This window comes from Pan paniscus, chromosome 2 (genome assembly GCF_029289425.2).
Source record: "Pan paniscus chromosome 2, NHGRI_mPanPan1-v2.0_pri, whole genome shotgun sequence".
Taxonomy (NCBI): domain Eukaryota; kingdom Metazoa; phylum Chordata; class Mammalia; order Primates; family Hominidae; genus Pan; species Pan paniscus.
Window position 1 is genome coordinate 96,102,922 of NC_085926.1, and position 72,089 is coordinate 96,175,010.

General features: G+C 37.1%; 1 protein-coding gene, 1 long non-coding RNA gene and 4 pseudogenes across 2 annotated transcripts; all 6 read left to right on the forward strand.

The window, feature by feature from the left end:
• Positions 1-2,180: 2,180 nt before the first annotated feature.
• On the forward strand, positions 2,181-8,007 carry LOC129397418 (uncharacterized). The gene is made up of 3 exons (XR_008624787.1): positions 2,181-2,402; positions 4,219-4,288; positions 7,707-8,007. It is a non-coding gene; the product is annotated as an uncharacterized LOC129397418 (long non-coding RNA).
• Positions 8,008-8,511: 504 nt separating this feature from the next.
• LOC100996002 (olfactory receptor 5H14-like) lies at positions 8,512-9,441 on the forward strand (annotated as a pseudogene).
• Positions 9,442-18,733: 9,292 nt separating this feature from the next.
• LOC100967351 (olfactory receptor 5H15-like) lies at positions 18,734-19,725 on the forward strand (annotated as a pseudogene).
• Positions 19,726-36,966: 17,241 nt separating this feature from the next.
• LOC100972619 (olfactory receptor 5H14-like) lies at positions 36,967-37,950 on the forward strand (annotated as a pseudogene).
• A 14,986-nt stretch (positions 37,951-52,936) lies between these two features.
• LOC100967694 (olfactory receptor 5H1-like) lies at positions 52,937-53,833 on the forward strand (annotated as a pseudogene).
• A 15,342-nt stretch (positions 53,834-69,175) lies between these two features.
• Positions 69,176-70,147, forward strand: LOC100968030 (olfactory receptor 5H6-like). The gene has a single exon (XM_008975371.3). The coding sequence runs from the start codon at positions 69,218-69,220 to the stop codon at positions 70,145-70,147; it is 930 nt and encodes a 309-aa protein (XP_008973619.2). The 5' UTR covers positions 69,176-69,217.
• Positions 70,148-72,089: the final 1,942 nt, after the last annotated feature.

A 72,089-nucleotide genomic window follows, 5' to 3' on the forward strand; every position in this document is an offset into this window, starting at 1 on the left:
CCTATGCCTTTTCTCCTTTCACTTGTCAATCTTTACTTTTGATAACTTTTTCTTAAATATTGTACTGGAGAAAAAAACATTAGTTTATGAGCAGCAGACAAATGCCAATTATTCTCCACATGTCGTAGAGTACTGTACCTCATCCCCTCACTGCTGTGCTACTTGTTTCCCCTTCACTTTGTATTGCTGACTTTTATTCTATTACATAAGGGAAACTCCTCTCACTAAGGCCACTAAAAATTACTTCATTTCTATACACAGCGAATTCCCTGCACTCCTTGTCCTCTAGGGCATTTATTTTGTCATTTTTCCCTGTGCTTCACTTGGTCACACTGATCTTACCTCTCTTTATGTCCATCCACAACACTCAGCTTTCTAGTTCTCTCCTGCTTCTTCCCTTGATCACTCTGCTCAGTACCCTTTTCTACTATCTCTTTTGTTACACTTTTGAACATCTAGGGCTTTGGGTTGCAATGTAAAATGTTATTGAATGGATATTGATTCCAGTATAGAAATGGTAGGGAAGGTGGAGAAATCTGCTAGAAAATAATGGCAGGAACACAAGGAAGTAAAGCAGCCAGCCAGCAGCCCAAATCCTTTCCCAACAGGAACTTCATGAGTGGCTGTTTCCGCTGCTGTACTTCCAATGACACAGCTCATACTTTCAATGGCATTGTTGTAGATACAGGATGCACATGCTGGGATCTTAATGTTTTTGCCTCAACTGCATTTGCACTATTTTTTTTTGTTGTCCATGTGCATTTGTCTCTATCTCTCTGTATCCAACTGTATGTAGTGTGGGTTTGATTGAACAAATCTAGGTGAAATTCTTTGTCTGCCACCAAAACCCATGTGGTAGAAAGGGGTTCCAGGTGTTGGCAATTTAATAAATGGCCTCCATTGCCTTTATAAACTTTTAATATGCTTCTTAAAATGTTTTGCATTTCAACTTTTATTTTAGATATAAAGAGTACACAGGCTGCTTTTGAAACCAAAACCTTTCTCTTTCTCCCCATATTCCGAATGTAGGATCAGTGTGTTTCATTGGCCATCCTAGATCAGGTCCCTTCACTCTACAAACAAGAAGAATGGAAAAATGAGTTCTAGTTCTTTTGGCTTCTAGAGCAGTAGGTAACCTCTGACAGCCACCAAGACTCGGATGGCAAAAAAGATCACATCTTGGCCATTCCTAGGACATATGTCCACTTTGTTATCTCTTTAACATAACTTGCTCCAGTTGATTTTCTTGCCACTCTTTTTGTTTCTTTGTTACTCTCCAGTGGATACATCATTAACTATGCCTTTGACTACCACAGTGATTCCAAGTAATTATTTCTATTAAGCTCTAACAGGCTCATATTACTGATTGGATCTCACCTAGTTAGCTGCAGGATGCTTACTCCAAGAACTTGCCAGCACATCTGAGTTCCCATCCTCAATATTTAATGACCAATTACCCAGTCACCAAGTGACTTTTATCTCATTTATTACCACTTCTTTCCCACCAAATATGTCACAGAATACTAGAGAATCTACATTCTAGATTCTTTGGAATCTTTTTCTTTGTCTTACCGTCTTTTCCAATGTAATATCACACCTGGACAAGACACCTAGCACTCATTTGAATCACCTTGAGGGTATTTTTTAAATGCAGATTTCTAGAACTCATTTCTGAAATAATCAATTTCTACATTAAATTCTCACAATCTATATTTTTCATAAAACACCCTCCCAGATCATTTTTATATGTGATCTGATTGGGACCACTGGGACCTTAGTAACAAGTTTCTAATTAGTACCCCTTAGTCCAATTTCCCCATCCCACAGCATATTTTCTACACTATCAAAAATTTAAAAAATATATTATGATGGCATTTCCTGTCAGGCCTCTCAGCCCAAACCTGCACATATTCATCCAGATGGCCTGAAGCAAGTGAAGAATGACAAAAGAAGTGAAAATGGCCAGTTCCTGCCTTAACTGATGACAGTACCTTGTGAAATTCCTTCTCATGGCTCATCCTGGCTCAAAAGCTCCCCCACTGAGCACCTTGTGACCCCCACCCCTGCCAGACAGAGAATAACCCCCTTTGACTGTAATTTTCCACTACCTACCCGAATCCTATAAAACAGCCCCATTCCTATCTCCCTTTGCTAACTCTCTTTTCCGACTCAGCCCGCCTGTACCCAGGTGATTAAAAAGCTTTATTGCTCACACAAAGCCTCTTTGGTGGTCTCTTCACACAGACGCATGTGAAATTTGGTGCCGTGACTCAGATCGGGGGACCTCCCTTGGGAGATCAATCCCTGGTCCTCCTGCTCTTTGCTCCATGAGAAAGATCCACCTACGTCCTCTGGTCCTCAGACCAACCAGCCCAAGGAACATCTCACCAATTTTAAATTGGGTAAGTGGCCTCTTTTTATTCTCTTCTCCAATCTCTCTCACTATCCCTCAACCTCTTTCTCCCTTCAATCTTGGCGCCATCCTTCAATCTCTCCCTTCTCTTAATTTCAGTTCCCTTCCTTTTCTGGTAGAGACAGAGGAGACGTGTTTTATCCGTGAACCCAAAACTCCGGCACCAGTCACAGACTTGGGAAGACAGTCTTCCCTTGGTGTTTAACCACTGTGGGGATGCCTGCTTGATTATTCACCCACGTTTCAGAGGTGTCTGATCACGGCCAGGATGCCTGCCTTGATCCTTCACCCTTAGTGTCAAGCACCACTTTCCTTGGGGGCAAGCACCACCCACCCCTTCTCTCTGTGTCTCTACCCTCTCTTTTCTCTCCACTTTCTTGGGGGACAAGCACACCCCACCCCTTCTCTCTGTGTCTCTACTCTGTCTTTTCTCTCCACTTTCCTGGGGAGCAAGCACCCCCCATCCCTTCGCTCCATGTCTCTACCCTCTCTTTTTTCTTCACTTTCCTGGGGGCAAGCACCCCCCTACCCCTTCTCCTTATGTCTCTACCCTCTCTTTTCTCTGGGCTTGCCTCCTTCACTATAGGTAAACTTACACCCTCAATTCCTCCTTCTCCCTTAGCCTGTGTTCTCAAGAACTTAAAACCTCTCCAACTCACACCTGATCTAAAACCTAAATGCCTTATTTTCTTCTGCAATGCCACTTAACCCCCATACAAACTCGACAATGGTTCCGAATAGCCAGAAAATGGCACTTTTGATTTTTCCATCCTACATGATCTAGATAATTCTTGTCATAAAGGGCAAATGGTCTGAAGTGCCTGATGTCCAGGCATTCTTTTACACATCGGTCCCTCCCTAGTCTCTGTTCCCAATGCAACTCATCCCAAATCCTCCTTCTTTCCCTCCCACCTGTCCCCTCAGTCCCAACGCCAAGCATCACTGAGACTTTTCAATCCTCCTTTTCTACCAACCCATCTGACCTCTCCCCTCATCCCCAGACTGCTCCTCAGTTCACTCCCTGCCAGGCTGAATCAGGCTCCAATTCTTCCTAAGCTTCTGCTCCTCCACCCTGTAATCCTTCTATCACCTCCTCTCCCCACACCCAGTCCAGCTTACAGTTTCATTCCATGACTAGCCCTCCCCCACCTGCCCAACAATTTCCTCTTAAAGAGGTGGCTGGAGCTAAAGGCATAGTTAAGGTTAATGCTCCTTTTTCTTTATCCAACCTCTCCCAAATCAGTTAGTGTTTAGGCTCTTTTTCATCAAATATAAAAACCCAGCCCAGTTCATGGCTTGTTTGGCAGCAACCCTGAGACACTTTACAGCCCTAGACCCTGAAAGGTCAGAAGGCCATCTTATTCTCAATATGCATTTTATTTTATTACACAATCCACCCCTGACATTAAATAAAACTCCAAAAATTAAATTCCAGCCCTCAAACCCCACAATAGGATTTAATTAACCTCACCTTCAAGTTGTACAATAATAGAGTAGAGGCAGCCAAGTAGCAGTGTATTTCTGAGCTGCAATTCCTTGCCTCTACTGTGAGAGAAACCCCAGCGACAACTCCAGCACACAAGAACTTCAAAACACTTAAGCCACAGCAGTCAGGCATTCCTTTAGGATCTCCTCTCCCAGGATCTTACTTCAAGTGCTGGAAATCTGGCCACTGGGCCAAGGAATGCCCACAGCATGGGATTCCTCCTAAGCCATGTCCCATCTGTGCGGGACCCCAGTGGAAATTGGACTGTCCAACTAGCCCAAGGCTCTGACTGACTCCTTCTCGGATCTTCTCGGCTTAGCAGCTGAAGACTGATGCTGCCCGAACACCTCAGAAGCCTCCTGGACCATCACAGATGCTTACAGTGGAGGGTAAGTCCATCCCCTTCTTAATTAATATGAAGGCTACCCAATCCACATTACCTTCTTTTCAACAGCCTGTTTCCCTTGCCCCCATAACTGTTGTGGGTATTGACGGCCAGGCTTCTAAACCTCTTAAAACTCCCCAAATCCAACATTCTTTTATGTACTCCTTTTTAGTTATCCTCACCTGCCCAGCTCCCTTATTAAGTCGAGACATTTTAACTATATGTTAAAATGCCCATTACTATCCCATTAAAACCTAATCACCCTTATCCCACTCAATGCCAATATCCCATCCCACAGCATACTTTAATAGGATTAAAGCCTGTTATCACTCGCCTGCTACAGCATGGGCTTCTAAAACCTATAAATTTTCCTTAAATTCCTGCATTTTACCTGTCCAAAACCGGACAAGTCTTACAGGTTAGTTCAGGATCTGTGCCTTATCAACCAAATTGTTTTGCTATCAACTCTATAGTGCCCAACCCATACACTCTTTTGTCCTCAATACCTTCCTTCACAACTCATTATTCTATTCTGATCTTAAAGATGCTTTTTTCACTATTCCCCTGCACCCCTCATTCCAGCCTCTCTTTGCTTTTACCTGGACTGATCCTGACACCTATCAGCCCCTGCAGGTTACATGGGCTGTACTGCCACAAGGCTTCAGGGACAGCCCTTATTAATTCAGCCAAGCTCTTTCTCATGATTTGCTTTCTTTCCACCCCTCCGCTTCTCACCTTATTCAATATATTGATGACCTTCTACTTATAGACTCTCCTTTGAATCTTCTCAACAAGACACCCTCCTGCTCCTTCAACATTTATTTTACAAAGGATATGGGTATCCCCCTCCAAAGCTCAAATTTCTTCTCCATCTGTTACCTACCTTGGCATAATTCTTTACAAAAACACACATGCTCTCCTGCCAATTGTGTCTGACTGATCCCTCGAACCCCGACCCCTTCTACAAAACAACAACTCCTTTCCTTCCTGGGCATGATTGGATACTTTTGCCTTTGGATACCTGGTTTTGCCATCCTAACAAAACCGTTATATATCACAAAAGGAAACCTAGCTGACCCCACAGATCCTAAATCCTTTCCCTACTCCTCTTTCCATTCCTTGAAGACAGCTTTAGAGACTGCCCCCACTCTAGCTCTCCCTGACTCATCCCAACCCTTTTCATTACACACAGCCAAAATGCAGGGCTGTGCAGTTGGAATTCTTACACAAGGTCTGGGACCATGCCCTGTAGCCTTTCTGTCGAAACAACTTGACCTTACTGTTTGTTTTAGGCTGGCCATCATGTCTCCGTGCAGTGGTTGCTGCCACCCTAATACTTTTAGAGGCCCTCAAAATCATAAACTATGCTCAACTCACTCTACAGTTCTCATAACTTCCAAAATCTATTTTCTTCCTCACACCTGACGCATATACTTTCTGCTCCCCAGCTCCTTCAGTTATACTCAATCTTTGTTGAGTCTCCCAACAATTATGATTGTTCCTTCAATCCAGCCTCCCACATTATTCTGGACACCACACCTGACCCCCCATGACTGTTTCTCTCTGATCAACCTGACATTCACCCCATTTCCCCATATTTCCTTCTTTCCTGTTTCTCACTTCTTTCCCCGTATTTCCTTCTTTCCTGTTTCTCACTTTTCCTGTTTCTCACCCTGATCACACTTGTTTATTGATGGCAGTTCCACCAGGCCTAATCGTCACTCACCAGCAAAGGCAGGCTATGCTATGGTATCTTCCACATCTATCATTGAGGCTACCACTCTGCCCTCTTCCACTACCTCTCAGCAAGCCGAACTCATTGCCCTAACTCGAGCTCTCATTCTTGCAAAGGAAATACATGTCAATATTTATACTGACTGTAACTATGCCTTTCATATCCTGCATCACCATGCTGTTGTATGGGCAGAAAGAGGTTGCCTCACTACACAATGGTCCTCCATCATTAATGCCTCTTTGATAAAAACTCTTCTCAAGGCTGCTTTACTTCCAAAGGAAGCTGGAGTCATTCACTACAACGGCTATCAAAGGCATCAGATCCCATTGCTCTAGGCAACGCTTATGCTGATAAGGTAGCTAAAGAAGCAGCTAGCGTTCCAACTTCTGTCCCTCACTGCCAGTTTTTCTCCTTCTCATCGGCCACTCCCACTTACTCCCCCACTGAAACTTCCACCTATCAATCTCTTCCCACACAAGGCAAATGGTTCTTAGACCAAGGAAAATATCTCCTTCCAGCCTCACAGGTCCATTCTATTCTGTCATCATTTCATAACCTCTTCCATGTAGGTTACAAGCCACTAGCCCGTCTCTTAGAACCTCTCATTTCCTTTCCATCATGGAAATCTGTCCTCAAGGAAATCACTTCTCAGTGTTCCATCTGCTATTCTACTACTCCTCAGGGATTGTTCAGGCCCCCTCCCTCCCCTACACATCAAGATCGGGGATTTGCCCCTGCCCAGGACTGGCAAATTGACTTTACTCATGTGCCCCGAGTCAAGAAACTAAAATAACTCTTGGTCTGGGTAGAAACTTTCACTGGATGGGTAGAGGCCTTTCCCACAGTGTCTGAGAAGGCCAACACAGTCATTTCTTCCCTTCTGTCAGACATAATTCCTCAGTTTGGCCTTTCCACCTCTATACAATCCAATAACAGATTGGCCTTTATTAGTTAAATCACCCAAGCCCTTTCCAGGCTCTTAGTATTCAGTAAAACCTTCATAGCCCTTACTTTCCTTAATCTTCAGAAAAGGTAGAATGGACTAATGGTCTTTTAAAAACACACCTCACCAAGCTCAGCCACCAACTTAAAAAAGACTGGACAATACTTTTACCACTTTCCCTTCTCAAAATTCAAGCCTGTCCTTGGAATGCTACAGGGTACAGCTCAATTGAGCTCCTGTATAGACACTCCTTTTTATTAGGCCCCAGTCTCATTCCAGTCACCAGCCCAACTTGGACTGCACCCCAAATACTTGTCATCTCTACTATCTTCTGTCTAGTCATACTTCTATTCACCATTCTCAACTACTCATAAATGCTCTGCTCTTGTTTACATTGCTGGTTTACACTGTCGTGGGTCCTCCCAATTTTTAGTACTTTCATACCTGTTTTTCTCCTTCTCTTATTTGGACCTTGTGTCTTCTGTTTAGTTTTTCAATTCATACAAAACTGCATCCAGGTCATCAACAATCATTCTATACAACAAGTGTTTCTTCTAACAACCCCACAGTATCACCCCTTACCACAAAATCTTCCTTCAGCTTAATCTCTCCCACTCTAGGTTCCCATGCCTCCCCTAATCCCACTTGAGGCAGCCCTGAGAAATACCGCCCATTATTTCTCCAAAATTTTTGCTGCCCCAACACCTCAACACTATTTTGTTTTATTTTTCTTATTAATATAAGAAGACAGCAATGTCAGACCTCCGAACCCAAGCATGCACGTATTCATCCAGATTGCCTGAAGTAACTGAAGAATGACAAAAGAAGTGAAAATGGCCAGTTCCTGCCTTAACTGATGACATCACCTTGTGAAATTCCTTCTCCTGGCTCATCCTGGCTCAAAAGCTCCCCCACTGAGCAGCTTATGACCCCCACCCCTGCCAGCCAGAGAACAACCTCCTTTGACTGTAATTTTCCACTACCTACCCAAATCCTATAAAAAAGCCCCACCCCTATCTCCCTTCACTGGCTTTCTTTTCAGACTCAGCTTGCCTGCACCCAGGTGAAATAAACAGCTTTATTGCTCACACAAAGCCTGTTTGGTGAACTCTTCACACACAAGTGCATGAAATTTCCCATCTGAAAGTATTTGGTGCATTCTTATATTATGAAATATAAAGTTTAAGAATCTTCACATGGCATTTATTGCATTGATTTTTATCCAGATCTTTCAAAAACCTGTTCCCCAGGAACTCCATTCATGTACCAGACACAGGATTATTCTACCACATAAGAGTGTGCACATAAATTTAGTATACCAGAGAATGCATATTACTACCCAATTTTTAAACCAAAATATTTATATTTTTTCATTTATTTAACATCTTAAATATAGGATTTCTTCTTTATGGCAATGGTAAAAAACTAAGAGGTCTCTTATAATCGCACTGTTTATTTCAACACGTCTTCCACAGATTCAACTCATAATGCCATTGCAAATTTGCCTTTCATTTGTTGCATTTTATTTTAGAGGACATGCAGTGAGGACATGGAAGAGGAAAATGCAACATTGCTGACAGAGTTTGTTCTCACATTATTTTTATATCAACCTCACTGGAAAATACCCCTGTTCCTGGCATTCTTGGTAATATATCTCATCACCATCTTCGGGAATCTTGGTCTGATTGCTGTCATCCGGAAAGACCCTCACCTTCATATCCCAATGTACTTATTCCTTGAGAATTTAGCTTTTGTGGATGATTTGTTATCATCCACATGACTGTGAAGATGCTGATCAACTTCTTCACTAAGAGTAAGTTGATTTCTCTCTGAATGCTGGATACATTTTTTTTCCTTTGCAATTGGTGTAACCACAGAATGTTTTCTCTTGGCAACAATGGCATATGATCGCTATGTAGCCATATGCAGACCTTTACTTTATCCAGTCATTATGACCAATGGACTGTGCATCTGGCTATTAATCTTGTCATTTCTAGGTGGCCTTCTTCATGCTTTAATTCATGAAGGTTTTTTATACAGATTAACCTTCTGTAATTCCAACACAATACATCACTTTTACTGTGACATTATCCCATTGTTAAAAATTTTCTGTACTGATTCTTCTATTAACTTTCCAATGGTTTTTATTTTCTCATGTTCAATTCAAGTTTTCACCATTGGGACTGTTCTTGTATCTTATACATTTGTCCTCTCTACAATCTTGAAAAAGAAGTCTGTCAAAGGCATAAGAAAAGCCTTCTCCACCTGTGGAGCTCATCTCTTATCTGTATCTTTATACTATGGGCCCCTCGCCTTCATGTACGTGGGCTCTGCATCCCAACGGGCTGATGACCAAGATATGATGGAGTCTCTATTTTACACTGTCATAGTTCCTTTATTAAATCCCATGATCTACAGCCTGAGAAATAAGCAAGTAATAGCTTCATTCACAAAAATGTTCAAAAGAAATAATATTTAGATCTCTTACTCATCTCTCTTTTCTACTTACTAAAATAGTCACAAAATTGTGCAAATTAGAGGTACCTATGTTTTTGCCAGCATTAAAAGATTTTGCAATTATAACAGTACTAGCACTTTAATGACCTATGATGTCAGTACCTATTTAACTAATTAAAATATTCCTATGTTATTCAAAAACATTTGAGAAATTTTAGTCGTCTTCATAATAGAATAATGATGGCAGAAAGCAAATAAAAGTATTGTAGAGTATGGTATGTTAATCAACGTGTCTTATAAGTGCATTAAATGCAAAATAGTCTAGTTTATCCGATAAGCACTTAAGTATGATGTTTTTGATACTAACACAACTGTATCCCCCAAGACGTCTATCACATTTATCTTCATAGTGAAGATAGACTTGCGTTTAGGGGAAGACAGGTAGATCCCAGAATTCTACTAGCCATCAAGAGGTCTTTCAGTCCACTTACTGCAAAAGAGTGAATTTCACTTTTTGTAGGAAGTCAACTCATATATCAAATAAAGTAACAGAAATGGAAATGCAATGAGGACAACATGAGAAGGGTTTAACAGTGAAGGCACTGCCAATATGCAAGAGGGCCGGAGAGTGCTGTTAACTCTGTGTGCTTGTATGAGTAAGAAGAAGCATGCAGCCTCCAACTTCCTAAGATGGCTTCTAAGGCACTTTCCAGCTGTGATTGTGTTTTCGGACAATCTGAAAAGCGTCCCTAAATCAGATAATTAAACGAATAAATAGAACTTAGATTGAAGTAGGCATAGAAAAGAAAAGACAAATGGCATAATAGGAAGAAAATCCTCTTAATCTTCCGAGAAAAAAAAATATTAAGCTACTATGATTTTAAAAACCAATGGTTACAAGGTTATTGGAATGTGTTCTTGACAACCAGGGGCTTTAAATGTGTATCACCAAAGTTCAGTCACATCATAGTGTCCAGTGATTGGGAAGAAAACATGAAAATGAGGAAGAGTTCGGATATTTTCTGCTTCAAAAAGTCCTTGTTAGCCTTCTTCTCACTTCATACTCTTGAAGTATATGAGTCATCCATCTGCCATTCCACTCTGCCCTTTATCTTTCAACACTGAAATTCCTTTTACCTTGTCACTGATACCAAGGCCCTTACCCTAAAAATTACTCACATGTTATTTTGCAAACCTCTAGTTATTTTCTCCATCTTTCTAGCACTGATTTATTCCCCCATTTTGCTGTCAGATTGTTTTTTCAATTCCTTCAATTTCTTTTGTTGGATCATCATTGCTACCTGATTGTGTATATGTGTGTGTGTGTGTGTGTGTATATATATATATATAGCTACCTGATTGTGTATATATATGTGTATATATACATATGTGTGTGTGTGTATATATATACATATATATGTGTGTGTGTTTTAAGTGTCAATATCTATGTTTACATATGCTTATGTATACATGACAGGAGAGGAAGGCTTTTGCTGATTTAAAGTGGAAGTAAGGCAAAAATAAACTTTTTGCTTAAAGTGGAGCAGTAGCATTATTTGGATTATTCCAGTAGAAAGTTCCTACTTAGAGGTGAGTTGAGGGTTTCTAATTGGTTAAAGTAAACTTTTGTTAAGAACCTGCCATCAGAGTGAACAGGCAACCTACTCATCATCACTGGGCATTAGAAAAATTGAAATAAAAACCACAATGAGATACCATCTTATGTGAGTTAGAATGTCAATCATTAAAAAGACAGGAAACAACAGATGCTGGAGAGGATGTGGAGAAATAGGCACACTTTTCCACTGTTGGTGGAAGTGTAATTAGTTCAACCATTGTGGAAGACAATGTGGTGATTCCTCAAGGATCTGGAACCAGAAATACCATTTGACCCAGCAATCCCATTATTGATTATATACCCAAAGGCTTATCAATCATTCTGCTATAAAGACACATGAAGACGTATGTTTATTGCAGCAGTATTCACAATAGAAAACACTTGGAACCATCCCAAATGTCCATCAATGATAAACTGGATAAAGAAAATGCGGCACATATACACCATGGAATACTACGCAGCCATAAAAAAGAATGAGTTCATGTCCTTTGCAGGGACATGGATGAAGCTGGAAACCATCATTCTCAGCAAACTAACACAGGAACAGAAAACCAAACACTGCATGTTCTCACTCTTAAGTGGGAGTTGAACAATGGGAACACATAGACACAGGGAGGGGAATGTCACACACCGGGGCCTGTCAGTGGGTGGGGGTAAAGGGAGGGAAAGCATTAGAACAAATACTGAATGCATGCGGGGCTTAAAACCTAGATGATGGGTTGATGGGTGCAGCAAACCACCATGGCACATGTGTACCTATGTAACAACCTGCACTATCTGCACATGTATCCCACAACTTAAGTATAAAGAAAAAACAAGTTAACTTTTTCTTTATCACTCACAGTGAGTTGGGTTTCTATTATACTGGCTGCTTCAGGATGGTGGGGAACATAGTAACATAGTAAGACCAGTGAATTCCATGAACTTGGTCCCATTGCTCCAATTCATTTGCTGTGAAGTGAGCTCCATAATCAGGAGGAATGTTGTGTGGAATACCATGACAGTCAAGAAGGAATTCTATAGGTCCATGGATGGTAGCTTCAACAGAAGCATTGTGCATAGGGAAGACATTTCTGTATCCAAGTAAGTATCTATTCCACTAGGAGCAAAACACTACTTCTTTCATGACAGATGAAGTCCAGTGTAATCAACTTGACATCTAGCTTAATGATTACTGATTGGGGACTCAGTGTTGGCTTCTTTTGCTGGTTGATTGAGCACCTCACAATGGCCCTAGACAGGTTGGCTTTGGTAAGTGGAAATGCATGTAGCTAAGCCCAGGCATAACCTCCATCCCTATTACCACAGCCACCTCAGGCCTACTGGTATCCATAGATGGGTCATTCTATCCTCTTGATTATTAAAATTCTCCTCAGCTGAAGATTTTAATAATCAAGAGGATACACAGGTCAACATCCACATGAGCTACAAATACTGTCTTAGTCCACTTGTGCTGCTATAGCAGAATACCACAGATAGAGTAATTTACAAAAAAACAAAAACATACTTTTTCAGAGTTCTGGAGGGTAGGAAGTCAGGATCAAGATGCCATCAGATTGGATTTTCTGGTGAGGACTGCTATCTGCTTCCAAAATGAATCCTTCTTGCTGCATCCTCTGGAGGGTAGAAACACTGTATCCTTACATGGTTGAAGGTGGAATGGCAAAGCAAACTGAAGCATTCTGCTCATGGCTTCCCAAAATTCATATCCTTTTCATATGCAGAATACATTAAATTCTATCCTAATAGCCCCAGAGTTTTAGCACATTTCAGCATCAACTCAAAAGTCTAAAGGCTAAAGTCTCATCTAGATATCATCTAAATCAGATTATGAGTAAGACATAAAGTATTTTTCATTCTGAGGTAAATTACTCTCTAGATATAAACCTATGAAATCAAACAAGTTATGTGCTTCCAAAATACATGATGGGACAGAACAAATATTTCAATTCCAAAATGGAGAAATAGAAAAGAAGGAATAACAGGTCTCAATTAAGTCCAAAACCCAACAGTGCAAACAACATTAAATCTTAAGTCTTCAGGATAGCCTTGATGTTATGTCCCGCTTTCCAAATACACCGTGTTAGGGGTTGCATCAATAAGGCTCCTGGTTTCTTGCCTCTCTGTCTTTGTTGAGTGCATCCTACACCGCAGGTCCTATGGATTGCAGTCCAGTGCCTGTAGTTCTCAGGATGCCACTGTAGCTAGTGGCTATACTGGTCTGAGGTCTCCTGGCAGCTCTGTTTCCATAGATCTATGGAAAATTGCCCCATTTGGGAGTCTCTGTGGTGGCTCTGACCCTGTGACACGTCTCTGCTTGGGTGTTGAGATTATCTGAGGCATCCTCTGAAATGTAGGTGGAGAAATCCATGTGTCCATTCTGCAGGCTTGTGAATTAGCATCACATGGATGTCACCAAGGCTTACCAATTCTGCACTCTGGGGCAGTAGCTTCAGCTGCAGGTGTGCACACCTGAGACACAACTTCCATTCAACTTAGCTGGCAAAGGAGTTCTGTGTCATAATGCAGAGAGAAGAGACTTAAGGGGGCCCTGGGCAGTGAGTTTCCAGGTCCCCTCAAAGTCCTGGTGCTCTGGGACTGGCAGAGTCCAGTCCCAGATATGGGATATGGCAGGCTTGAAGATCTCTGAAATACTTTTGGACTCATTCTTGCATTGTCTTGATGAATAGCAGCTGGCTTTCTTCTATTATAAATAGACTAATATAGTGATCAAGTGATCACTTGGTCACACCATTGGCTTTCTTTTTGGAACATCCATCATTACTGCTTACATGACCAGGCTGAAAATTTTCTAAATCTTTACATTCTCCTTCCCTTTTGATGACAAATTCCATCTTTTAATAGCTCCTCTCTCCTTGCATTTTACTATAAGCCATTAAGAGAAGCCATGCAGCTCCCTCAACACTTTGCTGCTTATAGATTTTTTTCTGCCAAATATTATAATTCATTGCACTTAAGATTTGCCTTCCACAAAGTCCTAAGACACAGATACAACTCGGCCAAGTTCTTTGCCACTTTGTAATAAGGAGAGTGTTTCCTCTAATTTCCAATAAGATAGTCCTCATTTCCATCTAAGATATCATCAGAATATTTTTTATCATCCATATTTCTGCCCACATTCTGTTCATGACCACTCTAGTAATCTCTAAGAAGGATAAGGCTTTCCCTACCGCTCTTCCCTTGTGAATTCTAACCAGACTTGTCCTTAGTGCTTCATTCTTGAAAAATACGGGCTTTTTTCATCATTCACTTCAAAACTGCTATAGCCTCTACTCATTACCCCTATCCAAGACATTTCCACATTTTAGGTATTTGTTATAGGAACACTCCACTTCTTGGTACCTATTTCTGTCTTGGCCTATTTGTGCTGCTATAACAGAATGCCAGAGACTGAGTAGTTATAAATGATGAAAATTGATTTTATCACAACTCTAGAAGCTGGTATTTTCAAGATCCAGATGCTGACAGGTTTGGATGTCTGGTAGGGGTCCCCTCCCTGCTTCCTAGATGATGCCTTGAAAGCTCTTCTGGAGGAGAGGAACACTGTGTTCTCACCTGGTGAAAGGTACAAGAGCAAGGAAACTGAAGGCTGTGGGAAAACTTTTCTAATAAGGGCTTTAAGCCCATCAACAAGGAAAGAAGCCCTTATGACCTAAGCACCTACTAAAGGCCCCACCTCTTAGTACTATCACACTGGCCATTGTTTCAACACCTGAATTTTGGAGGGGAAACATTCAAACCATAGCAGATATCTATATAATTTACACCCAGTTAGAGACATCTCTCCCAGCACCTTGCCTCAAATATCATTGTCACCAGTTTTCTAATTATGCTCCTTTCAAGTCCCTGATCATCCAGCTTAATCATTAGACATAGCTCATAAATTGATATATAATCACACATTTATTCATTTCTCCTTTTAAGCAAATTGAACAACCAAGTACATCATTTAGGATTTTTCTAACTGGGAGGATTTCCTTTCACCACTGTCCTTCAGAAAAGTCCCAGAAAGGAGCTGTAGTACGGTAGCCACCAAAATATTGTGCAGTGCTTGATTATGTTGCACAACCGTCCAGGCCTGAGTCTTCTCTTTCAGTGTCAGTTGATTATAAGAACCTCCCCATGAGATTGTTGCTGAAGGCTCCCAGGGATAAGGCAGTGTAGCAGGGGTAAGGACCATGAGCATATGGGCCACTTCATATAATTTACCTGTTGCGTTAGTCTGTTCTGGCATTGCTATAAAGAACTATCAGAGACTGGGTAGTTTTTAAAGAAAAGAGATTTAATGGACTCACAGTTGCAAAGTCTGTACAGGAAGCATGGTTGGGGGGGCCTCAGGTAACTTACAATCATGGGGGAAGTTGAAGTGGAAACATGCATGTTGTACATGTCCAGAGAAGGAGGAAGAGAGAGAAGGGGGGAGGTGCTACACACTTTTAAACAACCAGATCTCATGAGAACTCACTATCATGAGAACAGAAAGGGGGAAGTCCACCCCTATGATCCAATCACCACACACCAGGCCCCTCTGCTAACACTGGGGGTTGGAATTCAACATGAGATTTGGGTGGAACAACATATCCAAGTGCATATCACTATCCGTGATCCAAGTGCAGATGATTTTATTTCTTTAATAAATACTTTTACTATCGAGAAAGTTACATGTCACTATTTAAATATGAAATATAAATATTGCAAGAAAGTAAATTCAATTTTATATTCTGAGTGGATGCTCCTTAACATGTTATTTTGTTAATGCTCTAACGAAAATTCTGAACATGCTACCACCATTTTCAAATCATTCAATAATACTTCATTGGATTTTATGTAAGTTGGGGTAAAGAACATATCCTTGAACTACCTGTTGAGGTCACACCCATGCTGGCCTCCCTGAACACACCTGGTCCTTCCTGCTTCTCTTTGCATAACAGCCACACTTATCATTTGTTGTTTCTTCAATGATCAAGGCTCTCTGATAATCTAGGTCTTCCCATGATGAAGACCTGTTGAATGGCAAATGTCCACAGGCATCACCTTGTTAGAAATGAAGGCTCTTGAGAAACCCACACCAGAACTGCTGGAAAAGAATCTGCATTTTGACAATATCACTAGGAAAGTCATAGGCATTATAGTTTGAGAAGCACAGACCTAGGACACCTCCCACTGCAAGCCACTCCCTGGCTTTGTTTTACATTTGCTCCTTGTCTTCGTCCTAGTAAAATTTCCTCTCGGATTTTAGCTTACAATGGGGGATCTACATATATGTCTAAAATTTGCATGTCTGAAATTTGCATGGCAAGGACAACTGTATTTGAGGTTGCTCCCAAAGAGGATCTAGAACTTTGGCTTTATTAAAATTATGTTTTGGTTACCTCAAATAAGACTATACTGAGTAAAGCACTAGCAGTAAATTTTACATATAAACTAAAGTTTGAACAAATATGCCAGAAGTGTCATCCATGGTGGTAAATAGTAACATAAAGTGTTATTTCAATTGTTAAAACTAGAAGTGTCTACCATGAAATGATGTTTGTGACTCCAGAAGTCTGTAATACCCATGGGGACAACCTGGACTTACACATGTGCAAATGCACAATGCCCATTAGAACAGCTTCAATCTGTCCTACAGGGAGTCCTCTGACACTCTTATGAGAATTTCAGTTTTCCACTCCTTCCTCTGGCAAAAGTCCCCAGTTGCACAACTGGGCCACTTATATGCTCAAATGAAATTTAATAAACAACATTTTACTGTGTTTGGAAAATGAAACCTTCAAAAAGAATGAGTATGCAATGAATGGCTACCTGTGTTATTGACATTGCTGTGCTACTGTATGCATTTCTTTTTAGAAAGCACAACGTGTTTAAAGGATATCCATAACTTCCTTCAAAATACGGGTAAGGAAGAAATAATTTCTCTAATTTTCCATATCATTTATAGAAATGTTGACAATGCCATTTAATTCATTAACATTTTAGATTGGGTAACAAGCTGTCATAATAGCAAGTACTAAACTGGATGACTCTGACTGGACTATTTTTATATTATAGTTTTATGACTATAATATTGATAAATAGTTATGACTGAATTGTTCCTTTAATATTTTACTATTTTCTTGATCTTATTATAATGAATTAATATGAACTAGGGCATTAAGCAATTAAAACTTGGTTTAAAGGTTCAAATTACACTGATTCTTAGAATTATTTCTTGGAATTGTTCTGATATTCTCCAATTAAAACTTTTAAGGTAAATCACTTACATATTAACTCCTGTATCCTTACACTCATGTTTGACAATAATTTGACATCTCACACTGTAAATGTTATTGATGCACATAAAAGTTGCATTAAGTAGAGTCCTGGTATTTCTGCTTTGGCTACTTTTGAAACCAATGTCTTTTGTCCCTGTATTTCTCTCTCTCTCCATATTCCAAATGTAGGATCAATGTGTTTAATTGGCCATCCTAGATCACTTCCTTTACTCTAGATGTAAGAAGAATGGAAAAATGAGTTTCTAGTTCTTTTGGCTTCCAGGGCAGTAGATAACCTCTGACAGCCTCTATGTCTTGGATGGCAAAATAAGGTCACATCTTGGCCATTAACAGGACATATGTTCACTTTGTTACCTCTTTAATATAACTGGCTTGAGTTGATTTTCTTGCCATCCTTTTTGTTTCTTTTTTGCTCTCCAATGGATACATCATTTTTAATTATGCCTTTGACTACCGCAATGAATCCAAGTAATCATTTCTATTGAAATCTCATGGGCTCATATTACTGATCAGAACACACCTAGTTGTCCAGATGATGCTCACACCAAAACCTTGTCAGAATATCTGAGTTCTCAATGTTTAATTTCCATCTTCCCAGTCACCAGGTAACTCCTCTCTCCTTCACTGACCACTTCATTCCCACAAAATATGTCACAGAATACTAGAGATTCTACATTCTGAATTCTTTAGAATATATCTCTTTGTCTTACCATCTCTTTCAATGTCATATCACACAAAGACTAGACACTTAACGTGCATTTGAATCAACTGGAGGGTATTTTCAAATAAAGACCCCAAGACCTCATTCCTGAAATAATTTCTATATTAAAACCTCACAACCTATATTTTTCAAAAACACTCTCTCAGATAGTATTTATGGGTAATCTGATTAGGGATTGCCTGGAACTTACTACAACTTTCTAATTTGTATCCCTGAGTCCAGTTTCTCTTCTTGCAGCATATTTTCTACACTATCAAAAACTAAATTTAAAAAATATATTAGGATATAATGTCCCATCTTAAAATTTTTGGCACATGCTTATTATATGAAGAATAAAGGTTAAAATTCTTCACATGGCATTTATTTCATTTTTTTTTTTAATTCAGACCCTTCAAAAATCTTTCCTGTTGACACTGGATCATATGCCAGACACACAATTTTTCTACTGCACTCAATAGTGTCCATAGAAATATACTGCATACAGAGAATGAGCCTCTTTTTATTAAAATCTGTTAATTACTGCACAGTTTCAAACCAAAATATATGATTTTTTCCATTTTTTCATTGCAACAAATACCATTTCATCAGTTATAGGACTGATTAAAAAATTGAGAGGGTTCTGATCATTTTAGGGTTTACTTCAACACCTCTTCCCCAATTTCAACTCATAATGCCATTGCAAATGTTCCCTTTCATTTGTTGCATTTTATTTTAGAGGACATGCAGTGAGGACATGGAAGAGGAAAATGAAACACTGCTGACAGAGTTTGTTCTCACGGGATTTTTATATCAACCACAGTGGAAAATACCCCTGTTCCTGGCATTCTTGGTAATATATCTCATCACCATCATGGGGAATCTTGGTCTGATTGCTGTCACCTGGAAAGACCCTCACCTTCATATCCCAATGTACTTACTCCTCGGGAATTTAGCTTTTGTGGATGCTTGGATATCATCCACAGTGACCCCAAAGATGCTGAATAACTTCTTAGCTAAGAGTAAGATGATATCTCTCTCTGAATGCAAGATACATTTTTTTCCATTGCAATTGGCGTAACCACAGAATGTTTTCTCTTGGCAACGATGGCATATGATCGCTATGTAGCCATATGCAAACCTTTACTTTATCCAGCCATTATGACCAATGAACTGTGCGTCCGGCTATTAATCTTGTCATATGTAGGTGGTCTTCTTCATGCTTTAATCCATGAAGGATTTTTATTCAGACTAACCTTCTGTAACTCCAACATAGTACATCACATTTACTGTGACATTATCCCATTGTCTAAGATTTCTTGTACTGATTCTTCTATTAATTTTCTAATGGTTTTTATTTTCTCAGGTTCAATTCAGGTATTCAGCATTGTGACTATTCTTGTATCTTATACATTTGTTCTCTTCACAGTCTTAAAAAAGAAATCTGATGAAGGTGTAAGGAAAGCCTTTTCTACCTGTGGAGGCCATCTCTTCTCTGTCTGTTTATACTATGGACCCCTTCTCTTCATTTATGTGGGCTCTGCATCTCCACAAGCAGATGATCAAGATATGGTGGAGCCTCTACTCTACACTGTCGTCATTCCTTTGTTAAATCCTATCATCTACAGTCTGAGAAATAAGCAAGTCATAGTTTCATTCACAAAAATGTTAAAAAGAAATGTTAAGGTTTCATACTAGTATCCTTTCTCTAATTACAAAAATAGTCACAAAATTGTGCAAGTTAGAGGTAACTATGTTGTTCAAACATTTTTGCAAATATAACTGTTCTAGCACTTTAATGAGCTAATGTTTTAGTACCTAATAAACTAATCACAATATGTCTAATCACAATATGTCTATGTTATTCAAAAGCATTCTAGAAATTTTTATCATGTTCATATAATAGAATAATGATCGCAGAAAGCAAATAAAATAGCCTAGTTCATCATATAACTACTTGAGTATGATGGTTTCGATACTAATACCACTGTATTACCTGAGATGCCCATCACCTTTAACCCATAGTGGAGGCAGATTTGTTTTTGAGTGAACAGAGGTAAATCCCAGTAATTCTGCTTACCATCAGAGGTCTTCCATTTCACTACATTAGGAAAGGGTGAATTCTATTCTGGTAGGGAGTCAACTCACAGGATAAGTAACAAAATAAACAGAAATTGAAATGCAATGAGAAAAATAAAAATAGAAGGAGATAACAGTGAAGGCACTGCCAAAGTGTAAGAGCATGTTCTTAACTCCGTGTGCTTGTATGAGTAGGAAGAGGCAGGCTGCTTCTAACTTTCTAGGATGGCTTTGAAGGGCCTTCCCAGCTATATTTATATGATTTTAGATATTCCGGAAGGCTTCCCTAATTCAGAAAATTAAAAGATTAAATAGAATAACTACATTTAGTGTAGGCATAGAGAAGAAATAAGTATCGTGATAGAAAGAAAATGGTTTTACTATTTTTAGGAAGAAATGAAGCTACCAAGTTTTGTAGAAATCAATAATATTGCAAGGTTGTTGGAATGTGTTATATCAATCGGGGGCTTTAAATGCCTACCATGGAAGTTCAAATAATGTTAACATGATATGACATCATGGAGCCCAGTAAGAGGAAGTGGAAACATGAAAACTCGGTAAGAGTTTGGAGATTTTCTGCCTCAGAAACTCCTTGATTGTTAACCTTCTTAACACTTCATGTACTTCAAGTATGTTAATCATCTTTCTACCAGTCCACCCCATCCTTCACTTTCAACACTGAAATTCCTTTCACATTCTGATACCACTGAGGTCCTTACACTAAAAACTACTCACATGTAGTTTTGCAAACCTCTAGTTACTTATTTCCTCCATCCTTCTAACAATCACTCACTTCCCTAACATTGCAGTTGGATTGTTTTTTGCAAACGGAACTCTAACTAATTATATCCCTCTTCAATTCCTTTTGTTAGATTGTCATTGCTATCAGATTATATGCGTGTATGTTTTAGGTATCTATATCAGTATGTATACATATGCATACAATTATTTTTGCATGTGTATGTATAGTGATACAAGATATATATTACTACATATATAGTTAAAATACAAATGTAGCAGCATTAGAAATTAGAGTTTATCTGAGGAGACTTGATTTATTTTGAAACACCAGATTGCATGTCGTTTGGGGCTTTCCTGAAGGGGCAAGAGAGGAGATGAAGGCTTTTACAGGGCAAATGTGGAAGTATGGCAAAAGTAAAGATTGTATTGGTTAAAGTGGAGCAGTAGTGTTATTTTGACCATTCCAGTGGAAAATCCCTAGTTAGAAATTAGTTAGGGGTTTTTGATTGGTTAAAGTTAACTTTTGTTTTACCATTTATAATGAGTTGGATTTCTGTTTGCTTAGGTACAAACCCACTTTGCTGGACCCATGTCAGCCTAACAAAATTTAATTTAATTATTTTCACTATTTTCTCCCTTCTGGTCAGCCTCTCCATTATGGGATATTGACCAAAACTCAGGCACACTTGCCACTTTCTGTGACCAGCACAGCTGGTTTGTCTTTGTCTCAGTATGGAGCTCATAATTTACAATCTTTGACCTCTTATAGAAATATTTCTTTTATTGGACACTTTGTTTTTGTTATTCTAATCATAGTGAGAAAATCTGGCACATGTGGTGGCTACAAGGTGTATTTAAAACTCTTGAGAAAATACAGCACACCAGGAAGATTGTAATGACTATCACAGGGATAATGCCAAGGGACTGGGGTATACTCCATAGCCAAAGTACACCTGAACCAAACCAACTGAAATGAACCAAAGGAAAACAAAAGATTAATGGTTAAAGCTACCTGTAAGCTTAGCATGTGAGCCCAGAGGGCAGTTAGTTGAGAAGACTTTTAGATTTCAGCACAAAACATCTTTAGATGATGAAATAAAATGGCAGTTACAGTCTGGTAATTTTTCTGTTTTTCAGTCTGAATATCTCTTGTCATGTCATTGAATGTTTGGTGAACTTCCTGAGTGGGCCACTAAGCATCATGCATGAAGATTATCCTCTGACATTTATATCAAGTTGTCCAGCCCTAGCTTGTAGCACTTCAGGAATAGGACAGTTTCTAAGTAGATAATAAAATAGCAAAGACAATGGACAGAACGGGAATTTAATTATGGGTGCACTGTATTTATCTACTGAAACATGATTTTTACCTCTATATTCATCCCCATTTCTTTCATATATAATTACAGTAAGACTAATTTGTTTACAAAATAGGTCTATCCTCATTAAACTTCAACTGAGTATTTACATAAGTACAAGTAGGAATAGGAATTGATCATCTCTTTTTAAGAAGGCCTTGTTAGGACCTTTACTAAATAATCTCAGATTAGACTTTAAAGGTTCTTCAAGCTATAAAGTCATACCAACAACATACCATTAGTTTCACCTGCAATACTGATAGATTTTAGTAAACTCCCCTGTACTCAAAAAGGTCCTAAAAGTATCTTTCAGTTTCCCGGGCCTTCCAGAGTGTAAGGTCTCTCTTACTCTTTACCAGTATTGTTAGAAAGCTTGTGAGCAGCTATCAGGCCAGATTTTCTCAAGGAGCTGGCTGTAGTTTTTTTGATAAACACCTGCAAATCTCATATTTAAATTTGATTCCAAAAACTGGAGGTGTAGAAGATGGGAGGTGTTTGGGTCATGGGGGTCGATCTCTCATGAATGCCTTGGTGCCATCCTCATAGTAATAAGTATGTTCTTACTGTCTTAGTTCCCATGAAGGCTGGTTGATAAAAGAGCCCAGCACTCCACTCTCTTTCATTTCCTCTCTCACCACGTGATCACTACATATGTGAGCTCCACTTCACCTGCTGTCATGAGTGAAGGAGGCTGAAACCCTCATCAGAAGTGGACATTTAAGCCATGCTTTCTGCATAGTCTGCAGAAGTGTTATCCAAACAAACACCTTTTATTTATAAATTACCCAGCCTCAAGAATTTCTTTATTACAACACTAAATGGAGTAAAGCAGGGCATAATTGGCTCCATAAAGTCAATTCTTAGTTTCTTAAAACTCTCCAGTCATATCTAATTTTTGCACATTCTCCAATATGACATTCCAGTCACTGTTGTGGTAATATAACCATAATTATGTTATATCATAAGAACCTATTCTGATTAAAATTTTGCAAATACCTGGCCAGGCGCAGTGGCTCACGCCTGTAATCCCAGCACTTTGGGAGGCCCAGGCGGGTGGATCACGAGGTCAGGAGATCAAGACCATCCTGGCTAACACGGTGAAACTCCATCTCTACTAAAAATACAAAAAAAAATAGCTGGGCGTGGTGGCAGGCACCTGTAGTCCCAGCTACTAGGGAGGCTGAGGCAGGAGAATGGCATGAACCTGGGAGGCGGAGCTTGCAGTGAGCCGAGATGGCACCACTGCACTCCAGCCTGGGTGACAGAGCAAGACTCCGTTTCAAAAAATAAAAATAAAAAATTTTGCAAATACCTATATTGCAATCAAAATAAAAATACTCAATGATGGTTTCTGTATTCTGGAGCGATTAGCTAAGGAGAAGAAGATAAATGTATTAATTCTGTTTACAAAAGGTATACTTTGCCTAATTGTTTGCAAAGTTCCTTTAATATTGGTCTCGTGTTGTGTTTCTAAAGTTATTAGAAATCTTTACTTGTCAGAGCCTTTCCCGTAAATCTGTTGAGATTAGACAGATACTTTGCATACAGGGGTGTTTCCTTTATGTTATTTAGTAGTATTAATTACCACACATTAACTAGAATTCTAAACTCTTAGTAACTTTCTTTTCTGGAATAGAAGCAATTGCCAAATATGCATCACACCAGCATTTTACAGATTGGCAAATCTATAATATACAATTTCATAATTTGTAGAAGCATGTGCTTTCCTGTTGTATAATTTTTCAGTGTGGCACAGGACATGGTTGGTAATGAACCCAAATATTTTTATTTCTTCTGTAATAAGAAGTCCAGATTAGATAAACATATATTCAGCAATTGATATTTTTAAAAAAATTTGTTTGGAAATAATCCAGATATTCAATGACTATTGATAATAGTAATTCAACTGTGTGAAATTCTAAGGGTATTATTTACCACAGAGAAGTAGGAAGGTATTTTTAAGCAGACTTATTGATAACATAATTATGGTTTGAAAGTTCATTTATAAACTTTTATTGTGCTTACATCTATTTAATTCATTTATACTGAATTATTTGGGTTAGTCAAGAAAATTTCATAAGAAATTAGACATAGCCAGGCATCCTCTCAAATTACTTTCTTTTTAACTATATTTACAATAAGTAAGTCATCATAAAAGCAACAATCTAAAAGTCAAATATATAGTTTTTGTTTGTTTGTTTTATTGCTGTGCCTGATATATATGATCTAAATGCTGTTATATTTTCACACAGGTTTTTAGGTTGAACTCTTAGTTTTCTGACTTTAAACATCAGGTAGAGATAATATAAACTTATTTGACTAGTAACCTCAGCTAATATAAAAGTTGTGTGTTTGTATTATATTTAATTCTGAAAACTCTAAAGAGATGTCTATTTTAGTTAAACCAACACACTTAAAGTAGCTTTGATTTAAAATAGATTATCACAGATCATGTGAACCTGAAAAATACATTGGTGAATTTCTATCTTTCTGAGTTTAAGGAATCCTTAATTCATATAAGTACATATTCTTCTATAGGCCAAATGAATAGAACTCTATTACGAATTAATTTTGCAATACCATCCAAAGGTAGCAAAATGTCACACATACAAACATATATAGACACACATACACATATGGAAAGAAGCAAGTATTATAGTGTTCATTCTAAAATTGAGGCCACATGTCAGGTACAATAATAACCAATTCAAGGCTGGGCACGGTGGCTCTTGCCTGTAATCCCAGCACTTTGGGAGGCCGAGGCGGGTGAATCACCTGAAGTCAGGAGTTTGAGACCAGTCTGGCCAACATAGCAAAACCCTGTCTCTACTAAAACAGAAAAATTAGCCAGGTGTGGTGGTGCGCCCCTCTAGTCCCAGCTGCTTGGGAAACCGAGGCAGGAGAATCGCTTGAACACAGTAGGCAGAGGTTGCAGTGAGCCAAGATCACACCACTGCACACCAGCCTGACTGACAGAAAAAAACTGTGTTTCAAGAAAAAAAAGAAAAAAAAAAAAACTCAGTAATTTATAAGACTATCTAGACATGAATTGTGTATCTCATATTTGGAACAAGTTAAGATGTCCTGTCCCGGTGACCAAAGCTTTTTATTAATATTTTTGGAAAATATTTTTACTATTTTTCTTTTGCCTCATTTATAAATGCCTCTTTTTTGTTCAGATGTGATGTGTCCTTGAAATTTGCATGTAAAATATAAAGGTCTCATTTCTTACAGTAGACATGTAAGATTATTTACATGTTAAAGTGACAGTGCTTAGATTTCAGACTGAAGTACCATTATTTTCCGAAACAAATAAACAAAATGAGTGTTGATAGAGACCCAGTTAAGACAAGAAGACAGCTGGTTTTGTGATGTAGATTAAATTAATGCCTTCTCCATTATTTAGAGGTTTAGTGCTACTACTCTTCCTGGACCAGATATGTAGATCTCTTAACAAATGGAGATTGTTTTAAATTTCTCTTCTAAAGGGAATCTCAAAACAACCAAATCAAAATAGTCTTTAAGCCAATAGGCAAAATATTTTGGTAATTATTTGGCCCCATCATTTACATATCATTCCAGTTTTTGTTTTGTAACTACATTAAAGATTTCAGGGTGGATCTCATCAATGAATAGGACAAGGATTTTCTATGCCTGAACTCAACATAGTTTGACTACAATGTTTACAAATAGTACCGCTAATCTTGTCTTACATTCAGAGACTGGTTTAGCCTTTTTTCTTTGATTGCATGACAGACAAGTGAGTTTTTGATGAAATACTTTGGGGATGGATTCTAAGAGATTATTTCCTATTTCCTCAGCACTTTTGGTCTTTCCCTGGAAGATTGAGGGATTGGATCTTTGCTGTCTATCTTAGGTATGCAACATTTAGCTTCAGCTACAGGCTTCACTAGGTTCCAGGATCATGTGAATAAACTAGTACAGATGAAGGAGTCCTAAATCATATGATCCAAGAAGAATTAGAAATTCCACAGAAAATTTCTGGGGCATATGTTTGAGACAGGATATTTTTCACTATTGCTCTGAGCTCAGATTTTGACCAAGGTGTAAAAATGGTTAAAGAAGGCAGACCTGGTTCATCTGATGAGCTGACTTTATAAAGTAACTGACTAGTTTTCTTTTACCCTTACAGGTGAAAACACAACCAAGCAAAAGACTTAGTAGACTCAGAGTTATGAGGTAGATGACAATATAGAGAACATAATGAAATGAAAATGAGAAAACATTTCATAACATTATGAAAATAAGAAAAATCTCACATATGAATATTTTGACTGTGAATCTGAAATAGGAAAATTAGACAGTACTTCTAAACTCCATGCTGATTTTCTTCATTCCTGAGTATAGGCCAAACTACATTTGGAAAGAATTCAGTTTATAGTGGTTTGACTTTGAAACAAAGATGGTAAAAGCCCCTCCTCAAATCAAACCTCCTCCTTTATTGGGGTCCAGGCCACAAGATTAAATATTATGGCTCCAGAGTCATGCAGCCAGAGGCCACAAGATTCCTAACCTCCCTAAATAGTTCTGCAAATAACATTATGATTATAAAACCTAGTATTTTTGGAACCTGTATTCTGATGAAACACCTGGCACCACCCAGACTGGTAAGCTTGCTTGTCTGTTCTTGTAGCTCTTTTCCAGAAACTGTTTTACTACAAGAGGACAGCTTTGACTTCGTATGCATTTATCCCCAAACCAACAAATCAGCATTCCCCATTTCCTAACCTTCTGCCTGAAAAACTATCTTTAAAAATCCTTAGACTCTGTCTGGGTGCAATGGCTCATGCCTTTAATTCCAGCACATTGAGAGGCTGAGGCAGACAGATCAATTGAAGCCAGGAGTTTGAGACCAGCCTGGCCAACATGATAAAACTGTGTTTCTTCTAAAAATACAAAAATTAGCCAGGCATGATAGTGCGTGCCTGTAATCCTAATTATTTGGGTGGGGATCTGGGGGAGGGGGGTTGAGGCATGAGAATCACTTGAACCTAGGAGGCAGAGGTTGCAGTGAGCCGACATCCTGCCAGTGCACTCGAACCTGGGCAACAGAGTGAGACTCTGTCTCAAAAAAAAAGTGGAAAAGAAAAAGAAAGATAGAGAAAGAAAGAGAGAAGAAAAGAAGGAAGGAGAAAGAAAGAAAGAGAGAGAAAGAAAGAAAGAAAAGAAAAGAAAGAAAAAGGCTCTAGCCTCTGAATATTTAAAGAGTTTGACTTGAGTTATAATTAAACTCTGTTTTCCCATTTAGCCAGCTTTGTGTGTATTAAACTTTTTCTCTATTGCAATTCCCCTGTCTTGATAATTGGCTCTATCTGGGTAGCATGCAAGAAGAACTCATTTGGTGGTAACACAGAGAGAAGGAGCAGTTTGAGTTAAGTCAGTCATTGACTTACACCTAGAGTCTATGGAAAAAATACACACACATGTGCACATACACACACACACACACACACACACATTCTAATTGGATATAAAGATAGAATGACATTTCGAAAGCATATAAAAGCACCACCTATGAGGGAATACATTGCAAGACTGTCTTTGTTTTTTCTTTTCTTTTCCCCTGACTTTGCCTAATAAAATTTCTCATCAGATTTCAACTCACCTGAAAGTTAGGTAAATATCTGGACTGTGAGCTGCAGTTTGCATGAGGAGGACAATTTTACCTGTAGGTGGCTTATGAAGGGAATCTAGACCATTGGCCTTATTAAAATCATGACTAGCTCAGATGAGACTATTCTAATCAAAACATTAAGAGCATCCAATTTTAAAAAATCAGTTTTTATTTTAAGTTCTAGGTTACATGTACAAGATGTGCAGATTTGTTACCTAGGTAAACATGTGCCATGGTGGTTTGCTACACAGATGAACCCATCACCTAGGTATTAAGCCCAGCATCCATTAAATATCTTTCTGATGAAGAACATCCAATTTATACACAAACTGAAGTTCACATAAAATGTTACTAGTGTCACATATTGTGGAAAATTGTGGCATAAAGTATAATTTCAATTGTGAAAACTAGAACTAGCTTCCAGTGACTTAATGTTTATGATTCTGAAGTCCATAGTACACTGTAGAATAATCTGTATTTCTCATACATATCTAAATCCACAATGCCCAGCTGAATATTTTCACTTCATCCAAGTGGAATTATTGTCGCTAGTTCTTTATATTGTCTGCATCAGGATTTTTTTAAAAATTTTATTATTATTATACTTTAAGTTTTAGGGTACATGTACACAACGTGCAAGTTTGTCACATATGTATACATGTGCCATGTTGGTGTGCTGCACCAATTAACTCCTCATTTAGCATTACGTATATCTCCTAATGCTATCCCTCCCCACTCCCACAACCCCACAAGAGGCCCCAGTGTGTGAAGTTCCCCTTCCTGTGTCCATGTGTTCTCATTGTTCAATTCCCACCTATGAGTGAGAACATGCGGTGTTTGGTTTTCTGTCCTTGTGATAGTTTGCTGAGAATGATGATTTCCAGCTTCATCCATGTCCCTACAAAGAACATGAACTCATCATTTTTTATGGCTTCATAGTATTCCTTGGTGTATATGTGCCACATTTGCTTAATCCAGTCCATCATTGTTGGACATTTGGGTTGGTTCCAATTCTTTGCTATTGTGAAAAGTGCCCCAATAAACATACGTATGCATGTGTCTTTATAGCAGCATGATTTATAATCCTTTGGGTATATACCCAGTAATGGGATGGCTGGGTCAAATGGAATTTCTAGTTCTAGATACCTGAGGAATGACCACACCGACTTCCACAATGGTTGAACTAGTTTACAGTCCCAACAACAGTGTAAAAGTGTTCCTATTTCTCCACATCCTCTCCAGCACCTGTTGTTTCCTGACTTTTTAATGATCGCCATTCTAACTGGTGTGAGATGGTATCTCATTGTGGTTTTGATTTGCATTTCTCTGATGGCCAGTGATGATGAGCATTTTTTCATGTGTTTTTTTGCTGCATAAATGTCTTCTTTTGAGAAGTGTCTGTTCATATCCTTTGCCCACTTTTTGATGGGGTTGTTTGTTTTTTTCTTGTAAATTTGTTCGAGTTCATTGTAGATTCTGGATATTAGCCCTTTGTCAGATGAGTAGGTTGCAAAAATTTTCTCCCATTCTGTAGGTTGCCTGTTCACTCTGATGGTAGTTTCTTTTGCTGTGCAGAAGCTCTTTAGTTTAATTAGATCCCATTTGTCAATTTTGTCTTTTGTTGCCATTGCTTTTGGTGTTTTCGACATGAAGTCCTTGCCTATGCCTATGTCCTGAATGGTATTGCTTAGGTTTTCTTCTAGGGTTTTTATGGCTTTAGGTCTAACATTTAAGTCTTTAATCCATCTTGAATTACTTTTTTGTATAACATGTAACGAAGGGATCCAGTTTCAGCTTTCTGCATATGGCTAGCCAGTTTTCCCAGCAGCATTTATTAAATAGGGAATCCTTTCCCCATTGCTTGTTTTTGTCAGGTTTGTCAAAGATCAGATAGTTGTAGATATGCGGCATTATTTCTGAGGGCTCTGTTCTGTTCCATTGATCTATATCTCTGTTTTGGTACCAGCACCATGCTGTTTTGGTTACTGTAGCCTTGTAGTATAGTTTGAAGTCAGGTAGTGTGATGCCTCCAGCTTTGTTCTTTTGGCTTAGGGTTGACTTGGCAATGCAGGCTCTTTTTTGGTTCCATATGAACTTTAAAGTAGTTTTTTCCAATTCTGTGAAGAAAGGCATTGGTAGCTTGATGGGGATTGCATTGAGTCTATAAATAACCTTGGGCAGTATGGCCATTTTCACAATATTGATTCTTCCTACCCATGAGCATGGAATGTTCTTCCATTTGTTTGTATCCTCTTTTATTTCATTGAGCAGTGGTTTGTAGTTCTCCTTGAAGAGGTCCTTCACATCCCTTGTAAGTTGGATTCCTAGGTATTTTATTCTCTTTGAAGCAATTGTGAATGGGAGGTCACTCATGATTTGGCTCTCTGTTTGTCTGTTGTTGGTGTATAAGAATGCTTGTGATTTTTGTACATGATTTTGTGTCCTGAGACTTTGCTGAAGTTGCTTATCAGCTTAAGGAGATTTTGGGCTGAGACAATGGGGTTTTCTAGATATACAATCATGTCGTCTGCGAACAGGGACAATCTGACTTCCTCTTTTCCTAATTGAATACCCTTTATTTCCTTCTCCTGCCTCATTGCCCTGGCCAGAACTTCCGACACTATGTTGAATAAGAGTGGTAAGAGAGGGCATCCCTGTCTTGTGCCAGTTTTCAAAGGGAATGCTTCTAGTTTTTGCCCATTCAGTATGATATTGGCTGTGGGTTTGTCATAGATAGCTCTTATTATTTTGAGATACGTCCCATCAATACCTAATTTATTGAGAGTTTTTAACATGAAGTGTTGTTGAATTTTGCCAGAGGCCTTTTCTGCATCTATTGAGATAATCATGTGGTTTTTGTCTTTGGTTCTGTTTATATGCTGGATTACATTTATTGATTTTCGTAGGTTGAACCAGCCTTGCATCCCAGGGATGAAGTCCACTTGATCATGGTGGATAAGCTTTTTGATGTGCTGCTGGATTCGATTTGCCAGTATTTTATTGAGGATTTTTGCATCAATGTTCATCAAGGATATTGGCCTAAAATTCTCTTTTTTGGTTGTGTCTCTGCCAGGGTTTGGTATCAGGATGATGCTGGCCTCATAAAATGAGTTAGGGATGATTCCCTCTTTTTCTATTCATTGGAACAGTTTCAGGAGGAATGGTACCAGCTCCTCCTTATACCTCTGGTAGAATTCGGCTGTGAATCCATCTGGTTCTGGACTTTTTTTGGTTGGTAAGCTATTAATTATTGCCTCAATTTCAGAGCCTGTTATTGGTCTATTCAGAGATTCAACTTCTTCCTAGTTTAGTCTTGGGAGGGTATATCTGTATCAGGATTAATTCTTTTGCTTACTTGTTTCTGCTAAAAAACAAACAATCAAACAAAAAACTGAGGAAAATAAAGTGCTCACAACACCAGCAACAAGATTTTTAGAGAAATTTAGTTTTAATCACTGTAATTAAAAGGGTAGAGTAACAGTTAAATATGGAATAAATTTTCAGACAGTGCCAAAATATTCCTGAACAGTATAAAATTTATAAGTAAAATTTCAAGTCAAAATCTCTTTATCAAACACTAATTCCATAGAGAAATAAACTTGAGTTTAAAAAAAAGAAAATGAAAAGACTCTCAAAGCTCTCTCTAGTATCAATGAACACTAAAGTTAAGGCAGGCATTCAACCCAAACTTCAGAGCCTTAACCTTTATTTTGGCTCAGTGGATCTCTGATACTGTCTCTCTCCCTGTTTATTAACGTGTCTTTCTTGCATTTACCATCTATGACGTGATTATCCTGTGCCTATTTTTCTTCCCCCTTGTTTTATTTAACCCACGCAAATTCTGTTTCCACATTTCCTATCCATTTCTCCTCTTGATGACTTCCTCTCACTTATCTATCTGTACTTTTGAGAACTTTTCCTAAATACTCTAATGAAGCAAAAACATTAGTTTATGAGCAGCAGACAAATGCGAATTGTTCTCCACGTGTCGCAGAGTACTCTGTCTCATCCCCTCACTGCTGTGCTACTTCTTTCCCCTTCACTTCTTATTTGCTGACTTTTATTCTATCACCTAAAGATGCTCTCACTAAAGCCACTAAAAATGGCTTCCTTTCAACACACAGTGATTTCCCTGGACTCCTTGTCCTGTAGAGCATTTATTTTGTCATTTTTCCCTGTGCTTCACTTGTCCACTGTTATCTTTCCTCTATTTATGTCCACAACAACCTGCTTTCTACTTCCCTCCTGCTTCTTCTCTTGATCACTCTGTTTAGTACCGTTTTCTGTTATCTCCCTTGTCTCTCTTTTGAACATCTAGGGGTTTGGGTAGCAATGGAAATATTTTATTGAATGGATATTGGCTCCAATATAGAAATGGTAGGGAAGGTGGAGGAATCAGCTGGAAAATAATGGCAGAAACAGAAGGAAGTGAAGCAGCCAGTCAGCAGCCAAAGTCCTTTCCCAACAGTAACTCCATAAGTGTGGTTGTTTCTGCTGCCAATGACACAGCTCATATTTTCAGTGACATTGTTGTAGATACAGGATGCACATTATGGGATGTTAATGTTTTTGCCTCAACTGCCTTTGCATGAATTTTTTTTTGTCTATGTACATTTGTCTCCATCTCTCTATATCCAACTCTATTTTGGGTGGGTTTGATTGGGCAAATCTAGGTGAAATTTTTGACTGCCACCATGTGGTAGAAAGGGGTTCCAGGTGTTGGCCATCTAATGAATGACATCCATTGCCTTCATAACCTTTTTATATGTTTCTCAAAATGTTTTGTATTTCAGCTTTTATTTTAGATATAAAGAGTACATGGGCAGCTTTGTTGCATGAGTATTTTGCATGCATAAAGTGAGGATAGTACCCAATAGGTAGTTTTATCACTGATTCCTTCTTTCCTCCCTCCCCAATTTATTAGGCCACAGAGTCTATTATACTCATGTTTATGCCCTTTGCTCTCAATGTTTAGCTTCCACTCATAAGTGAGAACATGTGGTATTTGGTTTTCTATTCCTTCATTAGTTCGTTTATGATTACGGCCTCCAACTACACTTATGCTACTGCAAAAGACATGATTTTGTTCTTTTTATGGCTGCATAGTATTCCATGATCTATATGTACCACATTTTACTTATCCAATCTACCACTGATGATCACTTAGGTTCATTCCACATCTTTGCTATTGTGAATAGCACAGCAATGAACATATGAATACGTGTGTCTTTATAAACAAAATAGCATAGCTCTGGTACAAAAAAACAGACACATAGAACACTGGAACAGAGTAGAACACCCAGAAATCAAGTCACAAACTTACAATCATCTGAACTTCAACAAATCTGACAAAAAATGCAATGGGGCAAGGACTGTCTACTCAATAAATGGTGCTGGGATAACTGACTAGCCATATGAAGAAGAATGAAACTGGCTAGCCATATATAGAAGAATGAATGCCCCCACAACCTGCCTCAAGGGGAAACAGGATGGGGGCTATCCCTGGTGAGGCAGCTCCTCAGTTCTGTACACCACCAAACTTAGCACAGTCAGGGGATTGAATCCAAATTTATTCAGAATGTAGTTGAGTTGAGGCACTGTGTGTTGGAAGGAGAATGGCATTTGGAGCCAGATGAGCTAGGTTTGAGTCTTATCTCTTGTCCCATACATTTCACCATATACAAAAATTAACCCAAGCTGGATTAAACATTTAATGTAAGAACTTATTCTGTAAACATCCTAGGAGAAATCCTAGGGATACCTTTCTCAACATCAGCATTGGAAAAGAATTTTGGTTATGTCCTCAAAAGCAATTGCAACAAAAACAAAAATTGACAAGTGGGTCCTAATTAAAGAGAGGAGGTTCTGCACAACAAAATAAACTATCGATAGAGTGTGTAAGCAATTTACAGAATGGGAGAAAATATTCCCAAACTATGCATTCAATAAAGGTCTACTACCCAGAATATGTAAGGGATTTAACAAATCAACAAACAAAAAACAAATAACTCGTTTACCAAAGAGCAAAGTGCATGAACAGATGCTTCTAAAAAGACTATACAAGTGATCATGAGACATATGAGAAAATGTTCATCATCACTAATCATCAAGGAAATGCAAGTCAAAACTAAAATGAGATATCATCTCACACCAGTCAGAATGACTATTATTAAAAAGTCAAAAAACAACAGATGCTGGAGAGGCTACCATAAAAGGGAACACTTATACCCTATTGGTGGGAATATAAATTACTTCAGCCACTGTGGAAAGCAGTCTGCAGATTTCTCAAAGAACTTGAAACAGAGCTCCAATTTGACCCAGCAATCCCATTACTCGATATATACCCAAAGGAAATTAGGTCATTATACCATCAATTTTTTTATCTTATTATAAAATATTATATATTTTTAGTGTACTCTCCAGTAGATATGACATTCATAACTATATCCCCAGCTACTTAAATGACTTCCAAAATAATATTTCTGTTACTCTTGTAGAATTGTATTGCTAAATCTAAACAGCTCATCTCCACCTGGATGTTAAAAGCGTGCTCATACTACAAACTCGTCAATGCATCTGAGTTCTCGGTCTCTATTTTGGATGACTATCTGCCTACTCACAGAGTGACTCTTTTTTCCTTCAGTGACCACTACATTCCCATCAAATATGGGACCAAGTCCAAGTGACACTGCATTCTGAATACCTTAGAATCTATCTCTTCATCCTTTTCATTATTCCCAACATTATGTTATACAGGGATGAGGCCACTTAATTTTGTGTCATGTCAGTATTTATGTTGGCATATTATACTGCTTACATCTCTCTTCTGAAGAGTTTTCAGTGACTTCTGGTTATTCTATGTAGTATTTGTCTTATTTCTTTGTCTTTTTCTAGAAACATTCTATGAAAAAAGGAGAAGCAATTAAGGAATCTACCAAAAAATATGGCTTTTACTTTCCAACTAACTTATGATCCATGATTCAACTGCAGGTTATTTTACTTCTTTAATGAATACTTTTACTGTCAAGAATGTTACAAATCACTATTTAAATACGAAATATAAATATTACAAATAAGTCTATTTTTCTGAAAGAATGCTCACTAATAGATTGCTGAGTTAATGTTCTAAAGAAAATACTGAACATGTTGCCATCATTTTCAAAATCCCTCAATAATACTTCTATAATTTTTCTGTAAATTGTGGTAAGGAAAAAAACCACTGACTACCCTCCGAGTTCCCTTGGGAGCCTCCCCATGTGGCCGCCCTGAACACACCTGGCCCTTCCTTGCTTCTCTCTTTTCATACCAGGCACATTTACCATTTATTGTTTTCCAGTGATCAAGCCTCTTTGATAATCTATGTCATCCCATGATGAAGGCCTGTTGGATGGCAAATGTCCACAGGCATCACTTTGTTAGAAATAAAGGCTCCTGAGAGACCCACACAAGAACTACTGAGAGATGATCTGCATTTTGACAGGATCTCTAGGAAAGTCATAGGCTTTATCATTTGAGAAGCACAGAATTAGGGCACCTCCCACTGCAGTCCCTGGCTTTGTTTTATATTGACTCCTTCCTTGTCCTCTTCTTAGTAAAATTTGCCATCAGATTTTAGCTTCAAATGGAGGAACTTGGTATATGTCTAAAATTTAAGCTGAAATTTGAATGGGAAAGACAACTCTATTTGGTTTTGGTTCCTGAATTGAATCTAAAATTTTGGTCTTATTAAAATTATGGTTTGATTATGTTAGACAAGACCATATTAATCAACGTCCTAAGAGTAAATTTCACATATATACTAAAGTTTAAACAAATATGCCAGAAGTGTCACCTGTGGTGGTAAATAGTGGCATAAAGTCTTATTTCAGTTGTTAAAACTAGAAGTGTCTACAATGAAATGATGTTTATAATTCCAGAAGTCTGTAATGACCTTTGGGACAACCTGGATTCTCATATGTGTCTAAATTCACAATGCCCACTTGAATGGCTTCAATTTGTTCTACAGGGAGTCCGCTGGCAATCTTATGAGAACTTCACTTTTTCACTCCTTCATCTTCTGGCAAAAGTACCCAGTTGCAGAACTGGATCACTTATGTGCTCAAGCCAAATTTTTATAACCAATAGTTTTCTAAGATTCAGAAATGAAGCCTCCAAAAAGAATGAATATGCAGTGAATTGCTGCCTGTGCTATTAACATCGCGGTGCTACTGTGGTTTTTTTCTGTTCTAGAAAGTGTAACACGTTTAAAGGATATCCACAATTTCTTTCAAAAATATGGGTAAGGAAGAAATAATTTTTATAATTTTCATTATGCTTTATAGAAATGTTGAGATGCTATTTAATTCGTTAAAATTTTAGATCAGGTATACAAGCTGTCAAAATAGCCAGGGGGAAGTTGTATAATTGTTACTGCACTGTCGTTAGATTTCAGTTTTATGACTATACGATCGATAGGGTAAATAGTTCTAAGATTGAATTGTTCCTTTAATGATATTGTACTATCTTCTTAATCTTGTTATAATAACTTTGTATGACCTAGGTCATTAAACAATTATAACTTGGTTTAAAGGTTCAGATCATAATGATTCTTAGAATTATTTCTTGGAATTATTCTAAGTACCCATTCCTTTTAATTAACCACATTCTCTGATTAAAACTTTTAAGATTAGTCACCTACAGATAAACTCCTGTATCCTTACACCCATCCCACAGCATACTTTCTACACTATCAAAAAATTTAAAAAATATATTATGATGCTTTTTCCCATCTTAAAGTATTTGGTACATAGTTATATTATGAAAAATAAAGTGTAACATTCTTCACATGGCATTTATTTCATTGACTTTTATTCAGAACTTTCAAAAACCTTTTCTCCAGGACCTCCATTTATGTACCAGACACAGGTTTGTTCTATCACATTAGTGAGTGTGCACATAAATTTAGTGAATCCAGAGAATGCATATTACTACCCAATTTTCAAAAAAAATTTCATTTTTTCATTTCATTAACACCTTAAATATAGGATTTCTTATTTATAATAATGATCAAAAAATTAAGAGGGCTCTGATAATTGCACATTTATTGCAACAACTCTTCCTCAATTTCAACTCATAATGCCATTGCAAATGTTCCCTTTCATTTGTTGCATTTTATTTTAGAGGACATGCAGTGAGGACATGGAAGAGGAAAATGCAACATTGCTGACAGAGTTTGTTCTCACAGGATTTTTATATCAAACACAGTGGAAAATACCCCTGTTCCTGGCATTCTTGGTAATATATCTCATCACCATCATGGGGAATCTTGGTCTTATTGCTGTCATCTGGAAAGACCCTCACCTTCATATCCCAATGTACTTATTCCTGGGGAATTTAGCTTTTGTGGATGCTTTGTTATCATCCACAGTGACCCCAAAGATGCTGATGAACTTCTTAGCTAAGAGTAAGATGATATCTCTCTCTGAATGCAAGATACAATTTTTTTCTTTTGCAATTGGTGTAACCACAGAATGTTTTCTCTTGGCAACAATGGCATATGATTGCTATGTAGCCGTATGCAAACCTTTACTTTATCCAGCCATTATGACCAATGGACTATGCATCTGGCTATTAGTCTTGTCATTTCTAGGTGGCCTTCTTCATGCTTTAATTCATGAAGGTTTTTTTTACAGATTAACCTTCTGTAATTCCAACATAATACATCACTTTTACTGTGACATTATCCCATTGTTAAAAATTTCCTGTACTGATTCTTCTATTAATTTTCTAATGGTTTTTATTTTCTCAGGTTCAATTTAAGTTTTCACCATTGGGACTGTTCTTATATCTTATACATTTGTCCTCTTTACAATCTTGAAAAAGAAATCTGTCAAAGGTATAAGAAAAGCCTTCTCCACCTGTGGAGCTCATCTCTTATCTGTATCTTTATACTATGGGCCCCTCGCCTTCATGTATGTGGGCCCTGCATCCCCACAGGCTGATGACCGAGACATGATGGAGTCTCTATTTTACACTGTCATAGTTCCTTTATTAAATCCCATGATCTACAGCCTGAGAAACAAACAAGTAATAGCTTCATTCACAAAAATGTTCAAAAGAAATAATATTTAGATCTCTTACTCATCTCTCTTTTCTATTTTCTAAAATAATCACAAAATTGTGCAAATTAGAGGTACCTATGTTTTTGCCAGCATTAAAAGATTTTGCAATTATAACTGTCCTAGCACTTTAATGACCTATGATGTTAGTACCTATTTAACGAATTAAAATACTCCTATGTTATTCAAAAGCATTTGAGAAATTTTAGTCATGTTCATAATAGAATAATGATAGCAGAAAGCAAATAAAAATATTGTACAGTATGGTATGTTAATCAATGTGTCTTATAAATGCATCAAATGCAAAATAGTCTAGTTTATCTGATAAGCACTTAAGTATGATGTTTTTGATACTAACACAACTGTATGACCCAAGACATCTATCATATTTATCTTCATAGTGAAGGTTGATTTGTGTTTAGAGGAAGACAGGTAGATCCCAAGAATTCTGCTAGCTTTCAAGAGGTCTTTCATTCCACTTAATTGCAAAAGAGTGAATTTCACTTCTTGTAGGAAGTCAACTCACATATCAAACAGAGTAACAGAAATGGAAATGCAATGAGAACAAAATGAGAAGTGTTTAACAGTGAAGGCACTGCCAATATGCAAGAGGGCAAGAGGGTGCTGTTAACTCTGAGTGCTTGTATGAGTAAGAAGAGGCACGCAGCCTCTAACTTTCTAAGGTAGCTTCTAAGGGACTTAGCAGCTGTGATAGCGTTTTCAGACAATCTGAAAAGCTTCCCTAAATCGGAAAATTAAATGAATATACAGAACTTAATTTGAAGTAGTCACAGAAAAGGAAAGACAAATGGCATAGTAGGAAGAAAAGGGTCTTAATTTTCCTAGAAAAAATAAATGAAGCTACTAAGATTTTAAAAGTCAGTGATGTTACAAGGTTATTTGAATGTGTTCTTGACAACCAGGGACTTTAAATTTTTATCACCAAAGTTCAAAGAATTTTAAGATGACACGACATCATAGTGTCCAGTGATTGGGAAGAAAAACGTGAAAAATGAGGAAGAGTTTGGATATTTTCTGCTTCAAAAAGTCTTTGTTACCTTTCTTTTCACTTCATACTCTTGAAGTATGTAAGTCATCCATCTACCATTCCACTCTGCCCTTTATCTTTTGACACTGAAATTCATTTTACTTTGTCACTGATACCAAGGCCCTTACCCTAAAAATTACTCACATGTTGTTTTGAAAACCTCTAGTTATTTCCTCCATCCTTCTAGCACTCATTTATTCCCCCATTTTGCTGTCAGATTATTTTTTCAATTCCTTCCATTTTTTTTTGTTGGATCGTCATTGCTACCTGATTATATGTATATGTGTTTTAGGTGTCAATATATGTATACATAGGCTTATGCATACATGAGAGGAGAGAAAGGCTTTTGTTGACTTAATGTGGAAGTAAGGCAAAAAGAAACTCTTTTGGTTAAAGTGGAGCAGTAGCATTATTTGGATTATTCCAGTAGAAAGTTCCTACTTAGAGGCTAGTTGATGATTTCAGACTGGTTAAACTAAACTTTTGTTAAGAACATACCATCAGAGTGAACAGGCAACTACAGAATGGGAGAAAGTCTTCACAATCCATTCATCTGACAAGAGGCTAATATCCAGAATCTACAAGGAATTTAAACAAATTTACAAGACAACCCTATCAAAATGTGGGTGAAGGATATGAACAGACACTTCTCAAAAGAAGACATTTATGCGACCCACAAACATATGAAAAAAAGCTCATCATCATTGGGCATTATAGAAATGCAAATCAAAACCACAATGTGATACCATCTCACACCAGTTAGAATGGCAATCATTAAAAAGTCAGGAAACCACAGATGCTGGAGAGGATGTGGAGAAATGGGAACACTTTTATACTGTTGGTGAGAATGTAATTAGTTAACCATTGTGGAAGACAGTGTGGTGATTCCTCAAGGATCTGAAACCAGAAATACCATTTGACCCATCAATCCCATTACTGATTATATACCCAAAGACTTATTTATCATTCTGTTATAAAGACACATGAAGACGTATGTTTATTGCAGCAGTATTCACAATAGAAAACACTTGGAACCAACCCAAAGGCCCATCAAGGATAGACTGGATAAAGAAAATGTGGCACATATACACCATGGAATACTATGCAGCCATAAAAAAGAATAAGTTCGTGTCCTTTGCAGGGACAAGGATGAAGCTGGAAACCATCATTCTCAGCAAACTAACACAGGAACAGAAAACCAAACACCGCGTGCTCTCACTCTGTCAGGGGGTGGAGGGAAGGGGAGGGAGAGCATTAGGACAAACACCTAATGCATGCAGTGCTTAAAACTTAGACGACGGGTTGATGGATGCAGCAAACCACAATGGTACATGTATACTTGTGTAACAACCTGCACGATTTGCACATGTATCCCAGAACTTAAAGTATAAAGAAAAAGAAAAAGTTAATTTTTGTTTTACCAATTACAATGAGTTGGGTTTCTGTGTGCTTATGTAGAAACCCACTTTGCTGGAGCCACCTCAGCCTAATGTTCAATTTTATTATATAATAAATTATTATTCAAATATATTATTTACTATTTTCTCCCTTTTGTTTCACTTCTCAATTATAGGATATTGGTGGGATATTATGGGAATTATGGGATATGGGATATTGACCAACACTCAGACACACAGAGCACTTTCTCACCACCAGAGCTTGTTGTCTTTGTCTCAGCATAAGTTACAATTTCTAGTCTCTTAAAGCAGTGTTTCTTTTATTGGACACTTTGTTTATGCCATTTTAATCTTATGGAGAAAATCTGGTAACTGTGATGGCTATGAATTTGCATTTCAGACTCTTGAGAAAATACAGCATACCAGGAAGGTTACAATGATGACCCTCACGAGGAAAATATCAAGGGACTCGGAATTACTCCACAGCCAAAGTGCCCATGAATGAAATAAAACAAATAAAAAGTTAATGGCTATAGGCCTGGTTTGGTGGCTCACGCCTTTAATCCCAGCACTTTGGGAGACCAAGGTGGGTGGATCACTTGAGGCCAGGAGTTCCAGAACAGCCTGGCCAACATGGTGAAACCTGTTTCTACTAAAAATACAAAAAAATTAGCCAGGGGTGGTGGCAGGCACCTGTGATCCCAGCTACCTGTGAGGTTGAGGCAGATGAATCGCTTGAACCCAGGAGGCCGAGGTTGCAGTGATGGTGCTACTGCACTCCAGCCTGGGCAAGAGAGCGAGACTCTGTCTCAGGAAAAAAAAAAAAAAGATTAATGGTTATAACAACCTGTGAACTTAGTGTCTGAGCCCAAAGGGCAGTTAGTTGAGAAGATTTTTAGATTTTAAGCTCAAAGCATCTTTTGATGATGGAATAAAATGGCAGTTGCAATCTGTTGATTTTTCTGTTTTGTAGTCTGAATGTCTCTGATTACGTTATTGGATATTTTGGTGAGCTTTTTAGCAGCCCACTCAGCTGCATGTATGAAGATTGTCCTCTGAAGTTTATATCAAGTTTTCCACACCAAGCTCACAGGGCTTCATGAAAAAGGCAATTTATAGGTAGATAATAAAACTCAAAGATAACAGACAGAAGTTGAATTTAATAGCGGATGCACTATAATTTTCTACTGAAATATATTTTGGGGTATTAATTTGGCAGATCATCAGCTTCCCAGTGTAGCTTTTGTTTTGTAACTAGGTTAATGAGTTGAAGGTGGATCCCACTGATGAATAGGACAAGTATTTTCTATGCTGAACTCAACATGAATTGACCAGTATGTTTTACAAATCATACTTCTAATCTTGCCTTATAGTCAGAGATTTGTTCCTCCCGTTTTGTTTATAAGATTACGTATCAGACCAGTGAATTTTTAAAGAAATACTTGGGGAATGGATTCTAGAGGATTATTTGTTATTTTCCCACCTGTTTTATTCCTTTTCTGGAAGATTGAGGGGTTGGATCTTTGCTATCTATCTTAGGTGCCTCACGTTTGGCTTCAGCTATAGGATTAACCAGTTTAGACTATCATGTTACTAAATAGATAAAGATCAGGGAGTCCTGGTTTATATGATCCTGGAAGAATTCTAAATTCCACAGAAAACTTCTGGCACTTTTGCTTGGGACAGGGATATTTTTCTCTATTGCTCTGAGCTCCGATTTTGACCAAGGTGTAAAGGTGGTTAAAGAAGGCAGGCCTGATTGATCTGAGGAACTGAGGTTTTAAGGCATTTATCTAGTTTCCTTTATTTTAATGGGTGAAAATGTAACTGAGCAAAATGCTTAGTAGACTCAGAGTTAAAAGGTGGAGTATGATAGAGTGAAATATAGTTGAAACCACCTTTGCAAAAATAATGACAGAAAAATCTCACATAGGAATATTATGACAGTGAATCTGAAATAAGAAAATAAGGCAGTGCTTCTAATCTCCAAGCTGTCCTTCTTCATTCCTGAATGCAGGTCCAACTACCTCTGGGAGTAATTTATAGTTCGACTTTGAAACAAAGATGATAACAGTCTCTCCTCAAAGTAAAATTCCTCCTAGCTTGGGGATCCAACCACCTTTATAAAACTCACAGATTATTCCGAGATTAGAAATTATGGCTCCTGACCATGCAACCAGAGGACACAGATTTCTAACCTTCCTAATTGCTCCTACAGATAATAGTCGTATTGTGAAATCTAAGATTGGTGTTCAAGGTATTTTGTAGATCCTGAATTCTAAATCAGCTGGCACCATCCAGAATGGTAAAAGGACTCCTCTAGTTTTGAGACCCCCAACACAGGATTCACAAAAAGACAGTTTCAACCTCTGTGATTTTATCCCCAACCCAACCAATCAGCTTTCCTCATTCCTTAGACCCCTGACCAACAAACTGTGTTTAGAAAACCCTACCCTCTGAATTTTTGGAAAGGGTGATTTGAGTAATAATGAAACTGGAATCTCCCATTTGGCCAGCTCTATATGGATTAAACTCTCTATTGCAATTCTTCTGTCTTGCTAATGGGCTTTATCTAGGTGTCAGCAAAAAGATCCTATTGGGTGGTTCCATAGAGACAGGGAGCAGTTTGAGTTAAGTCAGTTAATGATCTATACCTAGACTTTCTGGAAATTATATATAAACTAATTGGATAGAATGATAGAATGCCATTATGAAGTTATAGCGACAGAACCAACTGGGTGGCAATGCATTGCAAGATTGTCTTTGCTTTTCTTTTTTCCTCTCCCAGACATTTGCCTATTAACATTTCTCATCAGATTTCACCTCACCTGGAAGTTAGATATATGTCTGGAGTTTCAGCTGCAGTTTGAATGAGGAGGACAATTTTACAAATTTACTTGGGGTTGGCTTCTGAAGGGAACCTAGATCTTTGGCCTTATTAAAATCATGTTTTGACCAGTTCTGATGAGACTATACTAATCACAGCATTCAGAGCATCCTATTTTATGTAAAAACTGAAGTTTGCATATAATGTCTGAAGTGTTATGTGTTGTGGATAATAGTAGCATAAAGTGTAATTTCAATTGTTAAAACCCAAACTGGGTATGGTGACTTAATTATGTTTCTAAGCTCTGCAATACCCTGTAGGATAATCTGTATTTCTTATACACATCTAAATCCATGATGCCCAGTTGAAGATCTTCACTTTGTCCTCTACTTCTTTCTTTCCTGGTGAAAATGGAGATATAATATTGGTCAACACTTGTTGTGGGAAGTCAGGACCCCAAAAAGAGGGACCAGCTGAAGCCATGACAGAAGAACGTGGATTGTGAAGATTTTATGGACATTTATTAGTTCCCCAAATTAATACTTTTGTAATTTCTTATGCCTGTCTTTACTGCAATCTCTAAACATAAGTTGTGAAGATTTCATGGACACTTATCACTTCCCCAATCAATACCCTTGTGATTTCCTATGCCTGTCTTTACTTTAATCTCTTAATCCTGTCAGCCGAGGAGGATGTATGTCACCTCAGGACCATGTGATAATTGCATTAACTGCACAAATTGTACAGCATGTGTGCTTGAGCAATATGAAATCTGAGCACCTTGAAAAAAGAACAGGATAACAGCAATTGTTCAGGGAATAAGAGAGATAACCTTAAATTCTGACTGCTGGTGAGCCGGGCAGAATAGAGCCGTATTTCTCTTCTTTCAAAAGCAAATGGGAGAAATATCGCTGAATTCTTTTTCTCAGCATAGAACTTCCCTGAGAAAGAGAATGCACACCTGGGGGTGGGTCTCTACACTGGTCCCCCTGGGGGCGTGGTCATCTCTTATGGTCCAGTCTGCAGAGATGAAATAAACTCCAGTCTCCCATAGTGTTCCCAGGCTTATTAGGAAGAGGAAATTCCCACGTAATAAATTTTGGTCAGACCAGTTTATCTCAAAACCCTGTCCCTGATAAGATGTTATCAATGACAATGGTGCCTGAAGCTTCATTAGCAATTTTAATTTCGCCTCGGTCCTGTGGTCCTGTGATCTCACCCTTCCTCCACTTGCCTTGTGATTTTCTATTACCCTGTTAAGCACTTGATATCTGTCACTTACACCTATTCACACACTCCCTCCCCTTTTGAAAATCTCTAATAAAAACTTGCTGGTTTTTGCTGCTTGTGGGGCATCACGGATCCTACCAACGTGTGATGTTGCCCAGCTTTAAAATTTCTCTCTTTTGTACTCTGTCCCTTTCTTTCTCAAGCCAGCTGACGCTTAGGAAAAATAGAAAAGAACCTACGTGATTATCGGGGCAGGTCCCCTGATAAACACTTGTGTTGAAAGCAAATTTTTATAAACAATATTTTTCTGAGATTGGAAATGAAGCCTCCAAAATGCATCAGTGTGCAAAGATGTGCTGCCTGTGTTATTATCAGATCCGTTCTATTATGTATTTTTCTCTGCTTTAGAAAGCCTAATACTTTTAAAGGATCTCTGTAATTTCTTACTATATTAGTAAGAGGAAAATTATTTTATCATATCCATTATTATTTTTAAAGAAATCTTAAAATGCTATTTAATATACAATAATTTTGTATTTGGTTTACAGCATGCCAAGATTGTTGGGAACAAAAAGAGTGAAGAATCTTGATATCTCATTATTATGTCTAAAATCTTGAAAACCAAAACACCTATTAAAATAAATTTTAAAATGATAATTTATTATCTTTTTAACCTGTCTATAACGATGTTATAAGTTCTGGCTAATTAGAACGTTAAAAATTTTAAAGCTGGGTTTAAATCTTCAGTTCACTCTGATTGTTACTTAAGAAACTTTTCTGATGGTTGTTATGTAGTTTCATTCTGTATAATCACAGTCTGCAATGAAAACTTTTATGATCCGTCAATTAAATATTTTTTCCTCTATACTTTCACCACTTCTCTCAATAATTTCATTGATTATTTCTTATATATGGTGTATAAATTATAAATAATTAAATCCATAGAAATATCCATTTTTCATATTCATTTTAGATACACATGGTAATACTAGCAATAGTTATAGTATATCTATGCATATATCTCAGAAAATATGCAGAAAATGTACTCCCCTAAACTTATTAGCATTTAAGATTTTAAAAGCACCCTGAAACAACTTGAATTTTAGAGTTGTTCATTATTTTGTAATTTGAGATTGCAGGGAAGGATTGCATGAGATTGTCTATTAAAAATTTACAAGTAGAATTACTGTCCTTTATTTATTACAATGTTTGTATTAGGATCCAGTCTTTGTCTTAGTTGATTCTGCTAAAAATAATCAAAGAAAAAAACTGACAGAGAAGAAAGTGTTCTCAAAATCAGCAACATTTCTTGAGAAATTTAGTTTTAATCACTGTAATAGCAAAGATAAAGCAACATTTAAATATGGAGTAAACTTTCAGAAAATGCTGATATATTCATGAACAGTGGAAAACTTATGGGGGAAAATTATACTCAAAGTCTCTTTATCATACACAAATTGCATAGGAAAATGAACTTTGAAATTTTTTTTAAAGAAAATGAAAAGACTCTCAGAGCTCTCTGTGGCATTCATGAACACCAGAGTTAATGCACAGGTTCAACACAAGCTTCTGAGCCCGTCCCTCTATTTTGCCTTAGTGCATCTCTGATACTTCCTCTCTCCCTGTTTTGTGGCTTGTCTTTTTACACCTACCCACCAATGACTTCATTATTCTCTGCCTATTTTTCTTCCTCATTCTTGTACTTCACCCACCCACACAAATTTCCCTTTCCCCTTTTCCTGTCCTTTATCTCCTCTCGACATCATCTTCTCCTGTTCTCTCAATTGTCTATCTTTACTTTTGAGAACTCTTCTTAAATATTCCACAGGTGGAAAAATATTAAATTACTCTGTGACCAGTAGACACATGCCAACTGTTTTCTACATGTCTTAGAGGACTCTATCACATTCCTTCACTGCTGCTTGTCTGCCATTCACTTCTTGTTTGCAGACCATTATTCTATTACATATGGGAAACGGTTCTCACTAAAGCCACTAAAAATCACTTAATTTAATTTAATTTTTGTTTTGTTATGCTTTTTGAGATGGAATCTTGCTCTGTTGCCCAGGCTGGAGTGCAGTGGCATGATCTCAGTTCATCGCAACCTCTGCCTCCTGGGTTCAAGAGATTCTCCTTCCCCAGCCTCCCAAGTAGCTGGGATCACAGCTGCCCACCACCATGCCTGGCTAATTTTTCTTTTTTTTTTTTTTTTTAATATTTTTAGTAGCGATGAGATTTCACCATGTTGGCCAGGCTGGTCTTGAACTCCTGACCACAGGTGATCTGCCCACCTCAGCCTCCCAGGGTGCTGGAATTACAGTAGTAAGCCACTGTGCCTGGAAAAAAAAAAAATCACACAAAAAATCACTTAATTTCTATATGCAGTGATTTCCCTTCACTCCTTGTCCTACTAGAGCATTTAGTTTGTCATTTTCCCCTGTACTTCACTGCGTCACACTTCACATCTTCCCTCTCTCTTTATGTCCACAACACTCAGCTTTTTAGTTCCCTCCCACTTCTTCCCTTCAACACTCTGCTCAGTATCCTTTTCTCTTCTCTCCCTGGTCTCTCTTTTGAAAATCCCAGGGCTTTGGGTTGCAACAGGAAGTAAGTTATTGAATTGATATTTACCATAGAAATCACAGTGAAGTTGGAGAAGTCAGCTGGACAGTATGGCAGCAATAGGAGGAAGCAAAACAGCCAGTCAGCAGCCAAAATCTTATTCTGATAGCAGCTTCATGAGGGTGGTTGTTTCTGCTTCTGTGCTTCCAGTGACACAGCTTACATTTTCAATGGCATTGTTCTAGATGCAGGATGCACATGATAGGATCTTGATATTTTTGCTTCAACTGACTTTGCACTATTTTTTTCTTTATTCGTGTACATTTGTCTCCATCTATCTCCAAATCTCGGATGGGTTTGGTTGGAAAATCTAGGTGAAATTCTTTGTCTGCCACAGTCATGTAGTAGAAAAGTGTTTCCGATTTTATCCATCTCATGAATGACATTCATCCCTTTCATAACCTTTTAACATAACTTTCTCAAGTTGTTTTTTCATTTTTTACAAACAAAATCAATATTTTTTCAGATATGAAAGTTACATATGCAGGTTTGCTACATGTGCATATTGCAAGCCGGTAGTGACCATAGTACCCAATAGATAGTTTTTCAACCCATTACTCCACCCTCCTCTCACCACGCTGTTAGTCCGCAGTGCCTATTATTCCCATATTTATTTCCATTTGTGCTCAATGTTTATCTCTAAGTTATAAGTGAGAACATGCGTCATTTGGTTTTCTATTCCTGAATTAGGATTAAACCTGTTTAGGATTATGGCCTCTAGCTGCATCCATGCTGTTGCAAAGGACATGATTTTATTTTCTTTACAGCTGCATACTATTTTATGGTGTGTATTTACCCCATTTTTTAATCCAATTAACCATTGGTGAATGGCAAGTTTCATTCCATGTCTTGCTATTTTGAATAGCATGGCAATGAATATATGAGTGCATGTATCTTTATAAATAAAACAGCATGTTCCTGGTACAAAAACAGACACATAGACCAATGGAAAAGAGTAGAAAATTCAGAAATTAATCCATACAGTTACAACCATCTGATCTTCAACAAGCAATAGAGAAAGGATCCCCTATTCAATAAATGGTCCTGGGACAACTGGCTAGACATATGCAGAAGTAAAAAGTGGATCCTTACCTTTCACCATATAAAAAAATTAACTTGAGATAAATTAATATTTAAATGTAAGACCTCAAATTATAAAAATCATACAAGAAAGCCTAAAAAATATTCTTCTTGACATTAGATTTGGTAAATATTTTTTGGCTATGTTCCCAAAAGCAACTGCGATAAAAACAAAAACTGAAAAATGGGTCCTAATTAAACTAAAGAGCTTCTGGACAACAAAAGGAACTATCAACAGAGTATACAAACAACCAAGAGAATGGCAGAAATTATTCACAAACCACGCATCTAACAATTTGCTAATATTTGTAATCTATCTATAAGGAACTTAAATCCACAAGAAAGAAACAGATAAACCCATTAATAATAGGGCAAGGAACATGAACAGATGTTTCTTGAAAGAAGAGACACAAATGGTCAACAAACAATGAAAAAATGCTCATCATCGGTAGTCATCAGAGAAATGCAAATCAAAACCAGAATGAGATACCATCTCACACTAGTCAGAATGGCTTTTTTAAAAGTAAAAAACCAACAGATGCCAGAAAGGCTGTGGAGAAAAGAGAGTGTTTATACACTGTTGGTGGGAAGGTGTATTAATTAGCTCAGCCACTGTGATTAGCAGTCTATAGATTTCTCAAAGAAGTTAAAAAAGAGCTACTGTTTAACCCAGCAATCCAATTACTGCATATATACCAAAAGATAATTAGATCATTATACCACCAAGCGTTTTTGTTTGTGCTCTGTTTCTCTTTCTTCCTGTTCTCTAGAATAGGTAAAACATCCATAACTATGGCTTCTGACTTGCAAATTATTTTTTCTATTGCTCTAGTAGAATTATATTACTAATACTAAACAGCTCACCTACATGTTCAAAGCATGCTCACACTACACACTTGTCAATGCATCTGAGTCCTCAGTCTGTATTCTGGATGACAAACTACCCACTCACGAAGTGACTCCTTTTTTCCTTCACTGAAATTACTTTCCAATCAAATATGTGACTAAGTCCCAGTGGTGCTACATTCTGAATGCTTCAGCATCTATTTCTGAATTCTTCTCATTATTGCCAACATTATATTACACAGGGATGAGGCAATTTAATTTAATTTTGTGTCATGTCAATATCTATCTCTGTATATTAAGCTGCTTAGTCCAGTCTTCAGAAGAGTTTTCAGTGACTCCTTTATTATCTATGTAGTATTTTCCCACTTCTTTGTCTCTTTCTAGAAAAATCCTATGAAAACAGATAATTGATTTACATGTCTACCAAGCAAATATGCCCTTTGCATACCAACTAGCTTACCATCCATGATCTAAGTTATATTTTTTCTCTAAGTAGTCCTTTTATAGCCAAAAAATTTACATGGACTATTTAAATATGAAATATGAATATTTCAAATAAGTATATTACGTTTTATTTCCTAATGGATGCTCATTAATGTTACTCTATATGTACTCCAAAGAAAAATCTGAACATGTTACCACCATTTTCAAAATCCTTCAATAGTTTTTTTCTGTAAATTGAACTACACTCCAAGGTTCATTTAAAGCTTTCCCATACTGGCCTCACTGAACACATCTGACCCTTCTCTGCTTCTCTGTTTGCATACCAGTCACATTTATCATTTATTGTTTCTCCATGACCAAGTATCTCTGATAATCTAGGTCCTCCCATGATGAAGTCCTGTTGGATGCAAAGGTCCACAGTCATCACTTTGTTAGAAATAAAGGCTCCTGAATGACTCACACCAGAACTACTAAAACAGAGTCTGCATTTTTGACAACATCACTAGGAAAGTCATAGGCATTATAGTTTGAGCAGCACAGATATAGGACACCTTACAGTGCGGTGTCTGTGTTTTTTGATTTGCTCTCCTGTTGAACTATGCCTAATAAAGTTTCCCATGAGATTTTAGCTTACAACAGGAGAACGAGGTTTATGTCTAAAATTTGAGCTGTAATTTGCATGGGGAAGACAACCGTATTTGGGTTTGGCTCCTGAAGGGAATCAGAGACTTTGGCCTTGTTAAAATTATGTTTTGATTACTTCGGAGGAGACCATCCTAATCAAAACACTAAGAGTAGATTTCATATGTGAACTAAAACTTGCACAAACATGCCAGAAGTGCCACCTGTGGTGGTAAATAGTGGCATAAGTACTATGTCAATTGTTAAAACTGGAAGTGTCTACATTGAAATGATGGTTATGATTCCAGAATTTGTACTGCCATTTGAGACAACCTGCACTTCTCATACATGACCAAATCCACCGTGCTCACTAGAATAGCATCGATTTGTCCTACAGGGAGTCCTCTGGCACTCCTATGAGAATTTTGGTTTTTCTGCTCCTTCATCTTCTGGCGAAAGTACAGAGTTGTACAACTGAATGATTCTATGTTCAATTCAAATTTATATTAACAACATTTTCCTGAGAATGGGAAAAGAAACATCCAGAAAGAATGAATATACAATGAATTACTACCTGTGTTGTTGGCATTCCTGTGTTGTTATATTTTATTTCTGTTTTAGAAAGCCTAATGTTTTCTATTTTTAATTTTTTTTTTTTTTACAGAGTCTCGCTCTGTCACCCAGGCTGCAGTGTAATGGTGCTATCTTGGCTCACTGCAACCTCTGGCTCCCAGGTTCAAAAGATTCTCCTGCCTCAGCCTCCTGAGTAGCTGGGATTATCAGGCGCACACCACCACACCCGGCTAATTTTGTATTTTTAGTAGAGACGGGGTTTCACCATGTTGACCAGGCTGGTCTTGAACTCCTGACCTCTGGTGATCTACCTGCCTTGGCCTCCCAAAGTGCTGGGATTAGAGGCGTGAGCCACTGCAGCTGGCCAGAGAGCCTAATAGTTTTAAAGGATCTCCACAATTTCTTTCAAAATATGGGTAAGGAAGAAATAATTTCTATAATTTTCATTATGCTTCATAGAAATGTTAAAAGTGTTATTTATTTCATTATAATTTTACATTGGGTACGCAATCTGTCTAAATAACCAGGTTGAAATTAGACAACAAATATTGGGTTATCTTTATATTTTAGTTTCATGACTATAATATGGATAGGGTAAATAGCTATAAGACTAAATTGTTATTTTAATGATATTTTAGTATTTTGTTAACGTTATAATGATTTTATAAGATAACTTCTGGTGAACGAGTACATTAAATAATTAGAACTGGGTTTAAGGATTCAGATCATAATGATTCTTAGAATTATTTCTAAATTTTCTGATACAAATACCATTCTTTTACTTAATTACATTCTCTGATTAAAACTTTTAAGGTGAGTCACTTACATATTAACCCTTGTAAACTTATACCCATTTTGACAATAATTTGACAGCTCACGCTGTAAATGTTTTTACTGTGGATGAAAGATGCGTTAGGTGGAGTCCTAGTATTTCTGCCTTGGCTGACTTTGCAAAGAAAATCTGCCTTTGTTCCTATACTATTTTCTCCCTCTTTCTCTATATTCCAAATGTAGCATCAGTGTGTTTCATTGGCCATCCTAGATCATGTCTCTTCACTCTAGAAGCAAGAAGAATGGGAAAATGAGTTTCTAGTTCTTCGGCTTTTAGAACAGTAGATAACCTCTGACAGCCGCCAAGACTTGGGTGGCAAAAAAGAGGATCAGATTTTGGCCATCTTATAAAGGATGCATATCCACTTTGTTACCTCTTTTAATATAATTTCCTTAAGTCTATTTTCTTGTCATTCTTTTTTTTACTTGTCTACTCTCCAATGGATACATCATTTTTAACTATGTCTTTGACTACCACAATGATTCCAAGTAATTATTTCTATGAAGCTATAGTAGGTTCACATTACTGATTGGATGTCACCTAATTGGTCACATGATGCTCACTCCAAAACTTGCCAGCACAACTGAGTTCCCATCCTCAATATTTAATGACCACCTACCCAGTCACCAAGTGACTCTTCCCTCCTTCATTAACCACTTTTTTTCTCACCAAATATGTCACAGAATACTAGGGACTCTACATTCTGAATTCTTTTGAATCTATTTCTTTGACTTACCATCTCCTCCAATGACATCACATGGACTAGACCCTTAATATGCTTTTGAATCGCTTTGAGGGTATTTTCAAAATGCAGATCCCTAGACTCTGTTTCTGAAATAATTTCCACATTAAAACCTTGCAATCTGTATTTTTCATAGAAAAAAACACTCCTAGATGATTCTCATGTGTAATCTGATTTGGGATCACCTTGACCTTAGTAACAAGTTTTTGGTTAATATCCATGAGTCAGTTTCCCCTTCCTGTAGCACATTTTCTACACTATCAATCACTAAATTAAAAAATATGTTATGATGCCATTTCCCATCTTAAAACATTTGGTGCATGCTTATTATGTGAAGAGTGAAGTTTAAGATTTTTCACATGGCATTCATTTTATTTATTTTTAATCCAAAACCTTCAAAATCCTTTTCCATTAACATTGCATCCATGTACCAGACACAGGATATTTCTGCCACATTCCATAGTGAACACACAAATTTAGTACATGTAGAGAATCCATCTTTTTAATCTAAATCTGTTAATTCCTGAAAAATTGTCAAACTAAAATTTATCATTTTTTATTTCTTTAATGCCTCAAATGTATATTCATCAACTATAGCACTGATAAATAAACTTAGGAAATCTCTGATAATTGTACAGTTTATTTCAACACCTCTTCTTCCATTTCAACTCATAATACCACTGCAAATTTTCTTTTACATTTATTGCATTTTATTTTAGAGGACATGCAGTGATGACATGGAAGAGGAAAATGCAACATTACTGACAGAATTTGTTCTCACAGGATTTTTATGTCAACAAGGATTTTCATGGGAAATACCCCTGTTCCTGGCATTCTTGGTAATAGATCTCATCACCATCATGGGGAATCTTGGTCTGATTTTTCTCATCTGGAAAGACCCTCACCTTCATATTTCAATGTACTTATTCTTTGGGAGTTTAGCTTTTGTGGATACTTGGTTATCATCCACAGTGACTCCGAAGATGCTGATCAACTTCTTAGCTAAGAGTAAGATGATATCTCTCTCTGAATGCATGGTACAATTTTTTTTCCCTTGCAATCAGTGTAACCACAGAATGTTTTATCTTGGCATCAATGGCATATGATCGCTATGCAGACATATGCAAACCTTTACTTTATCCAGTCATTATGACCAATGAACTATGCATCCGGCTATTTGTCTTGTCATTTCTAGGTGGCCTTTTTCATGCTTTAATCCATGAAGGTTTTTTATTCAGACTAACCTTCTGTAACTCCAACATGATACAACATTTTTACTGTGACATTATCCCATTGTTAAAGATTTCATGTACTGATTCTTGTATTAATTTTCTAATGTTTTTTATTTTCTCAGGTTCAATTCAAGTTTTAACCATTGGGATTGTTTTTGTATCTTATATGTTTGTTCTCTTTACAATCTTAAAAAAGAAGTCTAACAAAGGCATAAGGGAAGCCTTTTCCACCTGTGGAGCCCATTACGTACCTCTCTCTTTATGTTATGGCCCCCTTCTCTTCATGTATGTGGGCCCTGCAGCTCCACAAGCAGATAATCAAGATATGATGGAGTATCTATTTTACCCTATCATTGTGCCTTTGTTAAACCATATTACTACAGCCTGAGAAATAAGCAATAATAGGTTCACTCACAAAAATGTTAAAATAAAATATTTGCATTGCATACTTATCTCTCTTCTCTATTCAATAAAATAGTTACAAAATTATGCTAGTTTGAGGTACCTAAGTTTTTGCCAACTTTCAAATTTTTTTGTAATTATAACTGTCCTAGCACTATAATGACTTAACATGTTAGAACCTAATTAACTAATTAAAATATTCCTATATGTTATGCAAAAGCATTCAAGAAATTTTAATCATGTCATAATGACAGCAGAAAGCAAATAAAAATATTTTATAGATTGTATGTTAATCAATATGTCTTTATCAATGTATTAAACGCTAAAATTATCTAGTTCATCTGACAAGGACTTGAGTGTGATGCTTTTGATACTATTACAACTATATTGCCTGAGACGCCCATCACATTTAACTCATAGTGGAGGCAAATTTGTGTTTGTGTGAAGAGAGGTAAATCCCAATAATTCTGCTAGTCCTCAAAAAGACTTTCATTTCACTTTTGGGAAAGGGTGAATTCCACTTCTTGTATGAAATCAACTCACATTTCAAGTAAAGAAATAAACTGAAATTGAAACACAATTAGAAATAAAATGAGAAAGGTGTTAACAGGTGTAAGAGAATGCTGTTAACTCATTGTGCTTATATGAGCAGGAAAAGAAAAGCTGCCCCTAACTTTCTATATTTGCTTCTAACTTCCTTTCTAGCATGTTTATGTTTTAGACAATCTGAAACTCTTCCCTAATTCAGAAAATTAAAAGGTTAAATAGAAGAACTAATATGAAGTAGGCATAGAGAAGAAAAGATAAGTGGCGTAATGGGAAGAAAATGGTCTTAATCTTCCTAGAAAAAAAATGAAGCTGCTAAGATTTTTTAAAGAAAAAGTCATAATACAAAGTTACTGGAATGTGTTCTTGACAACCCGGGGCTTTAAATTCACATCACCAAAGTTCAAATAATGTTAAGATGATATGACATCACAGTGCCCAGTGAGTAGAGGGAAAAAGATGAACATGAGAAAGAGTTTGGATATTTTCTGCCTCAAAAAGTCTTTGATTGTTAGCCTTCTTCACACTTCATACTCTTGAATATATGAGTTATTCATCGACCATTCCACTCTGTCAAAAGATGAAGATGTTTAGACGCCAAAATTCCTTTCACATTCTTACTGATACCACTGAGGCCCTTACTCTAACAACTATTCACATATTGTTTTGGAAACCTCTAGTTACTTATTTCCTCCATCCTCTAGCACTCACTTGCTTCCCCAACATTGCTGTCAGATTGTTTTTTGCAAACAAAACTCTAATGAGTTATATCTCTTTTCAGTGCCTCTTGTTGGATTGTTGTTGATACCTGATTATATGCATGTATGTTTCAGGTATCAATATCTATGCACATGTTTATTTTTTATGTGTATGTAGAGTCATGTAATATATATACATAGATACATATATAGTTAAAATATGAATGTAGTGGCACTAGAATTTAGTGGTTATTTGAGGAGATGGTGATGTATTTTGCAACACGAGACTGCATGTGGTTTGGGGCTTTTTGAAGGGGCAAGATAGGAGATGAAGGTTCTTTTTTTTAATTATACTTTAAGTTCTAGGGTACATGTGCACAACGTGCAGGTTTGTTACACATGTATACATGTGCCATGTTGGTGTGCTGCACCCATTAACTCGTCATTTACATCAGGTATATCTCCTAATGCTATCCCTCCCCCCTCCTCCCACCCCACAACAGGCCCCGGTGTGTGATATTCCCCTTCCTGTGTCCAAGTGTTCTCATTGTTCAATTCCCACCTATGAGTGAGAACATGCGAGATGAAGGCTTTTATAAGGTGAATGCAGAAGGAATGCAAAAAGAAATATTTTATTGGTTAAAGTGGAGCAGTAGCATTATTTCACTCCAGTGAAAAGTCCCTAGTTAGGGGTGAGTTGGCATTTTCTGGTTGTTTAAATTTAACTTTTGTTTTACCTTTTACACTGAATTGCATTTCTGTTTGCTTAGACAGGAACCCACTTTGCTGGAGCCACTTCATCCTAAGGAACTTTTACTTAATGATATTAACTATTTTTTCCCTTTTGGTCAGCCTCCCTCTCAGTTATGAATTATTGACAGAAACTCAAGCACACAGGCCGCTTTTTCTGGTTTGTCTCTGTCTCAGCATAGAACTCATAAGTTATAATTTCTAGTCTCTTAAGGCAGCTTCTTTTTCAGTTATTTTTATTTATTTATTTATTTATTTTTAAATATTTTATTTATTTTCTTTTTTTGCCGTTCTAATCACAGTGAGAAAACCTGGCATACTTTGATGGCTATAAGACTACTGAGAAAATACAGCATACCAGGAAGATTACAGTGATGACTATCACAAGGAAAACAACAAGGTACTGGTATATACTCGATAGCCAAAGTGCCAGTGAACAAAACCAACAGAAATAAACCAAATAAAAAGAAAAGGTTAATGGTTATAACAATCTGTGAATTTAGTATTGAGCCCAGAGAGCAGTTAGTTGAGAAGATTTTTAGATTTAAGCTCAAAGCAACTTTAGATGATGAAATAAAATGGTAGTTGCAATCTAATGATTTTTCTGGTTAGTAATCTGAATGTCTCTGTTTATGTCAGGGATGTCCAATGTCTTAGCTTCCATGGGCCATATTGGAAGAAGAATAATTGTCTTGGGCCACACATAAAATACATTAACACTAATGATAGCTAAAAAATGATGAGCTAAAAAAATCACAAAAAAATTCATAATATTTTAAGAAAGTTTATTAATTTGTGTTGGGCCACATTCAAAGCCATCTTTGGCTGCATGCAGCCTGTGGGCCACATGTTGGACAAGCTTGGTTTATGTCATCGGATGTTTTGGTGAACTTCCTTAGCAGCCCACACAGCAGCATGCATGAAGATTGCCCTCTGAAGTTTATATCAAGTTGCCCAGCCCTAGCTTGTAGGGCTTCAGGAATAGGGCAGTTTATAGGTAGATAATAAAACCTCAAAGACAATGGACAGAACAAGAACTTAATAATGGGTGCATTAGAGTTACCTACTGAAACATAAATTTTCCCTCTATAGTCACACCCATTTCTTTCAAATATAGTTATAGTAAGATTAATTTGTTTACAAAACAAGTCTACTCTCATTAAACTTCAACTGAGTATTTACATAAGTGCAGTAGGAATAGGATTGATCATCTCTTTTTAAGTTTACCTTGTTAGAACTTTTAATAAATAATCTCGGATTCAACTTTAAAAGCCTGTCCAGGCTATGAAATCATACCAAGAACATAAAATCAGTGTTTACCTGCAATATCCATAGAATTAGCTAAATTCTCCTCTACTCAAAATAGGTACTAAAAATATTTTTCAGTTTCCTGAGCCTTCCAGAAAGTGACCTTCCTCTCAAACAATAAGGCTGGAAAACTTGTGAGCAGATATCAGGTCGGTTTTTCTGAAGGTACTTGCTGCTATTTGATTGGATGGACCACTCCATCCATGTTGAAATATGAATCTGAATGTTGGAGGTAGGACAAAATGGGATGTGTATGAGTCATGGGTATGGATCCCCCATGATAATGTGCGAGTTCTAACTTTCTTAGTTCCTATGATGGCTGATTGTTAAAAAGTGCCTGACACCTTTGCTTCCTCTCTTGCCCCCTCTCTTGTCAAGTGATCGCTGCACATGCCAACTCCATTTCACCTGCCTCCATGAGTGAAGCAGGCTGAAGCCCTCACCAGAAGCAGATGTTAGTGCAATGTTTCTTTTATAGCCTGCAGTATTTTAAGCCAAATAAGCTTCTTTTATATATGAATTACCTAGCTTCAAGTATTCCTTTGAGGCAACACTGAATGGACTAAGGCAAGGCATAATTAGCTTCATAAAGTCAATTCCTTAATAAAGACAGTTCCTTAAACTGTCTAGTCATATCTAATTCTACACACATTCTCCAATATGACATTCCAGTCAAAGTTGTGGTCACACAACCAATGTTTCCAAATGTGTTATCTTACAAGAAGAACAAATTCTTATTAAACTTTCACAAATACCTATATTGTCATCAAAAGTAGAATACTCAGTTTCTGAATTCCGGATAGATCAGCTAGGGAGAGATAGGTAAATGTTTTAATTCTGTTTACAAAGGGTATACTTGACCAAATTTCTGATAAAGATTCTTTAAATCTGGTACGATGTTGTGATTCTAATGTTACCAGAAATCTTTACTTCTCAGAGCCTTTTCCATGTGCTTGTTCAGATTTTGATCATAGCTACTTACCTAAACATTCATGATACCATCAGCCTTATATATCAAAGGCACAGTGCTTAGAATTCATATTTAAATGTCATTATTTGCCAAAACAAACAAACAAAAAGAGTGTTGATAGACACAGTCAGGACAAGATAGCCAAGATAACCACACTTACAAAGGTAAGGTTTGTGACAGAGACTGAATCAGTGCTTTCACCACTATTTAGTGATTTAGTCAAACTTCTCTTTGGGGACCAGAAAGAGAGACATCCTACAAATGGAGATTCCTTTAAATTTCTCTTATAATGGGATCTCAAAATATCTAACATAAAATAGGCTTTGTGCCAGAGAGGCGAAATATTTTGGGTATTAATTGGTCAGATTATCAAATCAGGTTTATTTTATAACAAGATTAATGGTTCAGGGTGAATCCCATTAATAAATAGGGTAAGTACTTTCTATTTCTGAACTCAACATGGATTGACCGGAATGTTTTACAAATAGTACTTCTAATCTTGCCTTACAAAACTGGTTCTTCTTTCTGTGTTTACAAGACTGAATGACAGACCAGTGAATTATTGAGGAAATATTATGGGATGGGTTCTAGAAGATTATTTGTTATTTTCTCAGCTTTTGGTGTGTTTTCCTGGAAGATTGAAGGGTGGATCTTTTTTTTTTTTCTCTGAGACAGAGTCTCACTCAGTCGCTCAGGCTGGAGTGCAGTGGCGTGATCTCAGCTCACTGCAAGCTCTGCCTCCCGGGCTCACGCCATTCTCCTGCCTCAGCCTCCCAAGTAGCTGGGACTACAGGCGCCCGCCACCATGCCCGGCTAATTTTTTTGTATTTTTAGTAGAGACGGGGTTTCATTGTGTTAGCCAGGATGGTCTCGATCTCCTGACATCGTGATCCGCCTGCCTCGGCCTCCCAAAGTGCTGGGATTACAGGCGTCAGCCACCACGCCTGGCCGAGGGCTGGATCTTTATTATCTATTTTAGTTACCTAACATTTGGCTTCAGCTGCAGGCTTCACCAGGTTCCAGAATCATTTGAATAAATTGGTGAAATTCAGAGAGTCCTGGATCATATGATCCAAGAAGGATTCTAAGTTCTACAGGAAATTTCTGGGGCTTTTATTTGGGACAGGGACATTTTTCATTATTGCATGGAGCTCAGACATTGACCAAGGTGTAAAGGTGGTTAAAGAAGGCAGACCTGGTTGATCTGAGGAATTGACTTAATGGGGCATTTGTCTAGTTTCCTTTTATTCTCAGGGGTGAAAAGGTAACTGAGCAAAAGGCTTAGTACATTTGGAGTTAACGGGTAGAAGATAATAAAGAGAAATATAGATGAAATTGCCTTTGCAAAAATTTATACAGAAAAATCTCACATGGGAAAATCATGACAGTGAATCTGACATAGGATAATTAGACAGTGCTTCTAATATCCAAGCTTTCTTTCTTCATTCATGGGTGTAGGCCAAACTAACTTTGGGAGCAATTTAGTTTAAGTTTGACTTTGAAACGAAGAGCATAACAGTCCTTACTAAAAACAAACCCCCTCCTTCCTTGGGGACCAGACCACATTGGAAAAACTAACAAATTATCACAAGATTAGAAACTGTAGCTGAAGAGCCATGCAGCCAGAAGCCACAGGATTCCTAATCTGCCCGGTTACTCCTATGGATATCATTACTATTGTCAAATCCGAGTTTGGTGTTCAAGATATATCTTTAGACCCTGTATTCTGATGAACTAGCAGGCACCACTTTGACTTGTAGACCGGCTCGTCTGGACTCACCTCAAGAGGAGAGCTTTGACTCCCTATAACTTCATCCTTCAACCAACCAATCAGCATTTTCCATTTCCTTGCCCCTGCCAACAACTATCTTTAAAACGATCAACTATCTTTAAAAACTAACAATTGTCTTTAAAAAACACTAGCCTCTGAATTTTTGGAGAGGCTGTTTGAGTAATAATAAAACTCTAGTCTCCCATTTAACCAGCTCTATGACTATTAAACTCTTTCACTATTTTAATTCCTCTGTCTTAATAATTGACTCTATGTGGGTAGAAGGCAAGAAGATCCCAGTGGGCGGTTATACAGAGAGGAGGAGGAGTTGGAATTGTCAGTTAAAGACTTACACCTGGCCTCTGGAAAAAAAAAAAAAAAATATATATATATATATATATATATATACACTAATGAATAGGATGATAGAATGGCAGTATTGACATAGTGACAGCACCAGCTAAGAGGCAATACACTGCAAGATTGTCTTTATTTTACCTTTTTCTTCCCCCTGACCTTTTCCTAGTAAAACCCCTTATTTCTCATCAGATATAAGTTTGCCTGGAAGATATATGTCTGGAATTTGAGGTTCAGTTTGCATGAGGAGGACAATTTTACTTGGGGCTGGCTTCTGAAGGGAATCTAGATCTTTGGCCTTATTAAAACCAGGTTTTAACTAGCTGAGATCACACTATACTGATCACAGCATTCAGAGCATCCAATTTTATAAACTGAAGTTTGCATAAGATGTCAGACGTGTCATGTGTTGTGGATAATGGTGGAATAAAGTGTAATTTCAATTGTTAATAGCAAGAATTGGCTTACAGTGACTTAATGTTTATGATTCTGAAGTCCATAGTACACTGTAGGATGATCTGCATTTCTTATACGCGTCTAAATCCACAATGCCAAGTTGCAGATCTTCACTTTCTCCTACAGGGAATCCTAAGGTGCTCTTAGGGATGCTCCAGTTCTCTACACCTTCCTGTCCCGGCACAGTGGAGATATACAATTGATGAACCCTTGTGTTGAACCCACATAGAGCCAAGTTTATATAAACATTTTTCTGAGATTGGAAATGAAGCCTCCAAAATGAATCAGAGTACAAAGAATTGCTATCTGTGTTATTATCAGTTCTGTACTATTATATATTTTTCTCTACTTTAGAAAGCCAAACTCTTTCAAAGGATCTCCATAATTTCCTATATTGGTAAAAGAGAAATTATTTTATAATATCTGTTATTCTTCTTAAAGTTTAAAATGCAATGTAATTCATAATAATTTTAGATTTAATATACAGCATGCTAAAATTATGGACAAATTAAAAAAGAGTAAATAATCTTCACGTTTTATTATCATGACTAAAATCTAGATAAGCAAAATTCTTGATAAATGAGTTTTTATAATGATGACTTATTAGCTTGTTATCCCAACTATAATCACTTTGTATGATAAGTTCTGGTTAAGTAGAATTTTTTTTTTAGTCGGAGTTTCACTCTTGTTGCCTAGGCTGGAGTGCAATGGCGCAATCTCGGCTCACTGCAACCTCCACCTCCCAGGTTCAAGCAATTCTCCTGCCTCAGCCTCCTGAGTATCTGGGATTACAGGTGCACACCACCACTCCTGGCTAATTTTTTGTATTTTTAGTAGAGATGGGGTTTCACCATGGCCAGGCTGGTCTTGAACTTCTGACCTCAGGTGATCCACACGCCTTGGCCTCCCAGAGTGCTGGGATTACAGGTGTGAGCCACTATCCCTGGCCTAAGTACAATGTGATATGGTTTAAAAATCAGTTTAAACTTTCCTTTCATTATGGTTCTTATATAAAAAAGCTTTCTGATGATTCTGATATAAATGTACATTCTGTGTAATCACACATTCTGATTAAAATTTTAAGATCTGTCAATTAAACTAACTTCTCTATAACTTCTGGCAATAATTTAAATATCTTATATATAGATACATATATACAGCAGTATGTAGAGATACATACATTTTTATTCAGCATTTTATATATGAATAGTAATACATACATATATATATATGTATATCAGAAAACATACTTTCCCTAACTTATTCAGCACTTACAAATTTAAAAGTATTCCAGTAAAACCTTTTGAGAATTTTTCATTATTTTGTGATTTGGGATTGTGTGGAATAAAATGTTTTCCATATAAAAATTTACTTAAAATTGGAATTGCTGCCATTTGTTCTTTATATTATCTGTATCAGGATTCAGTCTTTGGCTGATTTCTTTCTGCAAAAAAAAAACAAAAATAAAAACAAAAAGCTGATGGAGAATAAAGTGCTCTCAAAACCAGCAAAGTTTCTTGGGAAATTTAGTTTTAATTACTTTAATAAAAAGGAAGATCAAAATTTAAATATGAACTAAACTTTCAGTTTCAATATTTTCATGAACAGTGGGAAATCTGTGAGTAAAATTTCAAGTCCAAGACTATCATACACAAATTCCACAGGAAAAATAAACTTTTAATTTTTTATAAAAGACTCAGAGCTCAAGCTGGTATTGATGAACACTAGGGTCAATGCACACATCCAAACGAAACTTCTGAGTCTTTGCCTCTATTTTGCCTTAATGAATCTCTGATACTTCCTCTCTTTCTATTTTGTGGCTTGTCTTTTTTGCGCTTACCCATCTATGACTTCATGATTCTCTACCTATCTTTCCTTCCTCCTTCCTGTTTTATTTGACCCACACAAATCTCCGTTTCTGCTTTTCCTGTCCCTTTTCTCCTTTCAACATCTTCCTCTTCTCTCATCTCAATCTGTCTATCTTTTCTCTTGAGAACTTTTCAATACTCTGCAGGAGAAAAAATATTAAATTAGTCTATGAGCAGCAGACAAATGCTAAGTGTTCACATATCTTTGAGTACTCTATCTCATTCCCACACTATTGTGCTACTTGTTTCCCATTCACTTCTTATTTGATGATGTTTATTCTATTACTTAAGGAAAATTGCTCTCACTAAAGCCATTAAAAATTGCTTAATTTCTACTCGCAGTGATTTCCTTTAAGCCAGCATAGTACTTGTACAAAACCAGACACATAGACCAATGGAAAAGAGTAGAAAACTCAGAAAGATAGTCACACACTTACAACCATCTGACCTTCAAGTTCAAGGTAAACATGCAGTGGTTAAAAGATTCTGTAGTCAATAAATGGTGATAGGATAACTGGCTAGCCTGAAGCAGAAGAACAAAACTGAACCCTTACCTTTCAACATATACAAAAACTTACTCAAGGTGGATTAAGTTTTTAAACGTAAGACCTCATACTATAAATATCCTAGAAGAAACCCTAGGAAATACCCCTCTTAATGTTGGCCTTGGTAAAGCATTTTTGGTTAAGTCCACAAAGTCAATTGCAACGAAAATAAAAATTGACAAGTGGGACCTAATTAAAGAACTTTTGCACAGCAAAAGAAACTATCAATAGAGAATAAAAACAACCTACATAAAGGGAGAAAATATTTGCAAACTGTGTATCCAACAAAGGTCTAATATCTACAATCTATAAGGAACTTAAATCAATGAGAATAAATAAATAAATACCCCCATTAAGAAATGAGCAAATATGACAGACACTTCTTAAAAGAAGACATACAAGTGGTCAAAAAACATATGAAAAAATGGTCATTATCGCTACTCATCAGAGAAAATGCAAATCAAAACCACAATGAGATACCATCTCACACCAGTCAAAAAAAAAAAGTAAAAAAAAAAAAAAAAAGACAGATGTTAGAGAGGCTGCAGAGAAAGGGAACACATATATACTGTTGGTGGGAACATAAATTACTTCAGCCACTGTGGAAAGCAGTCTGTAAATTTTTCAAAGAACTTGAAACAGAGCTACCATTTGACCCAGCGATACTATTACTAGCAATCCTATTACTATATCCAAAGAAAATTAGGTCATTATACCATCATTTTTTTTTCTTGCTATACTTCTCTTTTCTCAGTATACTCTCTAATAGATAAATAATTCATAACTATGCCCTCATCTACTCTAATGACACCCAAATTTTTTTTTATTTCTATTGCTCTAGTAATATTATATTACTAATACTAACCAGCTCATCTCAATGTTCAAGGCATGTTCACGCTACACACATGTCAATGCATCTGAATTCTTAGTCTCTATTTTGGATAACTACTCACAAAGTGACTCCTTTTTCCTTCAGTGAATACTACTTTCCCATCAAATATGGGGCTAAATATTTGCATCCTAGTGATGCTACATTCTGAATGCCTTACAATATCCTAGTGATGCTACATTCCGAATGCCTTAAATCTTTCTTCATCCTCCTCATTATTTCCAGCATTATGTTACACAAGTAGACGGGAATATAATTTAATTTTGTGTAATGTCAGTAACTATGTATGCATATTATACTGCTTAGTGCACCCTTCTGAAGAGTTTTCAGTGACTTCTGTGTTATTTATTGATATGGTTTGGCTCTGTGTTTCTGTGTTCTCCCCCAAATCTGATATCAAATTGTAATCTTCATGTGTCAGGGAAGGGACCTGATGGGAGGTGATTGCATGGGAGCGGATTTCCCCCTTAGTGTTCTTGTGATAGTGAGTGAGTTCTCACGAGACCTAGCGGTTTCAAAGTGTGTGGCACTTCTCTCTTTGCTCACTCTCTCTCTGCTCACTCTCCCTCCTTCTCTGCCATGGTAAGACGTGCTTGCTTCCCGTTCACTTTCTGCCATGATTGTAAGTTTCCTGGGGCCTCCTAGCCATGCTTCCTGTGCAGCCTATGGAACTGTGAGTGAATTAAATATCTTTTCTTCATAAAGTACCCAGTCTCAGGTAGTTTTTTATAGCAGTGTGAGAATGAACTAATACAGAAAATTAGTACCAAAAGAGTGGGGCACTGCTATAGAGATACCTGAAAATGAGGAAGCAACTTTGGAACTGGGTAACAGGCAGAGGTTGGAACACTTTGGAGGACTCAGAAGAAGACAGTAAGATGAAGGAAAGTTTGGTACTTCCTAAAGACTTGTTGAATGGTTTTGACCAAAATGCTGATAGTGATTTGGACAATGAAATCCAGGCTGAGATAGTCAGATGGAGATGAGAAACTTATTAGGAACTGGAGTAAAGGTCACTCGTGCTATGCTTTAGCAAAGTGAGTGGTGGCATTTTTCCCTTGTCCTAGAGATCTGTGGAACTTTGAACTTGAGAGAGATGATTTAGGGTATCTGGGAGAAGAAATTTCTAAGCAACAAAGCATTAAAGATGTTTTGTTACCTGACTGTTTCTAAAAGTGTATGATTATATGTGTGAACAAAGAGATTTTCTGAAACTGGAACTTATCTTTAAAAGGGAAGCAGAGCATAAAAGTTTGGAAAATGTGTAGCCTGGCCATGTGGCAGAAAAGAAAAACCCATTTTCTGGGGAGAAATTTAAACCTGCTGCAGAAATTTGCATGAGTAACAAGGATCCAAATATTAATAGCCAAGACAGTACAGAAAATGTCAGCAGGGCATTTCTGTGATCTTCATGGCAGCTCCTCCCATCACAGGCCAAGAAGCCTAGGAGGGCTGTTCTTTGCAGCCTTGGGACATGGCACCCTGCATCCTATCTACTCCAGCTCCAGTTGTAGCTAAAATGGGTCAAGGTATAGCTTGAGTCGTTGCTTCAGAGGGTACAAGCCCCAAGCCTTGATGGCTTCCCTGTGGCCTGTGGGTGTGCAGAAGGAAAGAATTTGGGAACCTCTGCCTAGATTTCAGAGGATGCATGGAAACACCTGGATGTTCAGGAAGAAGTCTGCTGTAGGGGCAGAGCCCTCATGGAGAACCTCTACTAGGGCTGTGCGAAGGGGAAATGTGAGGTTGGAGCCCTCACACAGAGTCCCCACTGGGGCACTGCCTAGTGGAACTGTGAGAAGAGGGCCACTGTCCTCCAGATGCCAGAATGGTAGATCCACTGACAGCTTGCACTGTGTGCCTGGAAAAACCACAGGCACTAAATGCCAAGCCATTTTGATTTGCATTTCTGTGATGATCGGGGATGTTGACCACCTTTTCATATACCTGCTTACCATTTGTATGTCTTCTTTTGAGAAATGTCTATTCAAATCTTTTACCCTTAATTTGATCAGATTATTAGATTATTTCCTATAAAGTGGTTTGAGTTCCTTATATATTCTGGTTATTAATCCATTCTCAGGTGAGTAGTTTACAACTATTTTCTCCCATTCTGTGGGTTGTCTCTTCATTTTGTTGATTGTATCCTTTTTTGTGCAGAAGCTTTTTAACTTGATGTAATCCCATTTGTCCATGTCTTCTTTGATTGTCTATTCTTGTAGGGTATTGCTCAAGAAATCTTTGCCCAGAAGTCCTGGAGACTTCCCTCAGTGTTTTCCTGTAGAAGTTTCATAGTTTGAGGTATTAGATTGAAGCTTTTTATTCATTTTGATTTTATTTTTGGATATGGTGAGAGATAGGGGTCTAGTTTTATTCTTTTGCATATGGATATCTAGTTTTCTCAGCACCATTTATTGATTAGACTGTCTTTCCCCAGTGTATGTTCTTGGAAGCTTTGTTAAAAATGACTTCACTGTAGATGCGTGGATTTGCTTCTGGTTCTTTATTCTGTTCCATTGGTCTGTGTGTCTCTTTTTATGTGAGAAAAATTCTCGGGCACCTCCCACTGCAGTCCTTGTCTTTATTTTTCATTGGCTCATCCATTCACCTCTGTCTAACAAGATTTCCCATCAGATTTTAGCATAAAATGGGAGAACTAGGTGTATGTCTAAAATTTCAGCTGCAGTTTTCATGGGAAAGACAACTGTATTTGGGTTTGTCTCCTAAAGGGAATCAGAAAATGTGGCCTTATTAAAACTATGTTTTAATTACCTTAGACAAGCTTATACTAATCAAAGCACTAAGAGTAAATTTCACATTTAACTAAAGTTTATACAAACATGACAGAAGTGTCATCTGTGGTGGTAAATGGTATATAAAATATTATTTCATTTGTTAAAACTAGAAGTGTTTACATGAAATAGTGTTTATGATTCCAGAAGTTAAATGCCATTGAGGACAATCTGGACTTCTCATATATGTCCAAATCCGCAATACATACAAGAACAGCTTCAGTTTGTTCCCCAGAGAATCCCTTGGTACTCTTATGAGAATTTCAGTTTTCCATTCAATCATCTTCTGGCAAAAGTACAGAGTTGTACAATTGAATGACTCTTCTGTTTAATCCAAATTTATATAAACAGCAGTTTCCTGAGCTTGGGGAAAGAAGCCTCCAAAAAGAATGAATAGGCAACGAATTGCTAACTGTGTTATCGGCATTCCCATGCAATTGTATTTTTTCTGTTTTAGAAAGCCTAATGGTTTTAGAGGCTCTCTTAAATTTCTTTCAAAATATGGGTAAGAAAAAATATCTATAATTTTCATTACACTTTGTAGAAATGTTGAAAATGCTATTTAACTTACCATAATTTTAGATTGGGTATACAAACTGTCAAAATAGCCAGGTTGAAATTAGATAACTATTACTGGCTTATCTCTATATTTTAGTTTCATGACTATGATATGGATAGAATAAATAGTTATAAGACAACATTCTTCCTTTAATGATATTTTATTTTGTTTTTAAGCTTATTATGACTTTATTTGACAACTTGTGGCAAACTAGGACATTAAACAATTGAAACTGGTTTTGATTATAATGATTCTAAGAATTATTCAGATTATTCTGATAGAAATACTCATTCTTTCTAATTAATCACATTCTTAGACTACAACTCTTAAGGACAGTCACTTAAAAATTAACTCTTGTATCCTTATCCCCACTTCTGGATATAATCTGACAACTCAAACTGTCAAATGAAGGATGCATTCAGTGGATTCATTGTATTGCTGCCATGGCTGAGTTTACAACTAAAATCCACTTTTGATCCTGTCGTTTTTTTCTTCTTTTATCCATATTATAAATGTAGGATCAGTGTGTTTCATTGCCATCCTAGATAATTATTTCTTCACTCTAGAGGCAAGAAGAATGGGAAAATGAGTTTCTGGTTTTTTTGGCTTCTATAGCAGTAGGTAACCTCTGAGCCCCCAAGACATGGGTGTCAAAAAAGAGGATTAGATCTTGGCCATCTTATAAAGAACATATAGTCACTTTGTACATCATTCCTAATGATACTTTCAAATACTACAATGATTCCAAGTAATTATTTCCATTAAGTTCGAATAGGCCCATATTACTGATTGAATCTCACCTAGTTGTTCAGATGTGATGCTCACGCCAAAAACTTGTCAGCAATTCGAGTTTTCATCCCCAATGTTTAATGTCCATCTACCTGGTCACCAACTGACTTCTCTCTCTTTCACTGATGATGTATTCCGTACCAAATATGTCACAGTAACTAGAGACTCTACATTCTGAATTCTTTTGAATCTATTCATTTGTCTTACCATCTCTTCCAATATCATATCACACAGGGACTAGACACTACACATGCATATCAATCACCTTGAGGGTATTTTTGAAATACAGATTCCTAGAGCTTATTCTTGAAATAATCAATTCCTACATTAAAACCTCACAATCTGTATTTTTCATGAAAAAACTCTCCCAGATGATTATCATGTGTAATCTAATTTGGGGTCCCCTTGACCTTAGTATCAAGTTTCTAATTAGGATTCCTGAATCAGTTTCTCCTTCCTGCAGCACACTTTTTACACCATCAAGAACTAAATTTTTAAAATATGCTATGATGGGCTGGGCGCAGTGGCTCATGCCTATAATCCCAGCACTTTGGGAGGAGCTGAGATCGTGCCATTGCACTCCAGCCTGGGCAACAAAAGCAAAGCTCTGTCTCAAAAAAAAAAAAGAAAAAAAAATATATATATATGCCATTTCCCATTTTAAAATATTTGGTGCATGTTTATCATGTGAAGAATAAAGTTTGAGATTCTTCACATTACATTCATTCCATTTTTACACAGGCCTTTCAAATATCTTTTTTCTTTCACCCTACATCCATGTCCCAGACAGAAGGTTTTTCTATTACATTAAGTAGAGTCCACAAAAAATTAGTACATTTAGATAATGCATTTTTTTAAATCTCAACCTGTTAATTCCTACACAATTTTCAAACCAAAATGTATTATTTTTTCCATGTATTTAAATGCTCAAATAGAGGGCACATCAATTAGAGTACTGATAAAAAAATTAAGAGGGCTCTGATAATTACATAGTTTATTTCAACACTTCATCCCCAGTTTCAACTCACAACTCCATTCCAAGTGTTCCTTTACATTTATTTCATTTTTTAGAGGACATGCAGTGAGGACATGGAGGAGGAAAATACAACATTGCTGACAGAGTTTGTTCTCACAGGATTTTTATATCAACCACAGTGGAAAATACCCCTGTTCCTGGCATTCTTGGTAATATATCTCATCACCATCATGGGGAATCTTGGTCTGATTGTTCTCATCTGGAAAGACCCTCACCTTCATATCCCAATGTATTTATTCCGTGGGAGTCTGGCCTTTGTGGATGCTTGGTTATCATCCACAGTGACTCCAAAGATGCTGATCAACTTCTTAGCTAAGAGTAAGATGATATCTCTCTCTGAATGCATGATACAATTTTTTTCCTTTGTAATCAGTGTAACCACAAAATGTTTTATCTTGGCATCAATGGCATATGATCGCTATGTAGCCATTTGCAAACCTTTACTTTATCCAGTCATTATGACCAACGGACTATGCATCCAGCTATTAGTCTTGTCATTTATAGGTGGCCTTCTTCATGCTTTAATCCATGGAATTTTTTTATTCAGATTAACCTTCTGTAATTCCAACATAATACAACACTTTTACTGTGACATTATCCCATTGTTAAAGATTTCCTGTACTGATTCTTTTATTAACTTTCTAATGGTTTTTATTTTCACAGATTCAATTCAAGTTTTTACCATTGGAACTATTCTTATATCTTATACACTTGTCCTCCTTATAATCTTAAAAAATAAGTCTGTCAAAGGGATACAAAAAGCTGTCTCCACCTGTGGAGCTCATCTCTTACCTGTATCTTTATACTATGGGCCCCTTGTCTTCATGTATGTGGGCTCTGCATCCCCGCAAGCAGATGACCAAGATATGATGGAGTCTCTATTTTACACTGTCATAGTTCCTTTATTAAATCCCATGATCTACAGCCTGAGAAAAAAGCAAGTAATAGCTTCATTCACAAAAATGTTCAAAAGAAATGTTTAGATCTCATACAATCTCTGTTCTCTGTTTACTAAAATTTTCCCAAGATTGTTCAAGTTAAAGGTATCTGTGTTTTGCTAGCATTCAAAGATTTTGCAAAGTCCTAGCACTTTAAGGACCTAAGGTGTTAGTATCTAGTAAACTAATAAATACACTCCTAATGTTATTCAATGGCATTTAAAAATTTTTAGTCATGTTCATATCATAATCAAATAATGTCAGCAGAAAGCAAATAAAAATATTTTACAATGTTGTATGTTATTCAATGTGGCTTTATAAATGCATTAAATGCTAAGATAGTCTATGTCATCTGATAAGGACTTGAGTATGATGATTTTGATACTAATACAACTATATTACCTGAGACACTCAACACATTTAACTCTGTTGTGAAAGTAGATTTGTGTTTTGGTGAACAGAGGTAAATCCCAAGAATTCTGCTAGCCATCAAGGGATCTTTTATTCCACTTCATTGGGAAAGAGTGAATTCTACTTCTTGTAGAAAATCAACTCACATATCAGGTAAAGAAATAAACAAAAATGGAAATGCAATGAGGAGAAAAACTGAGAAGGGAGTTAACAGTGAAGATCTTGCCAAAGCCTAAAAGGGTACTCTTTACATAGTGTGCTTGCAAAAGTAAGAAGAGGTAAGTTGCCTCTAACTTTCTACAATGGTTTCTAATGCCTTTTCCAGCTGTGGCTGTATGTATTTAGATAATCTGAAAAGCTCCCTTAATTCAGAAAATTAAAAGATGAACTAGAAGAACTAAGCTGAAGTAGGCATTGAGAAGAAAAGATAAGTGGCATAATAAGAACAAAATGGCCTTAATCTTCCCAGAAAAAAAAAAATGAAGCTATGAGATTTTTAATATTCAGTGATGTTGCAAGATTATTGGAGTGATTTTTTGACAACCAGAGACTTTAAATTCTTATTACCAAAGTTCAAATAATGATCAGATGATCTGACATCATAGTGCCTAGTGAGTGGAGGGAAAAAACATGAAAATGAGGAAGTTTGTATATTTCTGCCTCAAAAAGTCCTTGCTTGTTAGCCTTCTTCAAACTTCATACTCTTGAAGTGCATGAGTCATCCATCTAGCAGTCCACTCTGCCCTTCATCTTTCATCACTGAAATTTTGTTTACATTCTCCCTGATACCATGAGGCCTTTACCTAAAAACTACTCATGTATTGTTTTGCAAATCTCTGGTTACTTATTTTCTCCATTCTTCTAGTACTCATTCATTCCCTTAACATTGCCATCAGATCGGTTTTTTGCTAACATAACTCTAATATTTATGTAGCTCTTCAGTTTCTTTTGTTGGACTGTCATTGCTACCAAATTATATGCATATATGGCTTAGGTATCTATATCTGTGTGTGTATAAATATACATTTTTTATGTGTATGTATAGTCATCTAATATATGTACATATACACATGTATAAAGTAGTGGCATTAAAATTCAGAGTTTATTTGAGGAAACTGATTTATTTCGTACCACCAGACTGCAGGTGCTTTGGTGTTTTCCTGAAGAGGAAAGAAAAGAAGCTGTTATAGGGTAAATGAGAAAGTAAGGCAAAAAGAAATATTTTATTGGCTATAGTGAAGCAGTGGCATGATTTGGATCATGTGGAAATTTAATAGTTAGAGGTGAGTTGGTGGTTGTTTTAAGTTAATTTTTGTTTTACCATTTACACTGAGTTGGATTTCTGTTTGCTTAGGCAGGAACCCACTTTGCTGCACCCACCTCAGCCCAATATCCTTTTATTTAACTATTTTAGCTATTTTTTCCCTTTTGGTTAGGCTCCCAGTTATGGGATATTGACTAAAACTTAGGCACATGGGCCACTTTCTGTGACGAGCACAGCTGGTTTAGCTTTGTGTCAACATGGAACTCATGTCATAATGTCCGGTCTCTTGCAGAAGTGTTTCTTTTACTATTT

Excerpts from the sequence above, each read along its gene's own strand:
- LOC100968030 (XM_008975371.3), top strand. The coding sequence starts at position 69,218 with ATGGAGGAGGAAAATACAACATTGCTGACAGAGTTTGTTCTCACAGGA.